The sequence below is a fragment of the Pinus tabuliformis genome, chromosome 4_1 (assembly GCF_031772625.1).
Source record: "Pinus tabuliformis cultivar Carrire ecotype Pingquan chromosome 4_1, CPIR1, whole genome shotgun sequence".
NCBI lineage: Eukaryota > Viridiplantae > Streptophyta > Pinopsida > Pinales > Pinaceae > Pinus > Pinus tabuliformis.
In genome coordinates, this window is record NC_142303.1 from 229,983,901 (window position 1) to 230,052,536 (window position 68,636).

A 68,636-nucleotide genomic window follows, 5' to 3' on the forward strand; every position below is an offset into this window, starting at 1 on the left:
AACAGATTTAGAATTTAATACAGAGACAGTTGCGGCCATGACGGAAGGAGAATACCCAATCTCCATGCTCTACAGGAGGTAGATCCACCACAAAGATTTATGTGAAGTGTTGTGGTATCTTCTCTTGCTGGGCATCCTAGCCTATTGTTCGAATTGAGAGTCCTTGATCATTTACTATGGTCAACAGCATTTAGGAGTTTGTAGGTGGAAATTAAAGATAAAATCAAGAGATTTTCCACTGAGGGCAATGTTGGGGTTGTGATAGAAATAGAAACGTTGGATGCAGCCATTACAAAGGTTGTTTTGAGTGGAAGGAACGCATTGCTTGATAGTCTTAGATTATCAATTTCTTTATACATGGCAATTTCGTTTTTTTAATTAATTTTTTTTTTTTTTTTCACGTTGTGTTTTTTAGAATGTTATAAGTTTTGTTTTGTTTTTCATGTATATATTTATGTTCTATGTTACAGTTTTTTTTTTTTTTTATGTGTTTTAACGTTTTATGTATAATGTTATGTTTGTTTTAGTATATGTTTATGATATGTTATGTTTTGTTTTTAAAGTACATGTATATGTTTTGTATGATATTTTTTTTTTCATTTTTTTTTACTGAAGTGTTTCATTTGTGTTATAGGTTTTGTTATGATTTATTTTTGTTAAATTTATTTTTATATATATTTTAGTTTGTACATATGCTTTTCTTCTTATTTTTTTCTTTTATGTACTTTTTAGTTTTGTAAATATTTCATTGATTTCTAGATTGTAGGTTTTATTTATTTTTTTTAAGAAAATTGCCATGGAAAATTGTCATAAAAAATTGATGTAAAATTCATTGCGTGACTGTAGAAAATTGAAAAGAGATTGTTTTGATGATTCACTTACACACCCGTCGAAGCAAGAAATAAAAATAAAAATAAATAAATAAATAATCACAAAACACGACACCAAAGCAATTGAATAAAAGCGCAATAGCTCACCTTAACTAAACTTAATCACAAAAATTGGCCTAGGCTGAAGTATCAACCATGAAATAAATCACCATTGACAACAATGAACTTGGGATGGAGAAAAGTATGCTAAATGGAGTTATCAGTAAGGGGAAAGAGCCACAACGTTCCTGAAATCTTCTCGACAATAGGAAATATCAGAGCTAGATGATTGGATAATTAATTTTATACAAGGACCCAATACTCCACAGAGTCAAATTCCGTCCATCCCTTTGATCATGAGACATACATGTGCATAAACTCCCACATATCATCCTAGGGATATCAATGATGAAGTTGTTGAGTTGGGAGATTATTATTACAACAAATCAAGGAGAGTAGTTCTCCATGGCATTGTAAAAGGGAGAAAGATAGATACCACTAGCGAGGAAGCAGTTGTCAAAGAAAGCCTAGAACATAAGATAATATGGAGTATATCCAAATAAAGAAACTAATACGCCATAGTAGACATAGCCTCAGTCCTAGGATCTCCGACTATGGCTAATAAAGCTATCATCCAAATATTATTCCTAAACATGAGCAATTAAACCAAATGGTAGTTTTGCAACAAGAGTTGAGGTAACTTTTGGAGTTTAAGAAGTAGGAAGGGTTGGAGAAACAACACATAGAATTGTCGAAATCCTTCAAAACAATATATAACACAACTTAGGTAGGCTCATATTAATGAACTAAAGAAATTGAATGAAAGTCACACACAAGAAGTCAAAGAAAGGATCAAGCAATTACAAATAACTAAAATCATCATTCATGTACTGAAAGCCCAAGAAATTAGAGTCAACAATGACTTCCAAATGAAACAACTTTCATTCATAGATAAATTGCAAGAGGTTTGGGACCTCCTTATACATATCGAACAGGTAACATGCAACATGAATGTTGAATCCCAAGATTATAAGAGAGCCATTACAACTCTCGATCAAATTATAGTGGAAAAAGGAGCATGTGATGCTCTTGATTCATTTCCAAGCTTAATATGGAGCAAAGAGGGAAGGATCGATTTCTAGTTAATGTCTTGAAATTAGAATATGAGAAAATAAATGTGATGGTGACTGAAAGCATTTGATTGGATAGAAATATGTGGGATGCAACCACCAATATACTATAAGAATGGTAATTCAGGACTTTAGAAGTCATATCTATCTCTGCATACATCGTACCAATATTGCACGAGATATCTAGATTCCAAGCTACGGTAGCCCCAAAATCGAACAAATCCAAGTGGTGAATGAAGAATTGATTAAAAATACATCATCATATCCAATAGAGAGGTAACACAGCTCCATTGCTACAATGTTTGGATGAATAATGACGTGAATAAAAACTATAAAATCAAGTGTTGAAGGAAAGGCATAGTTACAAAATATGGAAGATCCTAGGGTCTCTAAAATCCTAGATATTTACACTGCCTCGAAGATGCACTAATAACAAGATTTGTTACAGAAGTCTTAAAATATTCACGACACCTAAGGAATTACTAGTTGAGGGCCATTTTGTAACTATATTGTAAATATATAAAATAGGAGGTCCCTTCATAAAAATAAGAAAGGAAGAGAAAGGGAGAGGGTGGAAGATTGTAAGACTGAATTCCTCTTTTGAAGGCCCCATTTTGCAAAATATAATAAATGAAGGCCTTCTCCTACCGATTAATACACTTCAATTATTTAGGAGATATGTGTATCATTCCTATTTGGTAGATTGTGTGTATTGAATTGCCTGAGCCTTGCATATTATAATATATTTATGTGAATTTTGAGAATCTTATAAAAATTATTTACGAGTAACCTATTATCCTATGACTGTAGATTAGATCGATATTTTAACAAGTATTCAATTGTCTTACTCTCTTATTATATTTAAGAAAATAAATCAATTAATGTTCTTTAAATTGTATTCGGTCTAATAATAAATCTCACCAATCCTTTGCAAATCATTCTCAAAATCCTATCAAAATAACAAAATAGTTCTAATATTAGATAGATAACCTAGTTCGAGAAAATAAAAAAATGATTATTTATCATCTATGTGGCAAGTGAGGAAACATATTGGTCTAGGGTTACTACACCAAATGAAATCAAGTCTAATTGGGACTCATGATCAAGTTTCCTCCATTCATTGATAGCATTCTAGCAAAAGTCACATTTCTCTAGAGGATTTTTCAGAGATCATTCATTGTTGGTATCCTTGGACACTCTAGTAATAATGCTACAAAATTCTCAAGTTTATCAATATTCCTATCTATTGTCTCATCCCAAGGTTTCTCAAAGCTAGCAGTAGAGGAATATTCTCAACTTGTCATATCAGTCATAAAAAAACTCACCAATCGAACCCCCGAGCTAATAAAATATGTAAACGTTCATATCTTAATTGTTACATTTTTTAAATTTATAGTATAATCCAATTTTTTTCAATTATAATCCCTTCACATGTTAGATGCTCAAGAAATAAACTAGTTGACTTGCTAGCAAATGTTGGCTATAATGACAACACCATGAATAGTTAAGCAAATTGTTAAATCAACTCCTAGTTTTCTTAGAGAAGTTTGAAGGAAGAGATCAAGAGTTGCAAGGTAGATAATAATAGGTTGATTGAGTCACAGGAAATACTTTTCAGAGCTCAGGAAAATAAAACAAAGGTTAATGTTGTGACCCTTCATAATCTTTCAAATTTGTAGAAGCGGGGAAAATTGATGATCCAGACATGGGTAGGAGGAAAGAATTAATGGGGCATACACTACCGGGTCTCAATTAGGACATATGTGGGACAAGGATGACACAGCCAGAGGTGGCTGACGGTTGGATACACCTCACAGGAGAGGTAGTGCTTATGGGTTCCATTCTACTTCTTGTTTAGAGAGAGATCATCATTGTCACTACCGCCAACATCCTTATAGGAGGAGTGAGAAGAAGTACTTTCTAGAGGAGTTGAAGAAAGAAAATCCTCCTACATTCAATGGGAATTTGAAGAAACGAGAAGATGCAAAAGCATGGCTACCTGGGATGAAGAAGTTCTTCAAGATGCATGATTATTCATAGAATATGAAAGCCAAAATAATGGTCTTGAATCTCAAGGAAGAGTAGATATCTAGTGGGAAGATGTGAAACATGTAAGAGGCATCAAGATGGAGTTTATTTTGCATGAGTTTAAAAGACTCTTAAGCAAGAAGTAATTGTTAGAAATATATTATGATGGAAAGGCTAAGGAGTTCTATGAGATTAATATGATATATTAAGGGTATACAACCAAGTTTCTGGAGCTGTTGAGGCATGTGCCATAGCTTAATGATGAGAAGACAAAGGTCCAAAGGTTATTCAATGGATTTCCTTTAGCATTTAAGGATTATATTGAGTATGGTGAGCCTCAGTCATTGAAGGAATTAATTGGGAAGATGAAGCATTATTATGGGGAGTCTAAGTGTAAGTCTGAGCATACACATGATTGGAAATATAATGTTAAGACTAAAGGAAAGTGGGCTAAGAAGTGAGGAAGGGCTTAGGATGCAGGTGATAAGGAGAATGTGGAACCTTACACAAAGTTTGATGTAGTTGAAAAAGGACATGGATCTCAATATTAGGAGTAGAATAAGCATGATGACAGGAAGCCTCTGCAGTGATGGACTTGTGGTTGAGATCATCATAGGAGAGATTATCCATTGCACTAGGGTGGAAGACCTCAGATTTATGGTGCTTAGGAGGCACATACAGTTTGAGATGTTGGGCAGAGTATTCCTCAGATTTATGCAGTAGTGGATAGTAGGAAACTTGATCATCAAGCATTCATTATTGTGATGGAAGAATCTTGTTTGGTGAAGTTGGCTACAGGGACCAAGAGAAGAGTCTGTCATTTGGTGAGATATTGTAAATTTGATCTAAATGGTATGCCTATATCATCACATCTAATTATTTTTCCTTTTGGATCATTGATGGGAAGAGAATCTTGGGGTTAACCAAAATCCCTTTCCCTTAAAAAAATATCGATCTTGAGGCCTATGGGTTACAGCCCACAAAGACTATTGGAAGCGTTTCTTTATGCTTTAAGCCTTTAAAATCATTGACCATTCCACTATCGGGTCTTTTACACCATCAGAAGCTTTAAATTATGCATTTAAGCTTTAAAGCCTTGATACAATACATATATCGGAAAAAAAAACACGGTCAAGGGATTTACAAAGGGAAAATCCGCTCCGATCCTAATAGTCGGACGTCAAATATTTATAAGCCGCAACTATAACTGTCGACGCATCCACATCATTAACTTCTCCACAACACTGTTCCAATCCTAATACCTGATCGTCGATCGGTTTATCGACGATATCACCATATTTCTCATTGGCATATCGACCATCGCTATTCCAATATCGCTTGTCCTTTGCCTCTCCAATATGCGATCGCTGATCGCATCTAGGCTGTCGATTTGGGCTTTCGATCTGACGTTCCAGGATCCATCGCTTTATCGTTGATTGCTCTACGATGATGGTCGGGTCCGATAACACCCTAAGGCCTCCACTGATGTGATATGATCAGGACCGTTGATCTCACAGATCTAATGGATCCTGTGTATCATTTCTCCAGCCTCCTCTTGGACTTAATATCTTTCGATTGATGGATTTCTGCGTTAAAGCCACAGTTTCTACCATACTCTGCTTTAGACACATGACACACAGTTAACTCATTTACAAATGGATTGCCATCGATCCTTAAGTGATCGATGGTTGATTAACATTTCCTACCAATGGAATTTAAGTCATTCAATGAGTAAATATACAGATAACCCAAAGGCACAACACAGACACATGGAATCCACAAATACACAACTTATTCATTATATGTATAAGATTACAGAACTAAGGCATCGCAGCCTTAGAACGAGTTCTCCCTTGACTACATTTCAACACTCTGTTTTCACAAATTCTATCTCTATCACTCTGTCCATCTCTATATGTCTCATCACATATATTTATAGAACATGCAAGTTCATCGTTACAAAAATATTGGATGGGATCACTATGAAGGATCTGATCAATCCTCTCCTTGATTTGCTCAACAAACCCTTAAACTCGCTATACGTATACACATGGTAGATTACATTTAATTAAGTCTTCTAGAGACTTATCCATTCCATCATTTAATCTCTGTTTTAAACAGAAATTCCCCTTGTTTAGCTCGATGGTCCATGTCCTCCTCCTTCTTTGCTTTGGATTCCTCTTTTGACTAGGAGTGTTGGATGCTCCTGCATCAGACTCCCGAGGCACAAAAATTTATGACCTCCTAGTCATATGCTTCTAATCTGTGTCCTCTTAGATCCCATACATGGAAAGGTAGTATGTCCTTGTTTACTGCTATTGTTGGTTGTCCTTCAGGTCTCTCTCCTCTATGCTGTAATGCCCCATTAGCTATGCTCTCACTATCTGCTGTTGTCGTTTTCATATATCTTATTGTTGTTTTCTCATTATTACAGTTTATGATAGGCTCCCACATCTTAGTTTGCAAATTTCCATTTCCTTCACTTGTACCATTCCTTCTAGCCAATCTTCCTTTCTTCTTTTGTCTTGTATTTGTTTTATTGGAATGTTGTTGTATGAGTTTCAAAAACTCATCCAATTCTTTGTCCACTTCACTCCTCATATGTTGAATACTATTTTCCTGCAACTGATTGTGTCCTTGAATAAGAACATCATAACCCCTGTGCTAATAATTTCCATATACATTTATGAAATGTCATCTTCAGCCTCTTCTTCATCAATAAACCCCTGTAGTATAATAGTAATTATGTTATTATCATCTCTTGAACTCCTCTCTTGTTTGACACTCCCATACTGTAAATTCAACATCATTCCATCTTCCTGAGATATTCTGATCTCATCCTTCACTAATTTGATCTGTTCTTCAGAATTAACTCCTTGGTTCAGATGGACTTCACATTGCCGTGTTCTTGCATATAAATCTTCATCAGAATTAATCAATTCATTAAACACAAATGCTTTACCTTGCTTCCTCATTATGCCAACACTTCTAACAACTTATTTCTCATATTTGTCATCCATGACAACTTCTTCATTCTCATTCAGTTCTGGTTGTACAGTCTGATCACTTATTCCTTGATTTCCTTGCCTCTTTAACTCATGCCACCAATCTACCATTTCATTTGGAATTTCTCCCAAAAGTTCTGCAGAATCTTCATTGCCTGCATCATCTGTCTTTAGTCCTTCTTTACTCTGGCTTTCTTCAAGGTTAATAATCTTCAATGACTGTTTAATATCCACAAAGTCTTCTATATCAACCTTCAGTAGCTGCTCTCCTTTGTCCCCAGTCTTAAACAGTTGTCTAACATCTACATAATTTACTACAACTATGTTTAACAGCTGCTCTTCCCTCTGCATCACATGATTAGGTGAGTTTCCTTCCTTTAACTTCTGAAAAATCATATCTGTGTTGTTCCTTCCCCTGATGACAACATGAATCATTTGTCTTACTTCAGTGTATCCTACATTTACAAACAAAATATCAGTTTTAAAACTATGAAACACCAAGGTCTTTATAAGATTCTCCAATAGGTTTGTATTAGCATCATCAGTTTTCCTGAGAAAATTCCTTGTTCCATATTCATATGAATGGATCTCTTTCTTTCCAAACATTCCTTGGATCTCAATAATTCCTTTACCATCCTCCTTTTGAATTATCTTTTGGATGTCATCTGACTGGACATCTTCCTTCACTTGGATGTAACTTTTCCCCTTATTCTGCATATGACTATGAGTATTCATCTCTTCACCTATTAATATAATAGTTTCCAATAATTGCTTCTCTTTCCTCAAGTCTACATGACCTACAAATATACAATAATCATCAATTTTAAAAACACAATACCTTTCATCCTCTTTTGATGCTTTAAGAAACAATCCTCCATCATAAACCTTTTGGATTTCAGTAGATCCTTCTTGCTGTGATTCCATTTCTCTGAGTCTCTACTTCTCTAACATATCAATATGAATTTATTCAAGTTCGCTGAACTCATTCATTAGTTCATCATTCCACCTCTGTTTCAATAAATTCCACTTGATCCTTTTTTCTCATTCTCCATCCGTATCTTCGGTCTTCATTTGTATTTCTTTGTACTATCATACTAATCTCTGGTTCTTCATTCTGCTGCCAGTTGCCTTCTTCAAATTCATTCTCTTGTTGTTGATCATTGCTGGTTCCTTCCATCTTCATCTTGCAGATTTAATACTTCTATCTCCTTCATGTCTCTGAGGACATAACTTCCTTGTTGCTTCTAATCTTTCATCTCACCTTCAAATAATCTCTGCTCAATTTCTCTGATTTTAACATCATATTTATTAATGTTGTCTTCCACACCTGCAGTCACATCATTAATTGAAAAGTCTAAACATTTACTTAACTCTATAAATGTTAAAGACAGTTCATCCTTATCATGCATAGTAACCATATCCTTTTCTCCATCAGGTTCTCAAAGCTTCATTTCTCCTTCAAGTTCCTTAAGCAGTCTTTCCAAGAATTCTATTTCCATTTGAAATCTCTCTAGCAGTTCATCACAACTTCCACTCTCAGCTTCATTCTTTTCCTGGAAATCCTCCTTAGTTGTCCTATTTTTTGCAATATCATATTGCAAAGTTCTTTCATTAATTTCATCAGACAATCTCATTTGCTTACCTCCTTGTAATACCACTATGGCATTGTCATTGGACTCTTGGTCCATATCAACTTCATCTGATTGTTTCACACCAAACATAATTTCATATATGAATTCCTTCTACTACAATAGATCAACATCTTCTTCCTCTAAAAGGCATTCTCCATCATACTTCACCTCAAGAGCTTCATTCCTGTTCATGACATTTTTACTAGACTGTCCATCATCCTCTACATATCCTGCAAACATACACACACTATGAGAATAAAAATCACAAGGCTTCATTGCCTCATCTGCTTCCCTTGTCATCATATCTTCTAATCATTCTGAACTATGCCAATAGTTCATGAGATCTTCAGCTGATCTCCCATTATCCTCTTCACCCAACATTTCACCTTGTTCTAGTCTGCAAATGGAAACTTCCATTTTTGCTTCTGCTTCTCTAAGTTCCTCTAGTTCCTCTTGAGCATTCAATATCTGCTCAATCTTTCTCAACTCTTCTGCTATCTCTAAATTCACTTGCTAATTTCTCTTCTCTTGTAGCCTCTGCCACTTTACTCTCCTTCTCATGGTCCAACCATGCTTTTGGTCTTCATCACTTCTCTGCAGCATCTCCATCAATATTCCAATCTAGAAATCTATCTTAGCTCTCCCTCTGTTAAACTCTTCTTGACTCATCCTCATGCCATTTACTTTGCCATCTTTCCTTTTGTTGTGGCTTCTTTCTGAACCTCTGTTATGACTATCAGTAGTCATCTTCTTCTCCTCTCTCTTCATGAGCTCTTCACTCCTCTGCAACAAGCCTCTGGAACAGCAAGTCCTCCTTACTGTGATCTTACCTCACTAAGCTCTCCTCACTCAGTCTTTTGGTAAGCACGGTCCTCTATCTGGAACCTCCTCTTGAGAAACACCTTTGCTCCTTCTAGGTGTTAGCCTCCTGTTGCAACAGGTGTTCATCTTTCATGATTGACATTTTTACATGCCAAATATGTCATACTTTGCATACTGCAATGCTCCATATTTCTTAAAGAAGGCCAAAGAAAAGGCCATGAAAGTGTGCTAGTCCAAATGCCACTGCTGTATTCCAATTTTGATGACTTAACCATTTTTGAAGAATGTTTTGTAAAAGGGAAGTCCAAACAGCTTAATCTTGGCTTCCCTAGGTTTAAATTTCTTGTTTTAGAATATAGAGAATGATATTTGTCCAAACAGTTTAATCTTGGCAGATTTGTAGATAGGTAGAGAATCAAAGGAGCCCAACTGTTCAATCTGGGCCCTTGGCAGAAATAAGGGTAGACTTAGATAGGAGGGCAGTCAAAAGAAAAAATTGTAAAGCAGGGTCTGCAAGTCTAAGTGCACCCAAACCAAAAAGAAGAAAAAATGTTAGGTGAGTAGGCTGGGTAGGCAGTTTTGAAGTTGCAGAATCATGGTTTGTGATCCATTTCATGTTGTCAAGAGTCATATTTATTCAGATCACAAGTACAAAGCAGTTTTCATCTGGAGGAGCTCAAGCTGGACATCTCTAACTTCCCCATTCTTCCTTACCCCCAAATCAATCGCTAACCTCCTCGAAGAGGTCAAGTTCTGCTTGAGCCTCTTAGTTTCATCATGGTTTGTAAAACATTTGCCTAAGTAGAGATCTGCTTTACTTAGGAGTGCTGATATCTCTGCTACAACTTCTATTTTCCCCTTAAAAGCCTAAGATCCACATGCTTAGCGCTTTCTTGTCATTTCCATATTAACTACTAACTCTATTATTTAGCTCCCTATCTATTTCCCCTTCCCCTACTAAAAACTATGTATAAAAATCCCAAAAAAAATAATAATACCCCCTCCCTGGCACTATAGCCCTATTCTTCTAAGTCTGGGAAATAGCAGTCCATCTGGGGCTGTTATTAGCCCATCCATTTCCTAACAGGAGTTACTCTGACATCTGGTCAGACTAACAACCTTTTCCCCCCTTAACCCTAACCCTACAACACCCATATTTTGCCTTTACCCTAAAGTTTTGCCCACAAAACATGTAACCCGCTCGCTCACAAACCCATAAAACCCACATTTCCTAAGTTTTCACCCCCCCCCGCCGCGCTGTATGAAGATCCGAATATTCGCGCGCCCGATCCCTTATTCCTCCGCCACCTTGTCTGTTCCGCCAGCCATCCGATCTGATGTGCCCGAGATCAACGGTGGGCGGGCCTTCCCATTTCCCAAGCCGCCGATGTTTAGCGTCCGGGAGTTCGGCGGTTTTCCCATCGTACTCTCGCCACGCGTCGCCTTCCCGGGTGTGGCGGAGCCCCCTCCTCCCAAACCGCTTTCTGCTTAAGGGCGGTGCACCCAAAACCGAAAACCGCTTCCACCCTTCTACGTCGGCGCCACATCCTCTGTCCAGTGACATCATCCTGCGTCATCTGCCTGCGTCGGCCTCCTGCCACCGTACTGCCAACTCACCCTGCCACATCACTGCCACCGTGTCACTGCCACGTCACCTGCCGTACATGATGACGTCACCCTGCTGACGTAATCCATCGTACTGGGTCCCACCCGCTGACGTCATGCTGACGTCATCACTCAAAAAAGGCGCGAAAGGCGAAAATCGTGCTTAGGAAGCCCGGATTCAAATTCTGAGGCAGTTTTTCATGCGCGATCTATGGGAAATGGGCCAAAATGGAAAGCCCCTCATCGCGCAACCCCCAGCAAGCCCGAAAGGCGCAGAATGACCCGTTTTTCTTCGCGAAGCGTTCAGAAAGGAGCAAACACAGTTTTTTAAAGCAACGGAGGGCCGAATAGCGGCCATTAATTATTGATTTGACAATTCCATACACAGCAGAAGAGAGAAGCGGCCCAATTCATTCGTCAAAGAGTATCAGAGGAAAGATGGAGCGGCAAAGAGTATCAGTTGAATATTTTAATGGAAATCTTCAATTCCCAAAGCAGCTTAACATTGAATGGCCTCCAACAAAGTCAAATAAAGCGGTGTAAGCCCATTAAAGCTCTCAAATCACAGCTACAGCATTTAAAGCCACCGAACAGCAATGGAGCAGAGACCAATGCGCAGTTATGGCTAGATGAACAGCACAGAGCCACCAGGACAACACATTAACTCAATTTTGATACGGCTGCCCTCAACGCAGCTCAAAGATATTTTCTTGCATTTATTTCTGGATAGGATTAGGTTAAAGTAATCATTTTCTTTCAGACCTGTTTAGGTCAAGCTGTAATACACCATTTTGGGTATTTTCCCCTATATATACCGACCCTCTGTATTGCTAAAAGGGTTGGTTGGTTGAGAATTTTCAGAAGAGACTCGCACTATATATATGAGATGTTTTACTTAATCAAAGACTGCTCAAAAGCTTTGGAGGAATGATTGTCTGCTCTATGTCTAATGGTTTGAAGAGTTGAATGTGGAATTCATGTGCTGCAATATGAATCAATAAGTGCTCCTTACCTCTTTTATTTCAATTTCACATATGCTCAAGTCACTGAACAAAGGATTGGTTTAGAATTTGCTTAGTTGCATTCTATGCTCAGTTTCTGTGGCTTCTTAATGTTTTCTTCTTGATTTAGGCATAAATATGAATTCTGTTATGGCTCATGTTTGACCTATTTCACATATGAATGACTATTATTTAGGAATTCTTAACTGCTCCTAGATAGGGCTCATTTATCTTCTTTCTGCTAACCTGAATGAGAGATTCTTGATTGCCCCTCATTCCTTAGCCTTTAATCCATCTCTTTACTTTGAAAGATTGCTTCATATGCAGCTGTCCTGCTCCATATTTCCTTCTTGTGACCAAGAAAACGCACCAGCAGTCCTACTCCTTGACTCCACACCCAATGGTTCTAAAACTTTCATGCTATCCCTGCCTCTTTACCTGAAAGTATCATGCTTCTCACCAAAACTTAAACAAAACCCCCTTGAACTCAATAGCTAGCCTAAAATCATCTTCAACAAAGCTAAATCAGAAAGAGAGAGCCCTCTCGGATTGCAGGTGGGCTAGAACCTGCAGTCCAAAGACTGGTCTGTGGTTACCTCGACCGTATCCTTTTGTTGCTGACCAAAAGGACAACCTGAGTGATAACATAATGGCGACTCCACTGGGGACCATCCTCAGTTAAATTCACAAATCAAGTTGGAAAACTCCGTAGGAATAAAAATCAATGCTGTCTATTCCTTAAAACTACAAATGAAGTCTGAATGTCGGCCAGGAAGCCTCTGAAACTGTTCTTGCTTTGCATTAAGAGGAGTAAATAAATGTTGCTTCAGTCAATCTTCATGCTAGTTTTAAGCTGCAGATAGTTGTTCCAAAATTTGATCAGTTCCTTGCTAATTCTCAAAGCATTCCCAGAAAAATACCAAAAAAAACAAATTCGGAAGTTGGCTCCCAAAAAGAATTCTCGATATACAAGGTCAAATCCAGACCCTAATCCCCCAACTGCTTTTGAAAATCCGAACTTAATCCCAAAGATCCTTAGGAAGCAAGAGCAAAGAGAAGATTTTGCTGATAATACTCCTGAAACAGTTCACCCTAGTTGCGTTCCAACCCCAGTCAAAGTTTTATTTCGTTCAACCCCTGCTTCCCCTTGTTCATCATCCACATCTCAAAGCACTCTTTCCACACCTCCATTCACTACACATACTACAACTACCACTACAGCCATTCCAGTTACTCCTATTATCCCTGTTGTCCCAGTTGTTCCATTTATCCCCGTTGTTCCATTTATCCCTGTGAATATGGCTAATAGATATGCACCCCTGCAACTGCCTGCTAATCCTGGGGCTTTGCCTCAATATTACCAAACTAAAATCACATATTTTGATAGTATTGGTTCTTGCACAGCCCTTCAGCATACCAAGAAAATGAAAGACTATTTTGAGAACTACGAGATAGATGATGATAGCGTGAGAATGAAAATTTTTGTTCAAATTTTGACAGGTGATGTAAGAACCTGGTTCAGATCACTTGCTGCAAACTCCATAACCACTCCGAATGAGCTTTACCAATCCTTTACCAACAGATGGGAGAAAAAGAAAGACCCCTTGCACATATTGGCTGAATACGATACAATTAAAAGAGGCCCTCAAGAGACTGTTTTGGAGTACTGTGCAAGATTCAATAATGTCTATAATGCAATACCACAGAACTTAAGACCGCCCCCTGACCTTGCCTTGTATAAATTCCCTGATGGATTTGACCCGGATATGGCATACCAGTTCAAAGAAAGAGCCCCCCAAACCCTTGCAGATATGCAAAATGTTGCTGTTAGCGTAGAGGCCAACCTAATTGCCAAGAGAAACAGAGCTAGAATGGAAAGAAGAACCACCTTTAAGGAAGAACCCTCAGCCTTAGAGCAGAAGCTTGATGCTATTATCAGTGGCATGCAAAGGCTGGGAGACAGAGTAGAAAGTGTTGAGAGGGAATCATCATGGGAAGGACAACAGTCCAATACCATAAGGAACCCAAATTTCAGGAAAACGCAGAACATAAATGCTGGTAGGTCAAGCCCAGACCATGACATAATACCCCCTTTTCAAGATAATTATGTCGAAGAATCCACATCTACTGAGCAAACAGAGGACACTCACATGAATTTGATGGATCTGAAGGGCGAGTAGCAAACTTTTCTATCCCAAGAAGACCAAGATGAGCACGACTTTAGTCAATTTCAGACTAAGTCTGGTGAGTCTTTTGATTTTAAACAAGGTTATGATACTGTTGTGTATGAAGTACACAAACAATATAAGCTAAGAACTAGGACCATTGACATTTCTGAACCTAGCAAAACAAAGGATAGCAAACAGCCAAACAAGATTAAAGGCAAGGTTGTTATAACAGAACCAGCTGATATACCTGTCCCAAACCCGCATCAAGTAACTGTAGAAGACATAACAGAAATGCAGCCTTCTATTGATCAGCCTTCGCCATCTTCTTCCCCAAAAGTAAACTCGAACAGCGTTCCAAAAAGCCATCCTAAAACTGAAAAACCGCAAGCAATTACTTCTCTTAGCGATGACAAACAAGAGGAAATCTCTGACACTCCACTGGAAAAAGGAAAACCTGCATCTCATAATACTAAAGCCCAATCTAAAAAATCGTTTGATCTAGAGGCAGAAATAGGTAAATTGAAGATATCTGTCCCTCTCTCAGAACTTTCCAAACACGATGTGTATAGGCAACAAATTCAAAGATAACTTCAAATCCTAGAAAATAAGGATGATGTAAATGTTTTAGATGATACCCCTGAACCGTTGTTTGGTCCAGAAGTTAATGGGAAATCAACATATGGACCTATCCCACCCTTTTATGTCAATTTGCATGTACATGACAAAATTTTGCACAACGCTATGTTTGACTCAGGAGCATCGCACAATCTTATGCCCAAAGCAGTTATGGAGAGACTAAACCTGGATGTTACAAGACCTGACAAAGATTTATTCTCATTTGACTCAAGTCAAGTCAAGTGTTTAGGCCTCATCAAAGACTTGTGTGTCTCCTTAGTCCAATATCCTAACAAGACCATCCTCATGGATGTGGTGGTGGCTGACATCCCACCAAAGTACGGTATGCTCCTATCAAGATCATGGGGAGCAAAGCTCCAAGGATCCCTTCAATTAGACCTCTCCTATGCCACTGTTTCAGTCTTTGGGCAACCAAAGAGACTGTACAGAGAAACACTCATGAAATATGTGGTAAGTAGTGAGAGCAAGCCTGAAAAATTTCCCATTTACTCAATCCATTCTGATATGGATTCCTTTATTTTGTTTAATGATGATACAAATTCTCCAACTGATGATGAGCCTTTGGCTCTAGTACAACAAGCACACATCAATGAAGAATCGGTTGCCCTTACCCAAGAAACTGTCAAAACATTTAATGCAACCAGCATACTAGAAGAACCTCTCCAAACAAAAATTTTAAATCTGCCCAATCCTAAAATAGCTGAAACTCTTAGTACTAACCACAAGCAAGAAATCACATGGTATTTAGAGTTTGATGGCTCTGTCAACAAGTTAGGAGTAGGGGCAGGTGTCTGGATTCACAACACACATAACAACCATGCAGAAGGCCATGCATATAGACTGAACTTTAAATGCACCAACAACATGGCAGAGTATGAGGCTCTGCTTTTAGGCCTTAAACTGCTCAAAACTCTAGGAGCTGCAAAAGTGTCCATTTTAGGTGACTCTGATTTAATCATACAACAGATGAAAGGTAACTTTGTTACCAATGACAATAGAATGAGGGCCTATAGGACTGCTACCACTAATATACTCAATGCATTCACTGAATCCAAGCTTGCCAAAATCTCAAGAGATCATAACATTCATGCACATAGCCTAGCCACTTTTGCTAGTACACGCAAGCTTCCTTTTGGGCCAAACCATCACTTTACTGCTGAAATAAAACATAGGCCCGCTGTCCCAAATAACGTTAAAGACTGGAAAATGTTTGAAAGTGATGCCCAGATTAACAATTTCCTTACTCTTGAGCATGAGTTTTCAAATATTAACATTGACATGGATGCTATGAATGATTCCCAACAGCAAACAACTGAAAATCAGCAGGAAAATCAGCGAGCTGTAACAGCTGCAACAACCAAACAAATCCTAAACCCAACTGTTTTTGATAACACAAATATAGAAGAGCTGAAACAAATACATTTGGAGGAGATAGCCAAAATAGAGGCCGAGATCATTGACTTAAAGGATAACTTTTTGCCTGCTGGCCTAACCCCATTAGAAGACATGTTTGATGCTAATGATGTTCCCAAAAAACCAAAATTACAGCCCATAAACACTGATATAGAGGAACACAACATTGGGATAGCAGAGAATCCCAAAATGATCAAACTGTCCAAAAATTTACCACCTGATCAAAATCCCAAGTATATTGATTTATTTAAAGAATTCCAAGATGTATTTTCTTGGAGCTATGAGGACTTGAAGTCCTATGACACCTCAGTGATCCAACACACCATTCCCTTAAAACCAAATCAGAAGCCCTTCAAACAAAAACTTAGGAGAATCAATCCTGTGATTCTCCCTTTAATTGAGAAGGAAGTAAAGAGAATGTTTGAAGTAGGCATAATAGCACCCATCAGATTTTCTGAATGGGTATCCAACCTTGTTCCCACAAGAAAAAAGACAGGTGAGATTAGACTATGCGTAGATCTGAGAAATTTAAACCAAGTCTCCCTAAAAGACCACTACCCATTGCCCAAAATGGATCACATCCTACAAAGAGTAGTGGGGTCATCTAGAATCTCTTTGCTAGATGGCTTTTCAGGTTTCAATCAAATACTTGTTCACCTGGCTGACCAAGACAAGACAGCCTTTACCACACTATGGGGAACATTTAAGTATGTAAAGATGCCATTCGGACTTAAAAACGTTGGTGCTACCTTTCAAAGAGAAATGGATATTGCATTTGCCAAAGAAATACATGATTTCCTAGTTGTCTACCTTGATGACTTGACCCCTTTCTCCAAATCTGATCAAGAGCACCTGAAACATTTGAGGCAAATATTCATGACATGTAGGAAATATGGCATTTCCTTGAACCCCAAGAAGTCCCTCTTTGGCCTTGAAGAAGGCAAACTTCTTGGACATATCATATCAAAGGATGGGATTAGAATTGATCCTGAAAGAATCCAAGCCATCCTCCAAATCCCATATCCAAGAAACATAAAAGAGCTGCAAGCATTCCTTGGAAAGATCAATTTCCTAAGGAGATTTATTCCAAATCTAGCCGAGCTGATAAGACTATTAAGCAACATGTTAAAAAAGGATGCCAAGGTAAAATGGTCTCTTGAAACCAAGCAGGCCTTTGAGGGCATAAAATATGCCTTAACCCAAACCCCTGTCCTCACCAGCCCACAGTTTGACAAAGATTTTATCATTTTTTCTTTTGCATCTGATCACTCTATAGCTGCTGTCTTGTTGCAAAAGGATGAGCAAGGAGCTGAAAAGCCAATTGCATTTTTCAGCCGAGTCTTAAGAGACGCCCCTTTGAAGTACCCAATCATGGAAAAACAGGCCTACACCCTTGTCAAGGCCATCAAGGATTTCAGAATGTATATTTTATATTCACATGTGATTGCCTATGTCCCAAATGCTGTTGTAAAAGACATACTAACCCAAGAGGGATTAGAAGGCAAAAGAGGCAAGTGGATTGCAAACATCCTTGAATACGACATAGAAATAAAACCAACCAAGCTGATAAAGGGACAAGGTTTAGCCAAACTGATGTCCGAAACAAACTTTCAAGCCTTAGACATTAACCAATTGGACAATGAACAGGAGCTGGTGACTCCACAGATCAGTGAAACCTTTTTGCAATCTCCATGGTACGCTGATATATGTTTTGTACTGTTAAACCTATTTGCTCCCCCAGGATTGTCCAGAACCAAGAAAAGATTTTTGAAAATGAAGGCTTTAAAGTTTTGTGTTATAGATGGTGCATTATTTTGGAGAAATCATGAAGGCATATTGCTTAAATGTTTAACCACGAATGAAACTAACAATGTCATGAAAGAATTCCATGCAGGTGACTGCGGAGGACATCTATACTGGAAGTCCACTGCTAATAAAATTTTAAGGGCTGGTTTCTATTGACCCTCTCTTTTTGTAGATATAAAAAAGTTTGCCATGTCATGTCACAAATGCCAAATTTTTGAGGGAAAAAGAAAGTTGTTGCCCCTGCCCCTTAAACCCATCTCGACCGAAAAACCTTTTCAACAATGGGGTCTTGACTTCATTGGAGAAATCCATCCCTCCTCCTCAGGCCAGCACAAGTGGATCTTAACAGCCACTGACTATTTCACCAAGTGGGTTGAAGCCATCCCATGTAGGCAAGCCAATGACACCATCATTATCCAATTCCTTGAGTGCAATATCCTTTCTAGATTTCGCTGCCTTGAGAAAATCATTACTGACAACGCTGCTGCTTTCAAATCCAAAAAGATGATCAATTTTTGCCACCAATTTCATATTACCTTGGGCCACTCTACAACTTATTACCCTCAAGGTAATGGCTTGGCCGAATCATCCAACAAAAGCCTCATCAACATCATAAAGAAAGTGCTAGAAGATAACAAGAAGAACTGGCACAAAAAGCTAGTAAATGCCCTATGGGAAGATAGACTTTCAACAAAAAAGTCCATTGGGATGAGCCCTTATGAGCTAGTATATGGCATGGAGGCCACATTTCCTTCATCCTTGGGCATCCCTACTATCAAACTGTTACAGGAGATTCAGGCTGAACCAAATGACATTCAAAGAAGAATTAATCACACCATTCATCTTCAGCAAACCAGAGAGCAGGTCTATGACAGAGCTCAAATTCTGCAAGAAAAGCTCAAAAAGATGTTTGATAAGAGAGTTAAGGCTGAGGATTTCTACATTGGTGACAAAGTTCTAAGGTGGAACTCACGAAGAGAAGACAAGGGCAAACATGCCAAGTTTGATTTTCTGTGGAAAGGGCCATTCGTTATTTCTGCGGTTTAGGGAAATAACACATATTTTCTCAAATCTATAGAGGGCAGCACTACTGAAGAAGGCCCTGTTAATGGCCGTATGCTGAAACATTACCATGATCCCTTTTAAGGGATACAATGCAGCTTTGTATATATCTTTTGTACAGTAATATTTGTATATATCAGTACTCTATTTTCATTTTTATATAAGCAGATCGATTGTTAAAGGAGCAACAACAAAATTTTGAAGATACAGACAAAGCAAGCCCTCCGTTTCAGATCTATGTTATTACATTAATCGCAGCAAAAGGCTGCAGCTTGCAGTCTTCAGTCAAAAATATCAAAACAGAGGAGCGTTTTAGTTTCATATCAGCACACTTGGTCAAAGCAAAAATAAAACAAACATATCAGTTTTGATCCATGTTTCGGATCTATTACGAAGGCAATGCTCAAACAACATTGTATATGATATCAAGCATGCAGAAGAAAGCAGGCAGTGCTTCATAGTTCACAGCAATTCAGTTGAGGGAAAGTGCTATTCTTATTCCAAAGTTTCAATTATCTAACAGCCAGCATAAAGAAGTTTTTCAATCCACAACAACAATAGAAGATCAAGGCAGTCTGACCTGTTGTTCTTGGCTTTTCACAAGGAAAAGCCATCTCCAAGGGGAGCCACTGTTAGCCTCCTGTTGCAACAGGTGTTCATCTTTCATGATTGACATTTTTACATGCCAAATATGTCATACTTTGCATACTGCAATGCTCCATATTTCTTAAAGAAGGCCAAAGAAAAGGCCATGAAAGTGTGCCAGTCCAAATGCCACTGCCGTATTCCAATTTTGATGACTTAACCATTTTTGAAGAATGTTCTGTAAAAGGGAAGTCCAAACAGCTTAATCTTGGCTTCCCTAGGTTTCAATTTCTTGTTTTAGAATATAGAGAATGATATCTGTCCAAACAGTTTAATCTTGGCAGATTTGTAGATAGGTAGAGAATCAAAGGAGCCCAACTGTTCAATCTGGGCCCTTGGCAGAAATAAGGGTAGACTTGGATAGGAGGGCAGTCAAAAGAAAAAATTGTAAAGCAGGGTCTGCAAGTATAAGTGCACCCAAACCAAAAAGAAGAAAAAATGTTAGGTGAGTAGGCTGGGTAGGCAGTTTTGAGGTTGCAGAATCATGGTTTGTGATCCATTTCATGTTGTCAAGTGTCATATTTATTCAGATCACAAGTACAAAGCAATTTTCATCTGGAGGAGCTCAAGCTGGACATCTCTAACTTCCCCATTCTTCCTTACCCCCAAATCACTCGCTAACCTCCCTGAAGAGGTCAAGATCTGCTTGAGCCTCTTAGTTTCATCATGGTTCGTAAAACATTTGCCTAAGTAGAGATCTGCTTTACTTAGGAGTGCTGATATCTCTGCTACAACTTCTATTTTCCCCTTAAAAGCCTAAGATCCACATGCTTAGCGCTTTCTTGTCATTTCCATATTAACTACTAACTCTATTATTTAGCTCCCTATCTGTTTCCCCTTCCCATACTAAAAACTACGTATAAAAATCCCAAAAAAAATAATAATACCCCCTCCCTGGCACTATAGCTCTATTCTTCTAAGTCTGGGAAATAACAGTCCATCTGGGGCTGTTATTAGCCCATCCGTGTCCTAACAGGAGTTACTCTGACATCTGGTCAGACTAACAACCTTTCCCCCCCTTAACCCTAACCCTACAGCACCCATATTTCGCCTTTACCCTAAAGTTTTGCCCACAAAACATGTAACCCGCTCGCTCACAAACCCATAAAACCCACATTTCCTAAGTTTTCACCCCCCCATCGCGTTGTATGAAGATCCGAATATTCGCGCGCTCGATCCCTTATTCCTCCGCTGCCTTGTCCGTTCTGCCAGCCGTCCGATCTGATGCGCTCGAGATCAACGGTGGGCGGGCCTTCCCATTTCCCAAGCCGCCGATGTTTAGCGTCCGGGAGTTCGGCAGTTTTCCCGTCGTACTCCCGCCACGCGTTGCCCTCATGGGTGTGGTGGAGCCCCCTCCTCCCAAACCGCTTTCTGCTCAAGGGCGGTGTGCCCAAAACCGAAAACCGCTTCCGCCCTCCTACGTCGGCGCCACATCCTCCATCCAGTGACGTCATCTTGCGTCATCTGCCTGCGTCGGCCTCTTGCCACCGTACTGCCAACTCACCCTGCCACGTCACTGCCACTGTGTCACTGCCACGTCACCCGCCGTACATGTTGACGTCACCCTGCTGACGTCATCATGCTGACGTAATCTGCCATACTGGGTCCCACTTGCTGACATCATGCTGATGTCATCACTCAAAAAAGGCGCGAAAGGCGAAAATCGTGGTTAGGAAGCCCGAATTCAAATTCTGAGGCAGTTTTTCATGTGGCTACGGGAAATGGGCCAAAATGGAAAGCCCCTCATCGCGCAGCCCCCAGCAAGCCCGAAAGGCACAGAATGCCCCGTTTTTCTTCGCGAAGCGTTCAGAAAGGGGCAAACACAGTTTTTTAAAGCAACGGAGGGCCGAACAGCGGCCATTAACTATTGATTTGACAATTTCATACACAGCAGAAGAGAGAAGCGGCCTGATTCATTCGTCAAAGAGTATCAGAGGAAAGATGGAGTGGCAAAGAGTATCAGTTGAATATTTTAATGGAAATCTTCAATTCCCAAAGCAGCTTAACATTGAATGGCCTCCAACAAAGTCAAATAAAGCGGTGTAAGCCCATTAAAGCTCTCAAATCACAGCTACAGCATTTAAAGCCACCGAATAGCAATGGAGCAGAGACCAATGCGCAGTTATGGCTAGATGAACAGCACAGAGCCACCAGGACAACACATTAACTCAGTTTTGATACGGCTGCCCTCAGCGCAGGTCAAAGATATTTTCTTGCATTTATTTCTGGATAGGATTAGGTTAAAGTAATCATTTTCTTTCAGACCTGTTTAGGTCAAGCTGTAATACACCATTTTGGGTATTTTTCCCTATTTATACTGACCCTCTGTATTGCTAAAAGGGTTGGTTGGTTGAGAATTTTCAAAAGAGACTCGCACTGTATATATGAGATGTTTTATTTAATCAAAGACTGCTCAAAAGCTTTGGAGGAATGACTGTCTGCTCTGTGTCTAATGGTTTGAAGAGTTGAATGTGGAATTCCTGTGCTGCAATATGAATCAATAAGTGCTCCTTACCTCTGTTATTTCAATTTCACATATGCTCAAGTCACTGAACAAAGGATTGGTTTAGAATTTGCTTAGTTGCACTCTATGCTCAGTTTCTGTGTCTTCTTAATGTTTTCTTCTTGATTTAGGCATAAATATGAATTCTGTTATGGCTCATGTTTAACCTATTTCACATATGAATGACTGTAATTTAGGAATTCTTAACTGCTCCTAGATAGGGCTCATTTATCTTCTTTCTGCTAACTTGAATGAGAGATTCTTGATTGCCCCTCATTCCTTAGCCTTTAATCCATCTCTTCACTTTGAAAGATTGCTTCATATGCAGCTGTCCTGCTCCATATTTCCTTCTTGTGACCAAGAAAACGGACCAGCAGTCCTACTCCTTGACTCCACACCCAATGGTTCTAAAGCTTTCATGCTATCCCTGCCTCTTTACCTGAAAGTATCATCCTTCTCACCAAAACTTAAACAAAACCCCCTTGAACTCAATAGCTAGCCTAAAATCATCTTCAACAAAGCTAAATCAGAAAGAGAGAGCCCTCTCTTATTGCAGGTGGGCTAGAACCTGCATTCCAAAGACTGGTCTGTGGTTACCTCGGCCGTATCCTTTTGTTGCTGACCAAAAGGACAACCTGAGTGATAACACTAGGATTCTGCAATCTCCCACTCTCTCTTGAGAACACTTTAGCTGTTCTCTTTGTCCAATCTCTTGTTGGATTCTTCAGGTTCACTGCCACTTTAGAGTCCTTTCCTTTCTTTTCTTTTACGAACACATCTGGTTCTTCTCTCACAACTTATCTTGTTCTATCTTGTTGTAGTCTTCACACTTTCTTATGCTGTCACCTATGTTTTGAATGGATTTCCTCTATCTTTTGCATCTGCAAGTTCTGCTACAATCTCTAAGAACTTCCCAAAAGTTCTTCTGCAGTTTCACTATTGTTTTCATACCTCTGTAGTCTTTAATATTCATAAGAAAAACATCTCTTCACAGGAAATTTATTCCCCTTTCCTGCTCTGATACCAAATGATGGGAAGAGGATCTTGGGGTTAACCAAAATCCCTTTCCCTTAAAAAAATATCGATATTGAGGCCTTAGGGTTATGGCCCACAAAGCCTATCGGAAGCGTTTCTTTAGGATTTAAGCCTTTAAAATCATTGACCATTCCACTATCAGGTCTTTTACACCATCAGAAGCTTTAAATTATGCATTTAAGCTTTAAAGCCTCGATACAATACATATATCGGAAAAAAACACGGTCAAGGGATTTACAAAGGGAAACTCCGCTCTGATCCTAACAGCTAGACCTCAAATCTTTATAAGTCGCAACTATAACTATCAGTGGGTCCACACCGTCAATTGCTGCACAACACTATTCCGATCCCTATACTCGATCACCAATCCATTTATCGGTGATATCACCATATCACTCATTGGCATATCGGCCATCGTTATTCCATTATCGCTCGTCCTTTGCCTCTCCGATATGCGATCACTGATTGCATCTGGGCCATCGATCTGGGCTTCTGATCTGATGGTCCAGGATCCATCCTTTATCGCTGATTGCTCTGTGATGATGGTCGGGTCCGATAACACCCTAAGGCGTTCACCGATGCGATATGATCAGGATCATTGATCTCACAGATCTAACGGATCCTGTGTATTGTTTCTCCAACCTCCTCTTGGAATTAATATCTTTCGATCGATGGATTTTTTCATTAAAGCCACATTTTCTACCATACTCCGCTTTAGACACACGACACATAGTTAACTCATTTACAAATGGATTCTCATCGATCCTTAAGTGATCGATGGTCGATTAACATTTCCTACCAATGGAATTTAAGTCATTCAATGAGTAAATATACAGATAACCCAAAGGCACAACACAGACACATGGAATCCACAAATACACAACTTATTCATTATATGTGTAAGATTACAGAACAAAGGCATCGTAGCCTTAGAACGATTTCCCCCTTGACTATATTTCAACACATTTTTTTCACAAATTCTATCTCTATCACTCTATCCATCTCTATCTTTCTCATCACATATATTTATACAACACGCAGGTTCATCGTTACAGGAATATTGGATCGGATCACTATGAAGGATCTGATCAATCCTCTCCTTGATTTTCTCAACAAACCCTTAACTCGCTATACGTATACACATGGAAAATTAGATTTAATTAAGTCTTCTAGAGACTTATCCATTCCATCATTTAAGCTCTGTTTTAAACAAAAAGTCCCCTTGTTTAGCTCAATGGTCCACATCCTCCTCCTTCTTTGCTTTGGATTCCTCTTTTGACTATGAGTGTTGGATGCTCCTGCATCAATCATATAGTATGCTTTTGGGCATGGATTGGTTATTCATTCATAGGACTAAAGTGGTCTGCTATGATATTTCTATTGAGGGCCTAGATGATAATGGGGAAAGGAGAATCTTGTAGGGAAAGAAGAAGCCTATATTAGTGATAATAGTTACGGCTATGCAAGCAAAGGGAAATTACAAGAAAGGATGTGTATTGTTTGCAGTTCATATTTCAAATGACAAAGGGAAGGATGTTGATGATGATGAAGTCCTAAAGAGGTATCAAAGTCACCTTACATAATGAGCACTCCAGAGTTGGTGGAATTGAAGTTGCAACTTAAGGAAATTCTTGATAAGGGATACATTAGGCCAATTGTATCACCTTTGGGTGCACCAGTGTTATTTGTAAAGAACAAGGATGGTACTCTCAGGTTGTGCATTGATTATAAGGAATTGAAGGGGTGACTATCAAGAACAGGTATCCACTATCGCGAATTGATGATTTTTTTGATCAGTTGAAGGGAGTAACAAAGTTTTCATAGATTGATCTGAGATCAAGATATCATCATGTGAGCATCAAAGAAGAAGACATGTACAAGCCCACATTCCGTACCAGGTATGGGCATTATGTGTTTTTGGTGGTTCCATTTGGTCTTACTAATGGTCGAGCTACTTTCATGTGTTTAATGAACAACATGTTGTATCCTTATCTCAAAAAGCTTGTGATTATGTTTATTGATGGTATATTGATATATTCTAAGAATGAGGAGGAGAATTGTGAGCACCTAGCGAGGCTGGTGAGGTTGTTGAGAGAGCATCATTCGTATGGAAAGCTGAGGAAGTGAAATTTATTTCAGTCTCATATTCATTACTTGGGACATGTTGTTTCCAAGGAGGGATACTAGTGGACTCGGAAGAGATTAAAGCTATCATGGAGTTACCAACTCTGAGGAATGTGGTTAAGGTTAGATCGTTCATCGCACTAGTATATTATTAGAGGTAGATCAGTACTTCTCATGGGATGGTTATCTTATCATTATCATAGAGAAAAGGAAAGAAGTTTGAATGCATTGAGGGTTGTGCAGCTAGTTTTAAGCAGTTGAAGCATTAGCTTACAAATGCTTCGGTTTTGAATATTACAGATCCTTAAAAGGAGTTTTTGGTTATTACGAATACTTGAAAGGAAGGAAATGGAGGGATCCTGATGTAGGAAGGGAAAGTGGTATATTATGCATTAAGGAAGATGAATGAGCAAGAGAGGAACTATGTTACTCATGATCTCAATTTAGAAGCTATCATTTATAAATTGAAGATGTGGAGACATCATCTCCTTGGAAGAACATTTGTTATGAGGAGTGATCATAGTGGGTTGAGGTACTTGTTTGACCTAACCAATTAGAATGGTAAGAAAGATAGATGGTTGGATACCCTCAATTAGTTTTACTTTGAGGTCAGGACATTAAGGGAAAGGAGAACATGGTTACATATGCTCTCAATAGGAGAGCGCAGGTGAATCATATTTCAACTGTGGGATCTTATGGGACAAATTTGCATGAGTTGATCTTGCATGTAGGGTAGCATGATGACATGTACCATCAACTAAAGTAGAGGTTGCAGCAATAGGGTGAAGGTGGTAGAGATGAGGATTATCACCTGACGACAGATGGCTTGGTCAGATTCAGGAATACAATTTATGTGTCTAATAACAGTGAGCTCAAGAAGCTTATCTTGATGGAATTTCATGTCAGGCCATATTCAAGTCACTTGGGATATCAGAATAATTTGACAACAATTAAGAAGTTCTATCATTGTCTAAACTTGAAGAAATAGGTGGATGAATTTGTTGCTAGATGTATGGACTCTCAGCAGGTAAAAATAGAGTGTAAGCATCCAATTGGTTTATTGTAAACAATTCTAATTCCAGAGTGGAAATGGGAGGTAATTTCCATGGACTTCATTATAGGTTTTCAGAGGACATCAAAGCGGCATGATTCAATCATGGTTGTCATTGACAAGTTGACTAAGGTAGCTCACTTTGTTACAATGAAGTCTAATAATTTAGCTAGTGAGGTAGCTCAGATATTCATAAGGGAGTTAGTGAGGTTGCATGGCGTTACCAAGAAGATTATATCAAACAAAGATGCCAAGTTCACTTCCAGGTTTTGGAAGGAATTGTTTGAAGGCTTGGGGACAAAGTTGGATTTCAGTACAACTTATCATCCGCAGACAAATGGATAGACAGAGAGGATCAACGAGATTCTTGAGGACATCTTGAGGATGTATGTCATGCATTAGCAGAGGAAGTTGGAGGAGTATATTCCACTAGTGGAGATTGATTATAATAATGGGTATCAGGAATCCTTTAGGATGAGTCCATTTGAGGCACTTTACAAGTAGAGTTATAATACTCTTATCAACTAGAGTGATCTAGCGAATGAGGTGTTGATTGGACTATATATGTTGGCTAAGATGGAGTAGGAGACACAGGTTATCAAACTGAATTTAAAGGTGACACAGAACAAGAAGAATATTTATGTAGATCAACATAGAACATTCAAGGAGTTTTATGTTGGGGAGCATTTGTACTTTCACATCAAGCCTAGGAGGAGCTCTTTGAGGATTGGGTCATGTGCCAAGATGGAACCTTGGTATTGCAAGCCTTTTGAGATCCTTGAGAGGATTGGACCAGTCTCCTACATACTTTCACTGCCACTAACAATGAAAGTATATGATGTTTTCCATGTTTCATTTCTTAAGAAGTATGTCCAAGATGATGATCATGTGATTGTTTGGTCTATATTGTAGATAAAGCCAGAGAGAGAATTCCAGCCAAAACCATAGTGCATTTTGCAACGAAAACAACTCATGCTCCAGAACAGAGAAATTGAACCAGTTAAAGTGCACTGGAAGCACTTTGGGCCCAATGAAGCTACATGGGAGATGACTGATAAGATGTGATTCTTATATGCTTTTTTATTTGCTGGTTGAGCAGATGTGTTTGGTTGATGTTATTTGCTTCTTGTTTCTATATGCATATGTGTATTGTAGATAATGCATTGAGCTATGTTATAAATATTTAATAAGCAGTGTGTTGTAAATATTACATTGAGATGTGGTATAAATGTCTAATAAGCAGTATGGTGTTCGTGGTTTCAGTAGTATGGTATCATGTAAATGTTGCATCGAGATGTGTTATAAATCTCCATTGGTAGCATGTTTTGTTGGTTATAATCATCACTGAACATTAAGGATAGTGTTACCCCAAGGGGAGGGGTTTGTAGCATACCTTGGTTGATTTTCCATGTAAATAAAATAAGACAAAGGTCATGGGACACATATTCTAGGTTGAATATTTGGCATAACACTTTAGTGGGAATCACTTGCAGTTTATTCATGGCTATGAAAATTGGAAAAGGCATTGGAAAAGGAAAAGAGGCAATAATTGGCATTTAATTATGAAAATAAAGGAAAATAGGAGAAAAGGAAGGTGAAGAGACACAAATTTGCATGCAAGGGAAATTATAGGAAAAATGAAGGAAAATGAAGAAAATAAAGGCATGAATGATAAAAAGACTTAAGAGAAATAATTTCTAGCTTTTTGACAGTTTTGAGTTGAGAACACTGTCATTCTCTCATACTCTGGCACTCTTAGAGCATTCTTGGAGCATTCTAACATTCACTTGGATTTGGGTAAATAAGGCAAGGGAAAGAAAGGAAGCACAATGAGATAGTTGGACCAAAAGACACAACAAGGATACTTTGTAGATAACAGGTTTCATGTGTGATTTCCTTGCTAACTTTTGGATGCATGGTGTATGCATGTGATTGTTTAGTTATGTGTTGTCATTGTCATGGAAATTTTCCTAGATTGACAATGGTCTCATACTTGCCTTTCCATTTTCTTAATAGCCATGGTGTTGTGGGTTGCCCACTTGTTTTACTAATCCATTCTTACGTTCCCTATGGTTATGGGTTGGAACACGCGCTCTGGAAGCTCTACAACAACTTCGGTTGAGCTACTACTTTGTCGAATCATAGGTTGAGGCAAATTCTCTATAGCCTTATGGGTTGAGTTACTAGTCCCTGGAGCCACGGTTGGAACAAATGCTCTGTAACCCTGAGTTAGTTGTGGGCTAAGTCACTAGTTCCTCGAGCCCTGGATAGCTTGGGTATAGACCGATCTGTTTGATGCTAGTGATTTCTAGAATAGAGAGGTGGAATCACTGTGGTTGAGGGTTGAGGTGGTTTGGCCTCTAGAAGCCCTGGTTGGTTTTGTTTTGGTTTAACACATAAGGTCACACATTCATGATTGGAATATGGCGTGATTGGAATATGTTAATATGAGATAATTTTCTATTGTAATCTATGATTATTTGCAGTGATTTATGCTTTTGATATTATGGCTAATTCATCATGGCTTCCATTCTAGTTATATGTTGGTTATATGATGTATTATGTCTATGGCTCTTGACATGTTTTGATAACTATTTGAATGGTTGATGGATGCATAGACTAACAAATGTTATTGCAACTAGCTAGACAAGGCTTCGAGCCTTCTTGGTGATTCTCAGATGAGGATTATCAATTTATGATCAGATATGCATTCATGACCTATATCTTATATGTTTTCCATATGTTTGATGAAATTTCTCTAATGGATTAGGCATGTATAGGTCAAGTTATTGCTTGAGTTTTGATTGATTAGCATTGTTATTACCTTTTTTTTGCATTTTGGAAAGTTACAAGCAATTCTCAACAGTGGTTTGGAGGCTAGCCTAGAAAATTGGCTCAGATTTCGGAACCGTTGGAATTCAATTGGGTATTTTAGGTCATAACTACATGGAAGTAGGCTTATGTGTGCGGTTGGGACCCCATAACCGCACGGATGTTGTGTTATGTATGTGCTTGGGGAGTTTCCTTAGTTAAACAAAGTTCCATCTTAGGGATTCACCACCTCAAATTGGTTTGCAATCTCCTAAGTGGTTTGTGGTCTCTCAGGGATGTCAGTTTGTGGCTTCGCTATAAGGATAGGCCCCTATTTCCATGGGACATAAAAGAGGCTGACAACATCAAGAAGCCCAAGTTCCTCACACGCATTTTCAAGAGGAATGATCCCTCACTGTAATGAAAAGGCGTTGTAAATATTTAAATAAAGCATACACATATGAAAATGATTCTAAACCTAATGAATTAGTGCTCCAAGATGTTCTCATGTACTAGGAGGTGAATCTAAGAGTACAAATATGAGAATAAGAAGACTTGTCACCCATCCATTTCCTAGGAGTAGAGAAAAGACAAAAACAAATAGTGTAATGTTCCCCTTAGATAATGGTGCTCCGAGAGGTAAAAAATGAAGAGGCGAGGTTTAAATCTGAACCCCGTAGGAAAAAAAGACTTGAGGCAGACATGAGACTACATAAATTAAATTTAGCCTAGGCTGATGCCTCAACCATCAAAGAAATCACCATTGACAACAATGAACTTGAGATGGAGAAAAACATGCCAAATAAAGTTATTAGTAAGGGGAAAGAGCCACAACATTCATGAAATCCTCTCGACAACAAGAAATCTTGAGGATAGATGTTTGGATAGTTACTTTGGTACAAGGAGCCACTATTCCACAAAGTCCAATTCCCTCCATCCCTTCGATCATGAAATGAACATGTGCATAAATGCCCCCATATCATCCTAGGTATATCGACGATGAAGTCGTTGAGTTGGGCAATTATTATTACAACAATGCAAGGAGAGTATTTATCCATATTGCCCTAAAAAGACAAAGATTGACATCATGAGAGAGGAAGGAGTTGTTGAAGAAAGCCTATAGAAGAGGATAATTTGGAGTATAACCAAATAAAGAAACCAATAGGCCGTAGCAGACATAGCCTCGGTCCTAGGACCTCTAGATATAGCTAATAAAGCTACTATCCAAAGCTTATTCCTAAAGATGAACAATTAAATGAGATGGTAGTTTTGCAACAAGAGTTGAGGTAACTTTTGGAGGCCAAGAAGCAGGAAGGATTGGATACACAACACATAGAATTTTCAGAATCCTTCAAGGCTTAATCAAAACCACAGATAAAACAACTTAGGGATTCTCATCCTAATAAACAAAGGAATTGAATGAAAATGAGACATAAAAAGTCAAAGGAAGGATCAAACAATTATACAACCAATAAAAAGGCACGCATAGTGGATCTCGAGTTGCATTTTGGGCTCAATTATACAAAGTATAGAGCCCACTAGTTGTTGAAGAAGATATTCACCATGTAGAGGTAGCTATCACAAGTGAAAGTGATGGAAAATGGTATTGTGAATTATTTGTTGCAGTTGTAGATTGGATTCCAAACCATGGGCATACAAAGATAAAATACTGTATATTTATACTAGCAAGTTAAATCTCTACTTAGTAAAGTCTTCCTAGAGAGGAATGACACCAGGGATGAGATAACCTACCTTTTGGAGAGAATTCAAGAAGATTTTCTAGACATCATTGACATCTAGTCTAAAGTAAATCTTCCGCTAAAGCACTAATCCTTGACCCTACATATATTTCCATCTCTTCAAGATGGACTTCTAGTCACTAGTACCTCTATTTTTGGCAATTTTCACTAGTAAGCATTATCATCCATGTAATTTATTTAGTTATTTATGGTGATAAACAATGCTTCTTAGGCAGCCTTTTCATTTCATGTTATCTTATCATGTTATTAAACTTTTGGCTATAATAACTAGAATCTCTATTTTTTTTTGCAGTTTTCACTAATGAGCATTATCATCCATATAGTTTATTTACTTATCACGATAAACTATGATGCTTAAGAAACCTTTTTGATATTATGTTATTGTGTATATCATGCTGCTATTTTAAATCAAGATGCTAGAATTTTGTAGTTCCCATATAGGGTACCAAGGAAGAAAGAAATAGTCATAATATAATTATAATTTAATTAAAAAATATTTACCTATCCAATAAAAACTTACAAATAATACTTAGAAACACATTACCCATCAAGTACATACTTCTTCTCGTGTAATACTTAGAAACACATTACCCATGAAGTACATACTTCTTCTAGTAACACGAGAGTATGAAAGGAATAAACCAAAACTTTTTCAAAAAGTCATCTTCACTAAATGTACTATAATATATTCTAAATGTAGTAGGAAAGGAATGAACCAAAACATTTTCAAAAAATAATATTCACTAAGTGTACTATAATATATTCTAAATGTAGTATAGTATATTTCACCTAATTACCAATGAAAATTAGGTCATCTAAACAATATTTCACTTGGTTACTATTAAAAGTTAGGTCACCCATGTTTAGACAACCACCTGTAGTCACTAGGATTTTATGTACAACATAAATCCAAAAAAATAGCATCTGGGATAGCACACTACAAAGTGTACGATTTTGAGTAGAGAATTAAATCCCAAAAAAAAAATATAGCATCTCGGATAGCACACTACACAGTGTAGGATTTTGTGTAGGGTATTAAATCCAAAATATAGTATGATTTTGGGTACGTCATTAAATCCAAAATATAGTATCTGGGATAGGACAATCGCACACTGTCGATACCACATACACCACAGAGGTGATTAAGTTAAATAACCATGTATTTAACTTTGCGACAGTAATAGTTTTCCAAGAATCTCATCTAAACTTACTGTACTACATTATTTTTCAACTAAACCCACCTATCAAGAGGTATTGAACCATTATTGATCACCCAGCACCTTACTATACTACGCTGCTTTTCTTTCAACTAACCCCACTGGTCACCCAGCAACTTACTGTACTAAGCGGTTATTTTTCAACTAACCCCACCTACCAAGAGGGATGACAGGAGCTGTAAGCTCTCTATATATAGGCAATGACAGGCGCAGGTTCTAGCATTGATCGATTTTTCAGTTCATTATTTTCAGCTTCTAGAAGCAGGAATGTCTCTTATTTCCGTTGTGCCGTTGGCTTCCTCCTACGTCTCCAAATCTTTGATCAGTTCTGTTCGTGAGCATAAGGCTCTCCGTAGAGAAATCGCAACAATGCAAATGTCTAGGCGAGGAAAATCTGTGGCGGTTTCCACCAGGATGAGTTTGGCCACTGCCGTATCTGATGATGGCGTAAAAAGGCGCATAGGCGATTTATCATTCTAACCTGTCGGACGACAATTTCATACAATCTCTCTCATCACCTTATGGGGTAATTACATTCATTTAAGTTTACCCTGCATATTCCTCCATTCAATTCTTCGAAATTGAAGGAACTGTTTTCTCTTTCTCTGTAACTTGATTGCGTTCGAGTTTGTCATAATTTTCCCTTGGTCTCTTGAAGAGCACTGAACTGAACGACGATTAACTAGAGTTGGATATTGTTTAGGCATCTTTGTACAGTGTGCATGCTGACAGACTTATTGGGGAAGTGAAGGAGATATTCAACTCATTTTCGATTGCAGATGGAGAATTAATTAGTCCTCTCAATGATCTCCTTCAACAGCTTTGGATGGTCGATAATGTTGAACGTTTAGGGTTCAACAAACATTTCCAAACTGAAATAAAAGTTTCTCTTGACTATGTTTACAGGTCAGTCCCGACACCTTTCAAACTTTTTGTTTATGTTTTCAGGACGAATGCGCAATCAAACCAGAATAATTTTGACAGCAGATATTGGAGCGAAAAAGGGATTGGATGTGGGAGAGACAGTGCTTTTACCGATCTCAACACAACTGCATGGATATAATGTGCCTTCGGGTATCCACGTTTTACTAATTCATATCCCCTTTAATACTTTAATGATATAACCCAACGAACCTCTGCCTGTAAATATGAATAGCTACCTTCATTGCGTTGAATGTAGATGTGTTTGAACACTTTAAAGACCAAATGGGACAGTTTACCGCTTCCGCCAATGATATAGAGTTGCAGATAAGAAGCATTTTTAATTTATGGGACAATTTACCGCTTCCGCCAATGATATAGAGTTGCAGACAAGAAGCATTTTTAATTTATTTCGAGCTTCTCTCATTGCTTCTCTCGAGGAAAAAGTTCTGGAAGAGGCTGAAAAATTCGCTGCTGCATATTTAAAAACAGCCCTACAAACGCTTCCAGTCTCGGGTCTTTCACGAGAAGTGAGGCAGCAGTACTTATATTCTCACATTTGCTTATTTACATCACATAATCTTTGTTTCTATCTGAATTCATCCAATCATGATTGTTTCAATCTGTCTTATAATTTCAATTTTGTGGTATCAGATACAATACGTTTTCGATTATCCCTGGCACTCAAATTTGCCTAGACTGGAAGCTAGGAGTTACATCTACATCCTTGCAGATAATACGATCAGTGGGTAAGGCTCATTATATGACCTTTTATATGTGTTTATGGTTGTGTTAGTATATGTGTTTATGGTTGTGTTGCCATTGACTAGTGGGACTTGCAGATATCATGCTTTTCCAGCCTTTATCAATAAAATCTGCTCCTTAGTATTATGAATTGACTCTTAGTCCATTTGCTTTCAGAACGCCAGCTGCGAACACTAAAAAACTTTTAGAACTTTCGAAATTGGAGTTCAATATTTTCCGTTCTTTACGACAGAAAGAGTTACAATGTCTGTGGAGGTGATGAGCCTGTATTTTTATATATTTTTCATAGTCGAAATGGATTTGAGTGATCAATAAAGTAAAAATAACATGTCATTTATATGTGTAGATGGTGAAAGAATGGGGTTGCCCAGAACTAGCCTTCATTCGACATCGTTACGTGGAATTCTACACTTTGGTCTCTGGCATTGACATGGTGCCTGAACATGCTACATTCAGACTGAGCTGTGTTAAAACGTGCGATAACGATTTTGGATGATATATACAACACATTGACGAGCTCTGTTATGCCTATAATTCATAACAATTAAATAAATATAAATATTAAATAATTAAATATTAATTAGATTAAATAGTCATTAAATTAGGTGAAAAGGCATGTCTAAAAGACATGTCCATTCACAAAAAGGTCGCGTGTTGAAGTATAAAAGCAAAGCCTCATTGTAATATTCAAATCATTTTATATCATTTTATACAATTTTATATATTAATAAATAATTATTATTAAATACCTCCTGTATTTTAACATATTAAATCTTCTAACTATTAGTTTTCATACTTCAGCTATAGTTTTTATGCTTTAGTGGTATCAGAGCCATGGCACACAATATAATCATACGAGCCGACGTAGTTTGCCGTACAATATGCTATTGCATTCACGTCTTGAATCCATGGAGAATTTTAATAAAATTCAAGAATCGTGTGCCGAAGCTGCAACATGTTTTAAGGAGAGTTATGCAGAAATCGATAATAAGGAAGATGTTGGCAATGGTGAAAGGAAACAAGGTGAAGCATTAGATGATTATAATGTTGAAGATTCCAATGAAGTTGACATAGATCAAGATGAGGATTCAGATGAAGATGATCTCAACAAGGATTGGGATGGAGAAGAATCTGAAATCAACCAACAAAATGGAAATGTTGGAATAGGACTAGACATAAGCAAGGGTCATGAAATTGGGACCTCTTCTGTACAAGGTTTTCATTTGCAGGGATACAACCCCAACTTTTCACATGTGGGTCTGGAATCTAGTTTTGATAGTCCTTACGTTTTCCATCTGGGTTTAGGACCTCATTTTGAACATAATCATGTTGAAGCCAAAGTCATCAAGGACAATGTAAAAGGTTCAAGCAAAGGTTATGGTTTTATAAAATTTTATAATATCAATTGCGCTACCCAAGTTATTGCACATATGAATGGCTACGGGTTGGGATACAAGAATACTGGGAAAAAGAAGGCTTTTGTTCCTCCACCTCACTTCATTAACATGCGTGAAGTGAAGGAAATGCATATCCCAGTTGAACATAAACGAGATCCAGTCACAGGAGAGGTGTTTGAGACAATTGAGGGTATGATGTTTAAAGATGGATATGTTTTCAAAACTGTGTCCATGAAATCTATTAGTTTCTAGATTACCCAGCTAACATTTGACGAGCTTCAGAAATTTCAAAAGCCTAGAGATGACGCAAGTGATGATATTAAAGATATAAAATACGATGATTTTTATTCACAAAAGGGTAAATCCAAATTCGAGAGTGCGAAAAATCCTTGGAAATTTGAATTAGTTTATTTGGAAAACATGGAAGTAGAAAATCAAAACAGGTACACAAATTCCCATAACGAGTATCTCAGAGAGCTGGTTCTCGATGTTATGCGATATGTGGAAGCAGAAACCAAGCACCAACTTCACAGGGAGAGTTATATGATTAACATAGTAAGCCTTATAATGTTATCTGGTTATCTGATAGAGTTCGATATGAGCCAACATCCTAGTCCAGCTAAAGATTCTAAATTTATTGGGATTGGCAAAATTCTAGCAGATTATAATAAGAATTTGAAGAAAAGACCCACTGACATATTTGAAGATCTAAGGGATAAAGATAGTGTTATTCGAAAGTTAACACTAGAATACCAAAACGCCGGTCCTACATGTGACGAGGAAGATTTCATGGCTGGTGATGAATCTCCAGGAAGTGAAAAGAAAGTGGAAATTCCAGAAACATCTTTATCTCAAACTCCAGAAGGTCTTTATGATACTCCTACACCTTTGCGTTCAAGACCTATAAGTACTCCAGTTGAGACCTTCGAATATTCTAGGTGTTTAACAATAACCCCTCATGCGTCTTACAAAAACTGGGATGATTATCTCCAAGCCATTTTGCAGGCTGGTCTTGTTTATCCATAAGAACATATGTGTAAATGTGTTAGAAAACCTGCACTGATGAATCTAGCTAGTAAAGGTTGAACACACAGCTTTGCAGAGCAAAAACACTAAAAGAAAATCGAAAGAAGAAAAGAATGATTCATTCGAAAATATGTTACAATGCTCATGACATAGCATCACTAGGTGAAGATCCCAAGGTAATGCACTATAGTGGTGATCAATGAGAAGACTCAACACCTACAACAAGTTCCAGAGATAACTAGTCAGTTGCGGAGTTAAAGAAGGAGCAAATCAAGGAGTAAATCATGCAAAAGGAATCTTGCATGCAATCCCATGCTCTAACTAAGAGTCCGCATGTAGGTGTGTAGTAGTTCCAACACCCCCCCTGAACACCACTATGGGGAAAAATAGAAAATGGGCCCTAGCAACTAAGGCCAAAGGTCACCCAAAATACAGTGCAACTTGTACTAAAATTGAGGAAAGAGGGAAAACCTCGTGGGAAAAACCCCCCCTCAAAATACAATGTAATCAAAAGAAAAGAGGAAGAAAAATATAGTTGCTAAGCAATTGTGTCCTTCACTCCAAGACGATCGCGCAAAGAGCGAAACTTCTGCTCAATGAATGTCTTGGTGAAGATGTCTGCAGTCTGTTCTGCTGAAGGACAGAGCTGCAAATCAATGACCCGATCATGTAGTAAGTCTCTGATGTAGTGCATATGGATCTCTATGTGCTTCGTCCGCTGCCGCTGTATTGGATCCCTGCAAAATTTGAGAGTGCTCTGGTTGTCACACCAGATGACAATGGGCTGGTGGAACTGGACGCCCAACTCAGTGAGGAAGTGTTGTAGCCACAGAGCCTGAATGGTGATGTTGACTACTCCTCGGTACTCAGCGTCAGCTGAAGAGAGAGCAATAACAACCTGCTTCTTGCTCGACCAACAGATAGGGCCAGATCCTAGACTGAGTGAATATCCGGAGGTGGACTTGCGATCAATGCTGTCTCCCGCCCAATCAAAATCTGTGAAGCCAAGGAGATTCAATGCAGTGCCTGCTGCATAGTGAATCCCGAAGGTGATGGTGCCCTGCACATATCGGAGGATGCGCTTGGCAGCATTCCAGTGTAGCTCATGTGGCTCCTGCATGTATCTGGAAACTGCCCCTACTGCATATGAGAGATCTGGTCTGGAGTGGGTGAGGTACAATAAGCTTCCCACTAGCTGTCGGTAGAGAGTGCTGTCAACTAATGGAGTTTCACCTCCATCCTCAAGGCGGACCCCAGACAGAAAAGGAGTCGGTGCTGGCTTGCAGTCAGTGATGCGAAATCTATCGAGGAGATCCCGTGCATACTTAGCCTGAGAGAGTTTGATGCCTGTGGCATTCTGGCTGATCTCAAGACCAAGAAAGAAGTGTAATGGACCCATGTCCGTTATCAAGAACCTATCATGCACGACCCTCTTGACTGTAGCAATGGCTGAAGCCGAGCTGCCAGTGATTAGGAGATCATCTACATACAAAACTAAGATAAGAAAAGAATCATGTGTCCTAAGCATGTAAACATTTCCAGATTAGACTTACATCTTTCAAAGTTTTGTGATAAGAGAAAAGAATCCATCTTTGCGTACCAAGCTCTCGGGGCTTGCTTAAGGCCATAGAGAGATTTCTTCAGTCTGCAGACCAAAGATGAATCCTGAATGAAACCATGTGGCTGCTCCATGTAGATCTCCTCAGATAGGTCTCCGTGAAGAAAGGCATTCTTCACATCCATCTGATGTACTTCCCATCGCTGGGTAGCCGCAATGGCAAGTGTAAGGCGTATGGAATCCATCTTTGCTACTGGAGCAAAGGTCTCGTCATAATCAATTCCATGCACTTGTTGGAAGCCTTTGGCTACTAGCCTTGCTTTCCGTCTGGTGATTTGCCCATCTACAGCACTCTTGGTCCTGTAGACCCATTTGCATCGGACAAGTTTCCTTCCTGAAGGAAGGGGGACCAGATCCCAAGTCTGGTTCTCGAGGAGGGAGTTATACTCCTCCTCCATGGCGGACTCCCAAGATGGATGCCCAACAGCCTCAGCATAAGACTGTGGATTAGAAGACTGAACCAAATGACAATGCCAGGAGGGCGATGGTTCAGTGGTAGTGAGGACAAGAGGAGGCTCAATAAACTCTGAGCTAGTCCTCTACAGATCAGAATTATCCCCCAAAAGACCATTTCTAGCAGCTGGTCGGTCTTGTGCATATATCTCATGTAAGCTCCTTGTTCTCTGATTTATGACAGGGGAATATGATTCACTGCTGGAAGCCCGATCTGGACTTGGATGTGGATCATCATTTGCATGCACTAGATTTGTATCTGAAGACTCTGTCTTTGCATCTGCATGCTCTTCCTTGGCATCTGCATGATTTGTATCTGCATCTAAGTGCACTGAGTCATCATCTCGGACATGAGGTAGATAAAAAGTGTCTGCATGTGGCGCTTGAGGTGCATGCAAGAGACTTTCCTCAAATTTGACACTTCGCTCAATGATGAGCTTGTCCGTAGAGGGAATCAGGAGTCGATATCCTTTCACACCATTAGGGTATCCAACAAAGATGCACTCAATGCTCTATGGATCAAGAGCTTTCCTCTTTTCAGAGGGGATCCGGGTCCATGCTCGAGAGCCGAAAACATGGAGGTGAGTGACTTCTGGTTTAGTGCCGCTCCAAGCCTCAAAGGGGGTCTGATCCTTGATAGACCTATGAGGAGATCTGTTCTGGATGTAGTTAGCACAATTAAGTGCTTCAGCCCAGAGCTTATGAGGTAGTGACTTGGCATGCAACATGCAGGAAGCCATCTCTTTGAGAGATCCGTTCTTTCTCTCAGCAACTCCGTTCTGTTGCGGAGTGTATGGAACTGTGTACTGCAACTGTATGCCGGACTGAAGGCAAAGGTTTTGAAGTGTTGTGTTAACATATTCCCCCCCATTGTTTGTACGGAGGGCTTTGATCTTTCTCTCTGACTGTGTCTCAACTAGTGCTTTGAAATCTTCAAAGTGCTCAAAAACTTCAGATTTGTTCCTGAGAAGATACACCCAAGTATACCGTGAGAAATCATCAATAAATGTAAGCACATACCTTGCTTTGTTGATGGAAGGATGAGGAAAAGGCCCCATGAGATCACTATGGATCAGATCTAGAGGAGAGGATGCTCTGTGAGTCTTGCCGGTGTCAAACTTTTCTCTGGGATGTTTGCCAAGAACACACCCTTCACAAACTCCTTTGGAGAAACTGATATTTAGCAAGCCTTCCACCATCTCATTCTTGCTTAGCTGCTGCATATACCTGTAATTTAAGTGACCAAACCTCTCTTGCCAAAGCCTACTACTATCATCAGCATGTGTAAGCAATAAGGAGGATTCAGATTCAATAAATTTAGAAAATGTATACAGTCTGGTTCCATTGTTTACCTCACCAGTTGCAATTTTGGCGCTGCTATGTAGATCATATATGTTCACTACATCTGGAGTGAATTCCACTCTCTTTCCGATGCCAGAATGAGTGATCTGATAAACTAAAAGCAAGTTTACCGAAAGTTTTGGAACATGAATCACATCTTCAAAGCTTCCGTGTAAAAGTTCCACTCTACCTTTTCCGGTGACCTCAATAGGTGAGTCATCTCCCATGAGGATGGGAGGTCCTTTGCATGCATCCAAAGAGGAATAGACTTCCTTTGCAGCAGCCATATGATGTGATGCACCAAAATCTATAATCCATGCATCAGGAGAAGAATTAATTGCAACTAAAGCATGAAAATTGTTACCTTTCCCGTGTGGCAGATCCTCAGTTTTCTTCTTGGCGCCTTGAGGGATGTGGTCCCCAAGGTTGTGCTTCTGAAGGATTTCTGCCATTTGGTCAATTTTTTTCTTCATGCAAGAGGATTCTGGATGGAATCCTCTTTGACAATAGGTGCATCTGTTTCCTTTCTTCCCTTTCTCATTTCTTGAGCCGGAGGAGTCATTGAAGGGCTTGGTGTACCCTTCCTTCTTTGGATGGGAATGTGCTTTTCCTTTGTCTTTTTGTTGCTGATTTTTCTAATTTGAATCAGATCTGTGATTTTTATTGTGGCTGTCATCATGCACAACAAGTGCATGTGCTTTTGGAGGTTTGATTTTCCCCATGCCAATGAGTTTATCTTGTTCAAAAATAAGGGACTCCATAAATTCTTTGAGAGAAGGCATAGTGTAGGATTTACCTGTTGCGAGCCTTACTGAATGAAATGTAGACACAAAGACGGAGCATTCTAATCCAAGCTTTGACATAATAGAGAGAACTTGGCGACTCTCCTCCTTGGATTTGTCAATTCCATAACCCTTGAGTTGCAGCAATAGATCATTATATTTGGTGAAGAAGTCTTGAATTCTGTCATAGTTCCGTGGATCCAATGATAGCAGCTCCACTTCGAGCAGATGTCCTTTCATCTCATCCTGTTTCCCGTAGAGATCTTCAACCTTTTTCCAAATCTCATTGGGAGTATTGCAGGCAGATAGATGAAACTGCAACTCTGGAGAGATGCACATGCATATGGATCCGTGGGCCTCATCCATACAGTTGAGGTACTTGGATTTATCTATGGCTGAAGTGGGTTCCACTTCTGTAGCCATGGTAATCCTATACAACCCTTTATGACGAAGGTATCGAGCCATTTGGTCCTTCCATTCATGATAGTTGTACGGTGTTAGGATCGATGCTTTGGGAAACTCCATTTTTCTGTCAATATTCGATCTCCAAGTTGTAATACTTGCAAAATAAAGTACTGGTGCGCCTTTTATCTAGCAACCTGTGGGCTCTGATACCATGTAAATGTGTTATAAAACCTGCACAGATGAATCTAGCTAGTAAAGGTTGAACACACAGCTTTGCAGAGCAAAAACACTAAAAGAAAATCGAAAGAAGAAAAGAATGATTGATTCGAAAATATGTTACAATGCTCATGACATAGCATCACTGGGTGAAGATCCCAAGGTAATGCACTATAGTGGTGATCAATGAAAAGACTCAACACCTACAACAAGTTCCAGAGATAGCTAGTCAATTGCGGAGTTAAAGAAGGAGCAAATCAAGGAGTAAATCATGCAAAAGGAATCTTGCATGCAATCCCATGCTCTAACTAAGAGTCTGCATGTAGGTGTGTAGTAGTTCCAACAATATGAAGATCTTAAAACTTCGTTTCAACAAAGATCATGGATTGAGTGTTAGAGATGTAATTATGTTCTTTGATGGCTTTAGTGCTCGTGCGTCTTACAATGAATAGAAGGAGTCTTTAATCCTTAATAAAATTGACTCAACAACTGAGAAGCTGGGTGGTCAAACGAGGGCTACAACAAGTAACCTTGAGTTATTACAATCACAAGTAAGAATAACGTGCGAGAACGGTGTCACTTTGTTAAGTGAATTATCTAGATCAGTACCAAGCCAATCTTCTTCTCCACGCACCAATGTAACATCCCCATACGACACTCCCAAGGATGATATCGTAATCTCTCCAAAGAAAAACACAGATGAATTTAACCATGCCCATTTTCGCTACCAATATTACGACATTCTCGTAACCACTGACTTCTATGGCATCCCTTCCTTGAAGCGAGAGTGTGAACTGTTCATTTCTCATCATCATGTCGTCGTAGAGATGGTTGCAGATATCTATGGGGTTGCAGAGGCATTTAAGTCGAAGCTGTCGATGCACATTTGAATCCTTTTCATTCTGGAGTATTATGGTTAGGTTCGATCCTTGCCTCGGTATGCTACCCTTGTCAAGAAAATAATTGTAGAAATGCGGAAATGTGTGGTAAAAAACGAGTCAATTGCGAGCTGCCTTCTGGGCACTCCCCCATCGGCAACATGTATTTCGGCAAGCACATATTGTAACTGCCTTACCTGTTCGCTGTCGAGGAGTTCTATCATAGTGGGTCATGATTGTTTTCTGCAGTGTATACTCCGGGCATGGAACACCCCAATGCGATGTTGTCTGAATAGTTCATAATTGGAACTATCTGTGTGACCATTTAACACATCCGATCTGTCAGAAACGTCGTGGTCTGTCCGAGTGTTGGGTTTTTCAAAATACGCTTCTTCTGCCCAGTATCAATTCGGAAAGGGTGATTCGGTTAGATCTTAGTAAGTTATAAAGTTTAAAAAAATAAAAATTATATATATATATTTTTTTTTCTCGGGGAGAAAAATCATAATTTCGTTAATTGGTGAAATTACATGCTGTAGATGCCCTTAAGCATATGCAAGACTGTGACCGAAGTCAGCTGTTGTAGTTAAGAGATAATTACAAGAAGACCCCAAGGGGTGTACTGTGCTAATGTGCATATACAAAAAACCAAAATATCACCCAAAGGTAATGACTGTTCATGAACAAAAGCTTTTATTGCATCATTTATAGAAACCTGTATTTATAAACAAAAATTGCTATGAAAATTAGGGTTTGTCCCCCCTTTGAAGATCCCTGTCTATGTATGGTCCGTGGAAAAACTGGTAGGTTCTTTCTGGTGTATGTTTAATAATCAGCCATTCCCCTATAGAACAATTCATCGCCTCTTTTGAAAGCTTGTCCGTGCTTTCATTTCGCTCCCTGTAGATGTGAGAGCATGAAATATGATCAAAATGTGTTTTAAAAAAAACAATTTCATCCATAATAGATCTTAGTGAATAAGCATGGCATGTAGCAGTGTTGTTAAACCAATTTATCACATTCTTTGAGTCCCCATATATTTGTATATTTCTGCACTGTTGTAGTATAGAAAAATAAATCAGGTGTCGAAGAGATATCAGTTTAGCATAGTTGTTTTTTCCCTGGCCCAAGCCCATGCTAATCTGGAAAAAATGTGAATTTTTGAGATGGAATAAGATGCCACCCCCACAGCCTTGGGCTTGAGCAGCCCCATCGAAATATGTCCATGGCTTTGACTTGTCTATCAGCACCTGTGTTATAATCCTAGGTCTATTGTTTTTTTCTTCTGCTAATATTTCCTTATATCCCAAGCATATTTTCGATGGAACCATGTTCCAATTTACAGGCTTGTCTTGGAATATAATGAGATTACGCCCCAGCCAAATATGCCATAAGACTAGGAGGGGAAAATTTCTTGTCTTTGGTTCGAATGCTTCTCCCCACCACGAGTCCCATGCATTTGGAATGTCGACTCGTTGCCAGATCTTGTTTATATTTAGTGAAGTAAGAACTTGCTCCCATATTGTCTTAGTAATGGGGCAAGTAAGAAAAATATGATGTGTCGATTCCTCCTCCTGATGGCAAAGTACGCACCAAGTAGGTCCATTGAATGCTCTCTTTCTTAGATTTGTTCTAGTGGGTGTTTTATTTTCGAGGATGTTCCACATCAGAAGTCTTGTGCGCAGGGGGGCTTTCAATTTCCATATGTACTTCCACCAACTTTTCATGCTTTCTGGCTTTGTATCAGCTATAATGATGTCATAGCCCTATTTTGAGGAGTATTGGCCCTTTTTTTAATGAACCCAAATAAGCTCATCCTCATCATCATTTAGTCTGACATGAGACTCTGTAAGGACTTGAATATAGCTTTTCCATGACTTGTCCCATTCAATAGGAATGTTCCAGTCCTCACTAGAGTGCCAGGCTTGAAACAAAAAGGAAGAGTTGTGGTGGTCACCGAGTTGTTCAATGTATGTGATGTCTTTGTTATTTAGAAAAGTGATTAGCTTTGGTGGGACTTTGTATGAGTTCCCACTGCCGGTCTAGGGATACATCCCAATACGAACTGATGCACCATTTCCTATTTTCCATATGAGTCAATCTTTGATAATGGGCAAAGTATTTAGTATGGCCCTCCATATGACTGAGATTCCTTTTCTGCTCCAAGAGGGGTGTTGTATCCAATCAATAATGGTGTTGGGCTAGATATATTTGTGAGCTATAACCTCCAACCAGAGAACTGTGTGCTTTAGTAAAAGCCACCCCTGTTTAGCAGCCAGCACTTGTGCAAAGGCAGGAAGTTGCTTTAGTCCCCAACCTCCCCATTTTTTGGGAGTGGCGATTTTGTTCCATTTGACCCAGGAAAACAGTTTCCCCTCCTTTCGCCCCCTCCATAGGAATTGACTGCATGCTTTTTGTATTCTGTGAAGAATCCCCCTTGGGATCCATGCCAAGGACATCCAAAAGACAAGGGTAGCTTCCAAAACTGTTTTGATAAGAATCAGTCTTCCCGCCCTTGATAGGAACCGATGACACCATATATTGATTCTTTTCTCCACCTTGGTAATAAGCCAGTTCCAGTCTGCTATTTTGTATCCATCAAGTTTGAGTCTGAAACCTAGATACTTCAGTCCATCCTTTAGATCTAAAACCTGGAAGGGAAAATTTTGAAGCGAGAGCTGTATTTCCTGTTGAGTGCATTCTGAGAAAGAGATGGTAGACTTTCCCCTATTGATTTCCATCCCTGTGGCACTGCTGAAAAGTTTTAAATCCTCATTCATGGTTGTAATGTCCTGAACACTTCCACTAAGGAAAATAAGTATATCATCCACAAAAAGGAGATGGGACAGAGTGAATTGTTCAGTGATCTTTAATCCCCTGAGCCTCCCCAATCTCTTCTCAGAATCAATCAATTTACTCAGTCCTTCCATAACCAGTAGAAAGAGTAGAGGGGATAGAGGGCATCCCTGTCTTATACCCCTATTAGCTTGAAAGGAATGAGTAGCAGACCCATTGATGAGGATTGCAAATGATACAGATGTGATACATCCCATGATCCAGTTTGTGAATTCTAGGGGAAATCCCAAATGAGTGAGGATCATTCTGAGGTATAACCAGCTGACTTTGTCAAAGGCTTTTGATAGGTCAATTTTAAGAGCCATCCCTTTGAGCTTTTTTTGTTTGATTGAATGAAGGGCTTCCTGAGCCGAGCCAATGGCTTCCTAGATATGTCTGTGGTGTAGAAAAGCAAATTGTTCTTGGGAGATATGATCAGATAAAATGGGTTTGATGCGATTAGCGATGATTTTGGCTATAATTTTGTAGAGGAAATTGCAGAGAGAAATGGGCTGAAAATCATTGAAGGATGTAAGAGAATCAGATTTAGGGATTAGGGAAATATAGGTAAAGTTGAGAGGGGCATATATACGACCCAGGGTCCTACTTTCCTTAATGACCGTAAGAAGATCTTGCCCAATAATATCCAGAAATGCAGTATAAAATTCAACAGGCCAGCCATATGGACCTGAACTTTTTTCTCTCTTAAACCATTTAAGAGTGCCCTCAAGTTCCCACATGGAAGCAGGTTTTAAGAGATCTTCACTACCATCCGGGTCCATATATCTAGGGAAATGACCTGCCAGATTGATGATATCAGGGAGAGTGGTAGTTGTGGGGGCTTTGAATGGACTTTTGAAGTGAGTTGTCCTAAGCCTTGCTAGTTGGGAGTGAGTGGAGGCCCAACCTTCTTATTCCATGGGCAACTACCAGATGGTGTTATTTGCTTTCCTACCATTGGTGAAGTTGTGAAAGAATTTTGTATTTCCATCACCAGCTTGTAACCATATAGCTCTGCTTCTAAGCCTGCATAGCTCTTCCTTTTCCAAAAGGATCTTAGATTTCTGAGATTCTAGTTTAACAAGGTGAAATTTTGTTTCATTTGATAGGAAACCATGTCCATTTTCATCAGTTAAGGAGGCAATTTTCTCTTCAATGTCCTTCAGGGTCTGCTCATCCCTCTCTTTCTTCCTTTTGGAACAGTCCATGGTGAGTCTTGTGAGTTTGTTTAGGAGCCCACAAAAATCAACTACCTTTCTCTATTCCCTGAGAGGGGGTTGGGCTCGCCAGAAATCTGAGATTAGCTTGATATAGTCTGGGTCTTTCAATTAAGCAGAATTAAATTTGAAAGGGGCTTGAGGCTTCCTGGAAGGACCCGAAACTTAAAGAAAAATGGGAGAATGGTCCGATAGGCCACCCGAGCCTACCCATTGCATGTAAAGGGTTAGGGTTCAGAGGAGCTCTTCATGGATGAGAAATCTATCCAGTCTTCTACCCACGGCCACATCTCCAGTTCTCCTATTATGCCACGTGGGAATTTTCTTATTCATGGGCACATCAATGAGTCCATGGTTCTCCAGGAGTAAGCCCATTTGATCTGAGAGAAGGTCGATCTGAGAGTGATGACCCCAGTATTCCTCATTTCCTATGGAAAAATTAAGATCACCTCTTATGATGGTGGAGCAGGTAATAAGAGGATTGTCCAGGATGGATTACCAGAATTCAATTTTGTTCTGGTTGGGAGCATAGATGTTCATGATACAAATATTTTTCCCCAGACCCCCAGTGAAAACATCCATACCCAAGAAGCCCTTCCCACCCTAGGAGGAAATCACTTTAATCATTTTGGGATTGATACCCATAGCAAGACCCCCCGATCTGCCCACTGCATCCAAACCTTGGAAGTGCCATCCCAGGAGGAGGGAAAGTAAGGTTCGGGAAATCATTTCAGAAGGTCCAAGGGTTTCCTAGAGTAGAAGAATGTCACAACTAGAGCTATTCAGGAGACGCTTGAGAACCAATCTTTTTTTGGGGTTGGCTAGTCCCCTACAGTTGAAGGAAAGCCAGATCATGGGGGAACAGAGTCAAGGGGCTCTGATGCTCTAAGTGCCCTTTCAATAGTAGATAGTTAGCCCTGTGCAACATCAGCCACCACAAATTTGATGGCTTTAGCAATCTTAGAAGGTCTACCTCCGATAGGCTTGGATTCGGCTGATAGGGGAGGTATACCCAATCCAAGAAGGGGAATGTTGTGCAGAGGTCTAGATCACAGATTGTAGGAATGGGGCCCCGATGCAGAGGGAGGGGAGGAAGGGAGGGTAGGGGGATTAGACCCACGAATAGAGGGAGATGTAGTCCAGAAGATGGGGGGAGGAGACAGAATGTCACATTTTAAGGGGGGGGGTGGGAACGGGGGAGAGACGGGAGGAGATGAGGAAATAAGCAAAGATGCATGAACATTTTTTAAATGAAGAGCGGGGGAGACAAGAACAGAGGCATTACCCGTTGAAGGTGATGCTCCCACTGTAAACTTGGAGCACGTTCAGGGAGGGGATGGAGATGACATCCTTGGAGTTTTTGTCTGCTGAGTCGAGGCACCTTAAGCATCCTCTAAAGGGGCATGTCCAGGTAGTTGTTCATCCATGTTCATCTTTTCCGACAGTCGGTGTTTGGCCCCGTCGAGTGACCTCTAGAACCGGTGATGAGAGTAGTAGACAATCCTTGTACAGGTGCCCCACTTTGTGACATCTTCGGCAATAGAATGGCACTCCTTCATAGTCTAGGTTCTGTTTGCGCGAGAAATGCCTCCAGTGAAGCACAATTTTCTCCTCCAGGCCCTCCCTAGTATCAAGGTGAACAAGGATCCTGGCCATAGTCATCATTTTGGTCTTCTCGTATGATTGATCATGTTCAAGATATGTCCCCAGAGCATCGCCTATACGCTTGAAGACCTGAGGGATCCAAAATTGCATGGGTAAACCAGGCAATCGAACCCAGATAGGTCCCGCTCCCAATTGTTCTCGTTCCGGGTCGAACAATGGATCCCATTGCTTAAGGAGAACTGGGGCCATCTCAATGTGCGAAAAGTGGGATAGGATCCAATTAGTGCACTCTTCTCTATGAAACTGGAGGGAAAACCAACCACGATCCAAAACCTTGATGATGGGGAGTTCCTTTAGCAGAGAACCCCAAAATCTCCATAGTCCAGTGGTGTAGGCACTCAACAGAATAGTTCCTACCTCGCACACGCCCGATTAAGACCTTCTTTGCCATGTTAGATACATCTCCCATTAGAACATCCTCGCTGAAGGTCAACTTGATGTCCATATCCAAAACCTTGAGGCACCTACCCTTTTTCGGCTTATCAGTGTGGCGACCAGTGGGATGTTCTCTTAACAAACTCCTGCAACCTTAAGAAGCATTGCAGGGTGTTGACGGGGTAGATTTAGGGTTTGGAATGGGAGAGCTGAAGCACCCATCCCGAATTGGCGAGTTAGGGTTTGGACAGCCAGATACAGGGGGAGAAAATGAGTGTGCAGGATTGTAGAGGTTAGAGGGTCCAGCCGGAGTGCAGGAGGATGAAGGCATGGTCAAGGGCATGGAGAAATACGGAGGATGTTCTAAGGGTGAATCAAAGGTAGGAGATGACTAAAAGCAAGTACCCAGCAAGTTAAGGGTTGCCGGAGACAGAGGCAGGCAATCTAACCCTGGGAGGTCTTCAAAGTGAACAGCAGGCGGAGGTGGTTTGCCAGTGGAGCGTGGGTGGAAAGGCTCAGACCGTGCATCTTGCAGTTGATGATTTTTGGCAGACCAGGGACCAAGTTCAGGTTCAGATTGCGGAAGTGCCCATATGACTTGGTCGGCATTGGGGTTTGCCTCATAGTCCATGAGGTCTTCCGCGTCCATCGGGAAACGACAGTTACTGTCGGCAAAACAGCAGGGGAGTGATAGCCAAAACAGGGGTTAACCACAACAGCACAGTAAATCGTTGAGTCCATGACGGTGGGTGAAACCAAACCAGGACAGGTTGAGCACTATGAGTCAGTGGGGGAAGATAAGAAAGGGAGCGGTCAAAGCCGCGATGTTAGGCCCCCAAGACCACCATGGAAGCCACAACGGTCGTGCTAAACCAGGTCTTCGCCATCGCTCTCCTCTAAACCCTCAAAAAATTATATAATTACATTTGTAATATATATATATATATATATATATATATATATATATATATATATTTGTAATTAAAAATAATACTAAAAAAAATATTAATTAAGAAATAATAAATAAATAAATTAAAAAAAAAAGTTTTGAAAATAAAAATAAAGAGAGTTATAAAAAATAAATAAAAAAAATTAGACTTGTAACTATATATATATATATATATATATATATATATATATATATATATATATATATATATATATATAGATAAGGAAATAGTACAAGACGACAGACACTAAGTGAAGAAAACCCCAGTGTTAAAGCTTTGAGGACAAAGCTTCCAAAGGAAGAGGTTATGTTATATATTATGAATATAATTCATAACAATTAAATAAATAAAATAAAATAAATATTAAATAATTAAATATTAATTAGGTTAAATAGTCATTAAGTTAGGTGAAAATGCATGTCTAAAAGACATGCCCATTCACAAAAAGTCTTGTGTTGAAGTATAAAAGCAGGGCCTCATTGTAACATTCAAATCATCTTATATCAATTTTTATATATTAATAAATTATTATTATTAAATACCTCATGTATTTTAACATATTAAGTCTTCAAGCTTCATACTTCAGCCATAGTTTTTAACATATTAAGTCTTCAAACTATCAGTGTTCATACTTCAACCATAGTTTTTATGCTTCAAGAGCTCCTACTCTTCATAACCGCGGTTAAGAGGTATTGATGGTGAGTTGGATGAACTTTAAAACATATATACATAAATATATGGGGCAATCTATTTGCATGAACAACTCTAACCAACCCGTGATAAAAAAATGTGTACTGAGATATGATCAGATGGGATCCGTCGGCGATGGAGTGCCTTCATGAATATATGAAAGGAGTGTACATGGTGCTTTATGAAACCGTAAATGAAATGGTGAAAGAAGCACAGAAATCACAAGGCCGAGACACGCTCGGCTATGTTCGACAGGCTGTAATAATAATTGATATGCTATGCATATATTTGAATAAACAAATACTCGTTGGCCATCTATTTTCTTTCACTGATTCGTTAATTTGCTGTGGGTGTGCAGTTGGAGGATTATATCGGTAGTTATCTTAAAGGAGCAGAGTGGATCGCCACGGGTTATGTGCCCACGTTTCAGGAGTACTTCGAGAACGGGAAACTCAGTTCTGGTCATCGCATAGTGACACTGCAATCCATACTCACATTGAGCATTCCCTTTCCTCATCATATCCTACAGGAAATTGACTTTCTGTCCAAATTCAATGATTATGCGTGTCCATCCTTCGATTACAAGGTGACACGTGGTGTTACAAGGTATTGCCTAGTCTCCTACGTCAAATGAAATTCAAATGCAAGATGTATCTATGGCACTTAATTTGTTTTTGCGTTCACAAATTGATTGATTTATGACATTGGGATGGCGAACTCAGGCGGATAGTGCTCGTGGAGAAGAAGCTTCCTGTATATCGTGCTATATGAAAAAAAATCCCGGGTCAACACAGGAAGATGCTCTCAATCATATCAACGGTATGATCGAGACCGGACAACAATGCTCCAATATCTTCCAAGAAACATGGTTTTAACATTAGCATAGGTTTACATCACTTCTACAACTACCGAGATGGCTACACTGTTGCCAGCAATGAAACCAAGGATCTGGTGATCAAAACCATTCTTGAACCTGTGCTTATGTAACCACATATCAACATAGCAGATTTACATTAAGTTACTACCTAGTCTACGTTACTTTAGGTTATGTGGCTTATTATTGTACTTTTCAGACTCTTTGGTCGTATAGGCCTAGGTTGCAAAGGTGTTTCAGGACCTTGCTCATTAATATAGTTGTCAATAATATGTAAGTTATGAATTCTCAGTGAATATGGTTTGTTATCAGTTTTTTGGGAATCTAATTTCTATTAAGAATTACAGTTTGTCACTGGAGTTTCTAAGACGTAAAAGGGAAATTGTGTTATGGTTTTGAAATTTTTACTTCACCCATCATCGCTTATTATCATGTAAAAACTAAGTTATTGTAAATATTCCATCCGTCATAAACCAAGTAAAGACTAATGTAGACAAAAGAATTTTCATTTTGAGGAGGATATCAAGTGGATGGTAATTAGGTGAGTTTTGTTTTCTTATTCAGAGAAATGTTACTTATCTTAGATTTCATGTAATCCCTATTTTCTGAAATACCTTTATTTGGAAGTTTTAGAAGTTTCAAAAGACTATCAAAGATAACTGCTTCTTCCAGTGAATCGCCAATTGTTGTAATGTTCAACAAACCCCCCATTTATTGATTTAATAGTTAATATTCTATTAATAAATAAGGACCCTTATAAAAAATCCTCCAAATAAATTTAGCACTTAAAGGCTTTCATTTTAAAAGATTAGGAATAAATTGTTAAATAATATACCTTATCAAGTCAAATCCCTTTAAGGCTAACAATTCTCGCTTTATCGCATATCGCTGGATCATGTGTGGCAAAGGTTAATTAGCAAACCAGGATTTGCAAATTGCGATAGGAAGGGATCACCATTGAACTTTCCATTTAAAACTAATACTTAAGGCATTTCTTGTTAAATGAAGCGCCTATCGCAATCGCATATTGGCATTCACAAAAAAGCACAACTAACAAAGACTTATGGAATATATGAATTGTGAAAGCCAATATTGCGAACTATGAAAAGTTTGGGAAACGCAATATGACCCAGACCTGATGAAAGTATGCAATAAATGTTATAAACCGTAGTTAAGTCCGACGCTTCGTAAAAGATCACTTTATGCTTAAAGTATTCGTTTAAAGAAAAATGTGATTTTAAAAATAAAAGGTATGCCACTCACCCCGCATCTCGAATAATTTTAAAAACATCTCTAAAAAACTCACAATCGAAAATGTGATATTGTGATATTGCGATAATCTTACCACAATCGCATAATCAACATTTCACACTTTAAACCCGTCACCTTAAAAGTTTTTCCTTTCTTGGTTGCGATGCGATAGCTTAAATGAGTAATAAAGGCCATGATAAAAGATCTTACTGTGTATTTCATAAGTCTTAATGGAATTTATGTTTAAAACGACTCGGTGTGATTTGATATCTTTCATCTGCATTTTCAAATAAAGACTCCTTTCTTGTCACCTTTTGAAGTTCACTGTATCATTGAATTCTCACTGTCATTTTTGCTTTGTGCTTATCCGATAGTTTCCATTTGCTTCATTTCAGGGAACCTCTGCAGAAAACAACATTGGAAAGGATGGCGAAGAAGGGTAAATCGACTACATCTGAGAAATCAAACATTATACCACTTTTATCTGATACCACCTACAGCAAAGATGGAGGAACCACATCCTAGGAAGCCATGTATAACCTGTTAGAAGAAAAGAATCCCATGCCATTGGTAACAAAGCCAATGGCTGATGCCCAAGAATCATCTAACACCTCATATTTTAAACCAACATGTTCATTTTTACACAGAATAGCTGCCAGAGTAAAGATATTACCATACATAGATATGGTAAAATGGGTAATTGATGATGTAGATGTCTCGGACAGGAATTTCAGGAATAAAAGACAAGAGGTCATGGGGTCTTTCACATCAGACAATCTGCAACTGATGTACCAACTACCAAAGCCTCAAACTCTCTATAATAAAGAGTTCCTTGATCATTTCACCAAAGAGAATGAGGACCCATTGGATGTTACACAGATTTGGAGGTCAGGCAGAGGCAAATTCAAATGAGATAAATCTGGTATGTACCCGATAGCATCCCTCTTTGCCCCTCATAATTTCAAAGAAGAAATGATGTGTAGGTTATTCGGTAAACCCAATATCACCAAATTTTCTATGGAGTGGCTCCCATTAATTGATGCAGCAGTTTGCAATTATTATGAACTGGAGTTAGATTTTATTAGACAAATTAGCAAAGGCCATCATGTAATATAGACAGAAGAGAAGTGTTTCTTCAAGAATTTTTCCCCCTTTCTTTATGAGTGCTTTTGTTATGGACACAATTTGTTTTTGTTCTCAGTTTCCAAACATGGGTTGGAAGTGGACTGTAGAAAACACACTCCCCATCCATATATACCATAAAATTTTGTGGGAATCTCAATTCCATACCCATTTTTTCAAAATATGCCACAGTATTATGCTGCCTATTCATAAAACCATTTTTTATAGAACAACCCCTACGTTTCTGAAGAGGCCAAAGTAGACATCTTAGCAATGGCCATATGGTTTTGTGAAGAGACATTCACTTACATTAGATTTTTTGGGAGCATTGCTTCTTCGCATGTCCTCCCATATTATGTCCCAAACAAGCTATTGGCCAGAGAAATAGCTTATTGGACAACAAGGGAGGGTGGTTTAACCAAAGGCCTGAAAGAACAGAAGAAATCCATTTGGCTAGCCTTTCCATTACAATGCGTTCTTTCGCACTACACGAACGTTGGCACGTAGTAAAAGAAGCAAAGATTATTATGTCTCTGAAATTGGCCACAGTTCTAGGGAGACAATATGACCCAAATCACGTACTGAGGAAACATCTTATTTTAAGCCCCAAAATAGACTCAGCACAAAGAAAATCCGAAAACAATAGAGCAAGGGGCTATAAGTACTCAGGATATTGAGGTTATTCCTGTTGTTCCTACTTCTGAAATTGTCTTAAGAATTGAAGAGATACCTCCATTAGACATATTCTACAGTCCTACTCATAAGGCTATAGTTAAAAGGCAAAGGAAGAAAAGGATACTATACACCACGACTGTTACAACTCTAGATAATGAACCAATGGATGTTGTGTGGAAGGACACTCTTGTTGACCCATCTGAGAATCTCACGAAGTTGTCACAGTTAGCAGGAGCTTATGCCATAGTAGCCATCGATAAGGAAATGGGAGTTTGGATGCTGCTAAAGGAATAGAAAATTTTGTTGCTTGAACAACAATTAGAAAAAGAAAAAACTAATCAGCAAGCAGAATAACAGGTAGCTCAGCTTCAGAAGGAATTCGAGCATATGAGATTATAGCACCAAGCTAGCTTATCAGAAAATGATTTGCAAATTCGTCAAATGCAAGCCATGATGGATAAATTCAAAGATAACCTGCAAACTGAAGAATTCATCAATGAAGCGGTCAAGCTCAATTCCCTATTAATTCAACAAGAAGAAATGTTCTTCCAGAAAATCTGACAGATTAATCCTTACTATGAGACCAATGATAAATTGACAAACCAAGTAATTGATATGAGGTTTGAATACGAAGAGATCCACAAATAGGTTTCTGAATTTATCACCTGGCAAGAATCTGAGGAGGGAAGAAAAGCTGACCTACCAAAAATAGAGCAATCCCAAAAAGATATTATGTTTACAGATTGGGATTCATGGTTGAAATTGGTAGAAAGGGCGACAATGAGAGTAGCAGGAGAAGCAAGTAGTGTAATAGAAGCCATTAATGAAAACCTGCATATTTCTAACCTTGTCAAAGAATGCATGCCAAGGTTTCTACCAAATGTCAAACAACTAGAGCAACAGTGGAAACAGACAATGCGGGAAAAGGAAAAAGAAATTAAATAGCTAACCATACTAAATTAGAAGACATACTAGCAGTTTCTAGTTAAACCACATAGCCAATGGATGACTCCGCGGTGTTTAACAAGCTCTACACAAAAGATGGTGCCAGCTTTGACAGATGCCATATTTGTTGGGCAGTTAAATTCCACAATCAGCCAGCCACCTCAGCTCAAACCAATGATTGACATTTGCAACCTCTAAGATCAAGTTATCCGATTAAGTTAGTTCAAAATTCAAAGGAGCTAGTCATTAGTTTAATTCTATTTTTAGTTTTATTTTTGCCCACACTGAGGAAGGTTGTTTGAAACCTTCTCAGCTATTTTTGTAATAATCTATTTTTGAGGCATGTATTTAAGTATTTAAACCCATCTCATGCATTTAGAGAGGGGTCTAGAATTTTATCAAAAACACTCTTCAAGGAATTACACTTCTGTATTTTTGGGAAGGTTTTGATAAAATTAATGGAACAGTATCTATTTTTCTTTGAATATCTAGCATGCTCTATTGAAATTACACTTTTGTACTCTTAGAGTGTATTGGATTGAATGAAATTGGGTCAATATTGCTAAGCACATGAGTAGGACCTATCATATATGGTACTTTTATCATATGATTGTGTTTTATTTATGTATTAGTAATACTTTTTCTCTTGATTGTTTTATGTATGAAAGTTTGAATTATAGTTCTACATTATTGCACTTTTGTATGATGTTTTAGCTCTGATTCCATTTTGAATACATGAAAAATTATTATATGCGATATATTTCTCTCAATTGTTTTGTCTAACTATTTATCCAAAACAATTATCGATAAACGATTTCATTTCTTTTGGCAGTTGAATTATCTTTATTACCAATTGTTGTGAGACATCATTGTAGATCGCATATCTTATTTTATTCTCGTGTATATTTATAGTTAGATAATTTTAGATTAAGATATATACATGTGTTTATTATTTAGGCTAGATTACGCTTAGTTGAATCATTCCTCGTTAAGTCTTATATCATCCCGTCAACATTATCAAATCAATCCTCTTTGGGAAATTCGTCCCATTATCCCAAGTCGGAGCCACTATACCAAATGGAAAAGGAGTTTCTTTCAAGGTCCAGACCAGGTGGTTATCCCCCATGTTGTCGCAATGAATTTTGAGGATTTAACAGATTAGGAACCATAGAGATCCTTAGTTCTTCTTAACTACAAGTGGTCCATAATTATTCAAAGGTGGGAGCTACCTTCTAGGTGTTGAGACCTGCTACAAATGCATTGCAAGAGGGTGTCAATCCTAATAGAGCAATGATCACAAGTTCCTTGTTTGGAAAAATATCATCGATGGCCAAGATAATCCCTGAGTCTAGCTATATTCACAAATAAGGTTGCCACAGTATCTTCTTTAGTCATGTTCATAGTCCATAGCTCATTCTTCAAACTTGCTACTTGACCAATATTCTTAATAGTAAGAAGCTTTGACAAGGCTTCTTACATTTCCTAAGCATGATCAATGTTAGCTATGAATGGGACAAGATTTTTCTTTATCCCTGCTACCATAAAAGTCATGGCCACCAATTCTAATTCCCTATATTTCATTTATTCAGCTTTGCTAGATTCCTTTGTAGGTTTCTTTACACTTCCTCTTACCAAGTCTAGTACCTTGCTATTTTTGCGGATTAGGTCAATCCTCTTCTTCTAGGACCTGAAGTTAATGGCTCCTTAAATGTTTTTCTCACCCTTGATTGAGTTAGACATCTTTCTTGAATATAATAGATTCCTTTCTTTAGATAGTCCCTTTGAATGGTTCAAGTTCTTGAGATAACCTATTTCTTCCTTCTTCACTAAAGCTCTAAAACCTTGTTAGAAAATCAGAAAGGCAGAAATATTTTCTTGTTATTGATAATTACTTGTCATGTTTATTATTATTATGATTCTTTATACCTTTTTAGTAGGTTTTAACCCCATACAGAAATTACCTGCATACGAATTCTAAAACACAGAAAATAAACAATGCGAGAGCATAACACATAAAACACATATACACAGAGATTTTCCCTTGGATCCCAAAACCGGGACTACTGGCTTGATTTTTCATTATGTTCCTTTCAATGTTATAATACATATTTACACATGCTGAAGCATCCAATACCATGGACCAAAAACCATCGTGTCCAAAAAAACATGTGTGAAAATCATGCACAAAACCATAGGTGGGTCTGCCCATCCTAACATAGGGTCCAAAACCAAAATTTTCCGGGGCGCTACCCTGGACCCCATAAAGTGGCGTTATGGGTACGCCTCAAACCCCCTGTGACCCCCCCGCTACACAATCGGCGCAACGAAGGGGGGCTCCGCCCCCACTCTAACCCCCTGGTTAACTACGTGGGCTAGTCGTGGAAAGAATATAACACAACCCAACATTCTCCCACTTGTTGTTTTCTTTCCATAGGGGTCCACAAGAGAGCTTAGTCATTTTTCGCGTCCTGAAATGCCCATTGTCTCTCTACACCAAGAGAACTTCTCAGAGCTCACAGATTTTGTCAATGCATCTGGAATATTCTTCAAAGTGTCCACTTTACGAGCAACACCTTTTTGTCTTCTATCATATCCCTCAAAAAGTGATACTGAACATCATTGTGCTTTGTCTTTGAATGATATGCAGGGTTCTTTGCCAAGAAAATTGCACTTTGGTTGTCACAATCTATCCTTATAGCTCCCTGTACTAACCTCATACTTGAACACAATCTCTACAACCAAACTACTTCCCTGCTTGCATGAGTGGCTGCCATGTATTCTACCTCTGTAGTTGATAGTGCCACTACAGATTATTTCTTACTCATCCAACTGACTACACCTCAAAATAGGTTAAACACATACCCACTTGTAGATCTTCTCTGATCTAGATCTCCAGCCTAGTCTGCATCAACAAAGCCATGAATATCCAACATTTTGTCCAATCCTGATCTTCCTTGGTAGCACAAACAATAATCACTAGTATCACGCAAATACCTAAAAACCTACTTCAATGTTGTCCAGTGCTCCTTCCCTAGTTTTCACATAAACCTGCTCAATACTCCCACTACATGTGCAATTTTTGGTCTAGTACAGACCATTGCATACATCAGGCTACCGACTACACTTGCATATGGAACATGGGACATGTCCTCTTCCTCTTCTTGTGTCTTAGGACAATGTTCAGTAGATAACCTCACACCTATAGGAATAGGAACCTTCACCGATTTACTACCCTGCATATTAAATCTCTGCAGTATTTCTCGACATACTTCCTCTGGTTTAACCAGAGCTTCCTCTTTACCCGATCTCATTTAATTTCCATGCCCAAAATATAGTTTGCAGCACCAAGATCTTTCATGTCGAATTTGGAGGACAATTGGGTCTTCAAATCTTGGATAATTTCTTTGTCATTTCCAACCAGCAACATATCATCCACATATAAGACCAAATAAATAAAACGGTCACCAATTAATTTAAAATACACACAGTGATCTGCTTTGCTTCTAGTGAAGCCAAGTCCCCGTATAAATGTATCAAATTTTTGATACCACATCCTTGGTGACTGTTTTAACCCATACAGATACTTCTTTAACTTGCATACCAGTTCTTTCTTACCCTTCACCGCAAAGCGTTCAGGTTGCTTCATGTATATTTCCTCTTCCAGATCCCCGTGAAGAAATTTTGTCTTCACATTCATCTATTCTACCTCAAAATCAAAAGCAAAAACAATAGATAAAAGTAATATAGTAGAAGTTACCTTGGCAACAGGAGAAAAAATATCACCAAAATCAATTCCTGGCACCTGGGAATAACCTTTGCTACCAATTGAGCTTTGTATTTCTCCAACTTTCCTTATGCATTTTTCTTCTTCTTGAACATCCATTTGCTGCCAATGGGTTTCCTTCCAGCGGGCAACTCCACCAGATCCCAAGCCTCATTTTTGTGCAAAGATGCCATTTCATCAACCATGGCCTCTTTCCAGAGTTTGCCATCCTCTGAATCTACTGCTTCCTTCACAGTTTTGGGATCATCTTCAGTAATAGATAAAGCAAAATTTGAACAGAAAGTAGATGGGCTATACCTTTCTGGCTGCTTTCTTTCTCGAACTGATCTTCTCACACCTGGAGTTTGTCGCTCTTCATCTTCTGATTCCTCCTCTGCTGTAGAGTTTGATTCTTCCTCCTTAAGCTCAAACTCTATCTTCTCAGGTTCCTTTGATTGGACTTCATGTTTAATAACATCTTTTACCTCTCTGAACACCACATCTCAGCTGTACACAACCTTTCGTGTGACTAGGTTCCAAAGCTTATATCCCTTTAAACCATCCTTATACCCAATAAAGATGCACTTTTCAAATTTACTATCCAACTTTGTTCGTTTCTCCTTTGGAACATGTACATATGCATCACCTCCAAATACCCTTAGATGTGAAAGAGAGGGTTTCTTACTAGTCCATACCTTTTGTGGAGTCTTATCCTCCAATGTTGATGAAGGTGACATGTTGACCAGATAACATGTAGTATCCACCACCTCTGCCCAGAATTCCTGTCCTAACCCGGCACCACTGAGCATGCTTCTTGCCCTTTCCATCAACGTCTTATTCATTCTTTCTACAACTCCATTTTGCTGAGGTGTATATGGAGTAGTCTTCTGTTGTTGTATACCACACTTCTTATAGAATTCTTCAAATTCCTTGCTACAAAACTCTCCACCATTATCTGTCCTCAGCACCTTTATCTTCTTATTTGTCTGATTTTCCATGAGAGCCTTAAATTCTTTAAACCTGTCAAAGGCTTCAGATTTCTTCTTAAGGAATATATCCATGTATTCCTTGAGAAGTCATCTATAAATGATACATAGTACACAGACTTACCCAGTGATGGAACTTTCACAGGTCCAAACACATCACTGTGCACAAGTTCTAATATTTATTTCGTCCTCTTACTACCAGAGAGGAAACTCACCCAATTCTGCTTCCCATATACACAATTTTCACAGAAATCAAAATCTAGAGAGCTATTACTCATACCTTCTACCATACCTTTACCATGAAGTATTCAAAGGCCCTTCTCTCCAATGTGTCCAACCCTTTGATGCCACAACATGGTATTCTCTCCAGAGACCACTAGATTTTCTACTCCACTTTCAGGAACCACAAAACTGTTGCACCCATCAATAACAGTGCTACCTTGCAGCTTGTATAGAGTTCCAATTCGAACTCCCCGCATCAATACCAGTGCTCCCTGAACCATTTTGCAGGTATATTTCTCGAACAATGTTTTTACACATGCATCATCCAAATTGCTTACAGAAATCAGATTTCTGGCTAATGGAGGAATATGCAGAACACTCGGAAGTGTTCTAACCCTTCCACCTTGCAACTTTAACTTTACTTTTCCATGACCAATGGTTCTAGCCTTCCTATCATCCCCTAAGAAGACATCACCACCATTCTATTTCTCATACTTGGAGAACCACTCTCTATGGGGAGTGAAGTGAAAGGATGCACCTGAGTCAATCAACCATTCGTCATGATCTACATGTGTACTTGAAGAAGCCAAGTACACATCCCCACCTTCATCTGAGGTGGTTTTCACCTCTGCAGAAGGAGCATCATCAAATCCCTTTCCTTTATCAGGAGCTTTAGATTTACAGTCCCTTTTGTAGTGCCCTTCCTTTCCGCATTTCCAGCACACCACCTTTACAGGTTTTCTTGGAGATTTAGATCTCCCACTCGATGACTTGTTTTTGTTTCTGTTATGGGACCGTCCTCATATAGACAAGGCATCACCATTCTAGCTCTCCATATTTTTCCGTCCCATCTCCTCCATCAACAAGGATGAGACTAATTCATCAAACTACAAGGCAGTTGCATTGCTACCTATTGCAATAACTAGACTATCCCACGAATCTGGTAGAGAACACAGCAAACTGATGCACTTACCTTCATCTGAAGTTTTAATATCAACAGATGCTAACTGACTTACCACAGTATTAAATGTGTTCAGATGCTCTGTCACTGAGTCTCCATCTTTCATCCTCAGGTTATACAGCTTTTTTCGCAGGAACAGTTTATTCACCAAAGACTTAGATTGGTACAAAGTCCGTAACTTATCCCACAAAGCCTTCGTCGTAGCTTCCCCTGATACATTCAGCAATACTGAATCTAAGACACACAATCGTATTGTTATCTTCGCCTTCTAATCCAACTTCTTCCATTCTTCATTGGACACTCCCATTGGTTTAGTACCCGGATCTACCACAATCCACTGATCTTTATCCACCAACAGATCCTCCATCTTGAGTTTCCACTACTCAAAACTCGGACCATTAAATTTCTCGATCTCTATCTTGCCACTTCTTGTCATCTTCTTTCACCACCAAAATCGATCTCACAGATCTCCCATTGAACAGGGTCTACCACAGGCTCCAGTGAAACCCCTCAGCAAAAAAGGCGTCCCCTTGAAGCCAAAACTGCTCTAATACCAAATGTAGGCTTTAACCCCGTATAGAAATTACCTGCATAGGAATTCTAAAATACAGAAAATAAACAATGCGAGAGCATAACACATAAAACACATATACACAGAGATTTTCCCCTGGATCCCAAAACTGGAACTACCAGCTTGATTTTTCATTATGTTCATTTCAATGTTATAATACATATTTATACATGCCGAAGCATCCAATACCATGGACCGAAAACCGTCGCGTCCAATACCATGGACCGAAAACCATCGCGTCCAAAAAAAATGTGTGAAAGTCATTCACAAAACCATAGGTGGGTCCGCCCATCCTAACATAGGATCCAAAACCAAAATTTTCTGGGGCATTGCCCCAGACCCCATAAAGTGGGGTTACGGGTATGCCTCAAACCCATTGTGACGCCCCCCCCCCCCCCCCCCCCCACTACACAATCGGTGCAACGAAGGCGGGCTCCGCCCCCCCTCTAACCCCCTGGTTAACTACGTGGGCTAGTCGTGGAAAGAATATAACACATCCCAACATTTTTCTTTAGCTCATCAAGAAATTACCAAAAGAAGCAGCACATGAAACAATAGACATAATATGTAGGCACATGCCAGGGTAAAACCCCCCTTTAGGGGAAAACCCAGTCAAGATAATTCTTCCTTTCAATAGTATTCTTTCAGATTCTTCACCATAGACCAAGACTAGACCTTTCCTCCACACTAATTCAACCTCCTATATCTTTAACCACTTCTAACAACTTTGACTAGGCAGCAACTTTCGGCAACAGGCAACTTTCGGCAACAGGCAACTTCCGGAAACATTGAAACTAAGGAGAATTTGATCTCCCAAACTAGACAATGAAACAAAGAGAGAGAGGAACCAAAATTTCAATTTTTCCGTTCTCCTTAGACTTTCCCAAACTCGCATTCACTTCATCTTCCCGGCAACATACTTCTCACTCTTTCCTAGCTACAAGAGAACTTTTCACTTTTTCCCAGCTACAAGAGATTTCAAACTTGTGTGAGAGAATAATGCTCTAAATGAATTCGATGAGATTCCTTTTATAGGATTCTTGTGGGGTTAAATAGGGTCCTTAGGCCAACCTGGTCTTCTTCTAGTCTGACCTGGTGTGGAGGTTACATAATTCATATTTGACTCAGTACTTAATCTTTTTACATGATTCAAAAACCCAAGAAGGGTTTCTTTAAGTGTACAATGGCTCTATAGACTCAGAATAAATCCTAGAAGTCTTCAATGCGGACTTTGACCTAAAACATGGTGACCCAAGCATGAAACCCATGCTTCAATAAGTCACAATACTAGTAATAATAATTATTTTCTTTATTCTTTTGACAAGTACATTACATGATGACTCAAGTACATTATTGAATACCAAACATAGTTACATTTTCCAACACTCCTTGTTGCCCAACTAATCTGTAGGGAGAGTCATAGGAACTATAGTCTACCATTTTTCTCATCATATTTGATTCTCTTCTTCCTGCAAGTAGGCCATGTCAGATAAACCAAATAGATACCAAAATCAAAACCATACCTTATGACGTTCAAGGGAGGCTTATATCATCTACAAAATCAATCCACTTTAGCATGATACATATATAATCATAATCATATCAATATAAAAACATCATGCATGACCCTACCAATTGTATACCATGACCCCATGCCTGACAACCATAACCTTGACAACATCATATTTACCCAAAGAGAGTGTAACCCGCTCTAATACCACCCACCCTGTAACCACCTCCTCTGACACTTACCCATTTTTACTGGTTTCCCAAGGTAAACATGAGGTGAGGATCACTATGATAAGACCCAACTTCCTACATGACCTTAAGGAAATGGATTTAACTACTAAAGACTTTACTGACTTCCCTAAGGTGCTACAAGACCTCCACGAGCTACCCAACCCCTCTAGGTGTCCAACTCCTGAGTTAGCTCTCTTTTTCACTAACCCAGTAGAGCCTCAATCTCCCCCTTGATAAGGCCTCCAAGAGATTATAGTGCTTCATTCACTCCCATAGGCCTGCCTCCCAGCGACTATGGACTTTTCTAGTCAGTTATGTGCTAGCGACCCTTAATTCTGAGCCACTTTTTCAAGCCTAAGACTCATGCCTCTTCCCAAAGCTCAGTGAAACTTCTAAAAATGATAAATAACATAGAAACAAAGCTTCTAAACCAAAAAATTGAACCAGGACAGGAATTTCGTCAAACCCATGGTAAACATGCAACCTACAGGTCATGAATGCATATCTGAACATAGGGGTATGCAATTTATTTGAGGTTTAAAAAGAAGCACCAATGCCTTCTCACAAAATTTGTCATGATACTAATTATTTCATGCATTCATTAACCATACATTCATTGATTAAAATGTAATAACAACCATACTTGGATCTGTCATATAACCATGCATATAACCAGCATGTAGGTTTTAACCCTGTACAGAAATTACTTGCATACAAATTCTAACAATATAAAATAAACAATGCGAGAGCATAACACATAAAACACATATACAGAGAGATTTTCCCTTGGATCCCAAAATTGGGACTACCAACTTGATTTTTCATTATGTTCCTTTCAATGTTACAATACATATTTATACATGCCGAAGCATCCAATACCATGGACCGAAAACCATCGCGTCCAAAACCTTGTGCGAAAACCATGCACAAAACCATAGGTAGGTCCGCCCAACCTAATATAGGGTCCAAAAAATATTTCCCCGGGGCACTGGCCCAGACCCCGTAGATGGGGGCTAACCACCCCCCTCAAACCCCCTGTGACCCCCCCTTTGAGCAGTCGGCACAATGAAGAGGGGGCTCCACCCCCCTCTAACCCTTCTATAAACTACGCAGGCCAGTCGTGGAAAGAATATAACACAACCCAACATTCTCCCACTTGTTTTCTTTACACAACGGGCCACAAGAGAGCTTAGTCATTTATCCACCACTGAAATGCCCATTGTTTCTCTACACCAAGAGAACTTCTCAGAGCTCACTGATTTTTTCTATGCATCTACAATATTCTTCAAAATGTCCAACTTTACTAGCAATACCTTTCTGTCTTCTATCATATCCCTCAGAAAGTGATACTGAACATCAATGTGCTTTGTCTTTGAATCATAAGTAGGGTTCTTTGCCAAGAAAATTGCATTTTGGCTATTACAGTCTATCCTTATAGCTCCCTGTACTAACCCCATACTTGAACACAATCTCTGCAACCAAATTGCTTCCTTGCTTGCATGAGTGGCTGCCATGTATTCTGCCTCTGTAGTTCATAATGCCACTACAGATTGTTTCTTACTCATCCAACTAACTGCACCTCCAAACGGGTTAAACACATGCCCACTTGTAGATCTTCTCCAATCCAGATCTCTAGCCTAGTCTGCATCAACAAAGCCACGGATATCCAAAACTCTTTCCAATCCTGGTCTTCCTTGGTAACACAAACCATAATCACTAGTGCCATGCAAATACCCAAAAACCCGCTTCACTATTGTCCAATTCTCCTTTCCTAGTTTTGACATAAACTTGCTCAATACTCCCACTACATGTGCAATGTCTGGTCTAGTATAGACCATTTCATACATCAGGCTACCGAGTGCACTTGTATATGGAACACGAGACATGTCCTCTTCCTCTTCTTGTGTCTTGGGACATTGTTCAGTAGATAACTTCACACCTACAGGAATAGGAACCTTCATCAGTTTACTATCCTGCATATTAAATCTCTGCAGTATTTCTCAACATACTTCCTCTAGTTTAACCAGAGCTTCCTCTTTGCCTGATCTCTTTTAATTTCCATGCCCAAAATATAGTTTTCAGCACTAAGATCTTTCATGTCAAATTTGGAGGACAATTGGGTCTTCAAATCCTGGATAATTTCTTTGTCATTTCTAACCAGCAACATATCATCCACATACAAGACCAGATAAATAACATGGTCACCAATTAATTTAAAATACACACAGTGATCTGCCTTGCTTCTGGTGAAGCCAAGTCCTCGTATAAATGTATCAAATTTATAATACCACATCTTTGGTCACTGTTTTAACCCATACAAAGACTTCTTTAACTTGCATACTAGTTCTTTCTTACCCTTCACCGCAAAGCCTTCGGGTTGCTTCATGTAGATCTCCTCTTCCAGATCCCCATGAAGAAATGTTGTCTTCACATCCATGTGTTCTACCTCAAAATAAAAAGTAGCAGCAACAGATAAAATTACTCTAATAGAAGCTACCTTGGCAACAGGAGAAAAAATATCACCAAAATCAATTCCCGGCACCTAGGAATAACCTTTTGCTACCAACCGAGATTTTTATTTCTCCACCTTTCCTTATTCATTTGTCTTCTTCTTGAACACCCATTTGCTGCCAATGGGTTTCCTTCCATCCGACAACTCCACCAGATCCAAGCCTCATTTTTGTGCAAAGATGCCATTTCATCAACCATGGCCTCTTTCCAGAGTTTTCCATCCTCTGAATTTACTGTTTGCTTCACAGTTCTGGGATCATCATCAGTAATAGATAAAGAAAAATTTGAACTAAAAGTAGATGGACTATACATTTCTAGTTGCCTTCTTTCTCGAACTGATCTTCTCACGCCTGGAGTTTGTGGCTCTTCATCTTTTGATTCCTCTTTTGTTGTAGAGTCTGATTCTTGCTTAAGCTCAAACTCTATCTTCTCAGGTTCCTTTGATGGGACTTCATGTTTAATAACATTTTTCACCTCTCTGAACACCACATCTCAATTGTACACAACCTTCCTTGTTACTAGGTTCCAAAGCTTATAACCCTTTAAACCATCGTTATACCCAATAAAGATGCACTTTTCATATTTACTATCCAACTTTGTTCTTTTCTCCTTTGGAACATGTACATACGCATCACATCCAAATACGCTTAGATGTGAAAGAGATGGTTTCTTACCAGTCCATACCTCTTGTGGAGTCTTATCCTCCAACACTGCTGAAGGTGACCTATTGACCAGGTAACATGCAATCTCCATCGCCTCTACCCAGAATTCCTGTCCTAGCCCAGCACCACTGAGCATGCTTCTTTCCCTTTCCATCAACGTCTTGTTCATTCTTTTTGCAAATCCATTTTTCTCAAGTGTATATGGAGTATTCTTCTATCGTGTTATACCATACTTCTTATAGAATTCTTCAAATTCCTTATTGCAAAACTCTCCACCGTTATCTGTCCTCAACACCTTTATCTTCTTCTCTGTCTCGTTTTCCACCAGAGCCTTAAATTCTTTAAACCTGTCAAAGACTTCAAATTTCTTCTTAAGGAAATATATCCATGTATTCCTTGAGAATTCATCTATAAATGATACATAGTACACAAACTTGCCCATTGATGTAACCTTCACAGGTCCTAACACATCACTATGCACAAGCTCTAAAACATGTTTCGCCCTCTTACCACCAAAGGGAAAACTCACCTGATTCTACTTCCCATATACACAATTTTCACAGAAATCAAAATCCATACAACTATTACTCATACCTTCTACCATACCTTTACCATGAAGTATTCGAAGGCCCTTCTCTCCAATTTGTCCAAGCCTTTGATGCCATAACATGGTCTTCTCTCCCAAGACCGCTAGATTTTCTGCTCCACTTTTAGGAACCACAAAACTGTTGCACCCATCAAAAATAGTGCTACCTTGCAGCTTGTACAGAGTTCCAATCCAAACTCCTCGCATCAATACCAGTGCTCCCTGAACCATCTTGTAGGTATCTTTCTCGAACATTGTTTTTACACTTGCATCATCCAACTTGGTTATAGTAATCAGCTTTCTAGCTAATGCAAGAATATGCAGAACAATCGGAAGTGTTCTAACCCTTCCACCTTGCAACTTCAAATTGACTTTTTTGTGACCAGCAATTCTAGCCTTCCTGTCATCCCTCAAGAAGAAATCACCACCATCATATTTCTCATACTCGCAAAACCACTCTCTATGGGGAGTGAAGTGAAAGGATGCACTTGAGTCAATCAACCATGCCTCATGATCTACATGTGTACTTGAAGAAGCCAAGTACACATCCCCACCTTCATCTGAGGTGGTTTTTGCCTCTGCAGAAGGAGCATCATCAGATCCCTTTCCTTTGTCAAGAGCTTTATATTTATAGTCCCTTTTATAGTGTCCTTCGTTTCTGCATTTCCAGCACACCACCTTTACAGGTTTTCCTGGAGATTTAGATCTCCCTCTAGATTTAGATCTCCCACTCGATGACTTATTTTTGCTTCTTTTCTGGGACCGTCCTTGTACAGGCAAGGCATCACCATTCTATCTCTCCATATTTTTCCATCTAATATCCTCTGTCAGTAAAGATGAGACTATTTCATCAAACCGCAAGGTAGTTGCATTGCTACCTATTTCAATAACCAGACTATCCCACGAATCTAGTAGAGAACACAACAAACTAATGCACTTATCTTCATATGAAATTTTAATATCAACAAACAATAACTGACTTACCACAGTATTAAATGCATTCAGATGCTTTGTCACTGAGTCTCCATCTTTCATCCTCAGGTTATACACCTTTTTCCGCAGGAACAATGTATTCACCAGAGACTTAGATTGGTACAAAGTCCCTAACTTGTCCCACAAATCCTTCACCGTAGCTTCCCCTGATACATTCAACAACACTGAATTTGAGACACACAATCGTATTGTGCTCTTTGCCTTTCGATCCAACTTCTTCCATTCTTCATCGAACACTCCCATTGGTTTAGTACCTATATATATCGCGATCCACTAATCTTTATCCACCAACAGATCCTCCATCTTGAGTTTTCATAACTCAAAACTCTGACCATTAAATTTCTCGATTTCTATCTTTCCACTGCTCCCCATCTTCTTTCACCACTAGAATCGATCTTGCAAATCTCCCACTGAACAGGGCCTACCACAGGGCCGAGTGAAAACTCTCAGCAACAAAGGCGTCCCCTTGAAGCCAAAATAGCTCTGATACCAAATGTAGGTTTTAACCCCGTACAGAAATTACTTGCATATGAATTCTAACAACAGAAAATAAACAATACGAGAGCATAACACATTAAACGCATATACACAGAGATTTCCCCTGGATCCCAAAATCGGGACTACCAACTTAATTTTTCATTATGTTCCTTTTAATGTTACAATACATATCTATACATGCCGAAGCATCCAATACCATGGACCAAAAACCATCGCGTTCAAAACCATGTGTGAAAACCATGCACAAAACCGTAGGTAGGTCTGCCCAACCTAATATAGGGTCCAAAACAATTTCCCCGAGGCGTTGCCCTGGACCCCATAGAGGGGGCCTAACCAGCCCCCTCAAACCCCCTGTGACCCCCTCACTGTGCAGTCAGCACAACAAGTAACCCCCCCGTAAACTACGTAGGCTAATCGTGG

At 39.1% G+C, this 68,636-nt stretch overlaps 1 pseudogene; it reads left to right on the top strand.

Annotated features, from left to right (window-relative positions):
- The first annotated feature begins 32,589 nt into the window (after positions 1-32,589).
- On the top strand, positions 32,590-50,843 carry LOC149175074 ((+)-3-carene synthase 1, chloroplastic-like; annotated as a pseudogene).
- The last annotated feature ends 17,793 nt before the right edge of the window (positions 50,844-68,636 follow it).